This window comes from Solanum dulcamara, chromosome 11 (assembly GCF_947179165.1).
Source record: "Solanum dulcamara chromosome 11, daSolDulc1.2, whole genome shotgun sequence".
NCBI classification, from domain to species: Eukaryota; Viridiplantae; Streptophyta; class Magnoliopsida; order Solanales; family Solanaceae; genus Solanum; species Solanum dulcamara.
The window spans coordinates 48,966,969-49,034,713 of NC_077247.1; the positions used below are offsets into that span (position 1 = coordinate 48,966,969).

The 67,745-nt window shown below is 31.9% G+C and overlaps 5 protein-coding genes across 14 annotated transcripts; 3 read left to right on the forward strand and 2 right to left on the reverse strand.

Moving 5' to 3' along the window:
- The first annotated feature begins 10,726 nt into the window (after positions 1–10,726).
- On the forward strand, positions 10,727–14,797 carry LOC129873495 (sugar carrier protein C). The gene is made up of 4 exons (XM_055948603.1): positions 10,727–10,971; positions 11,106–11,428; positions 13,125–13,748; positions 14,116–14,797. Exons 1-4 carry the CDS (start codon positions 10,839–10,841, stop codon positions 14,605–14,607), a joined length of 1,572 nt encoding a protein of 523 aa, XP_055804578.1. The 5' UTR covers positions 10,727–10,838; the 3' UTR covers positions 14,608–14,797.
- A 9,710-nt stretch (positions 14,798–24,507) lies between these two features.
- On the reverse strand, positions 24,508–29,201 carry LOC129874645 (vesicle-associated protein 4-2). The gene is made up of 7 exons (XM_055949968.1): positions 28,781–29,201; positions 26,195–26,265; positions 25,955–26,036; positions 25,697–25,815; positions 25,185–25,262; positions 24,906–25,025; positions 24,508–24,805 (listed from the first exon to the last, which is right to left on the reverse strand). Exons 1-7 carry the CDS (start codon positions 29,049–29,051, stop codon positions 24,743–24,745), a joined length of 804 nt encoding a protein of 267 aa, XP_055805943.1. The 5' UTR covers positions 29,052–29,201; the 3' UTR covers positions 24,508–24,742.
- Positions 29,202–43,183: 13,982 nt separating this feature from the next.
- LOC129872338 (putative PAP-specific phosphatase, mitochondrial) lies at positions 43,184–50,209 on the forward strand. Of its 2 annotated transcripts, none has more exons than XM_055947301.1 (9): positions 43,184–43,405; positions 43,560–43,662; positions 44,425–44,527; positions 44,804–45,054; positions 45,680–45,739; positions 46,429–46,805; positions 48,545–48,623; positions 48,693–48,743; positions 49,797–50,209. In XM_055947301.1, exons 1-9 carry the CDS (start codon positions 43,311–43,313, stop codon positions 49,944–49,946), a joined length of 1,269 nt encoding a protein of 422 aa, XP_055803276.1. In that variant the 5' UTR covers positions 43,184–43,310; the 3' UTR covers positions 49,947–50,209. The 2 variants fall into 2 exon arrangements, with proteins under 2 accessions (XP_055803276.1, XP_055803277.1); XM_055947302.1 differs by having other exon boundaries at positions 44,846–45,054.
- Positions 50,210–51,434: 1,225 nt separating this feature from the next.
- LOC129872335 (pentatricopeptide repeat-containing protein At4g13650) lies at positions 51,435–57,291 on the reverse strand. 5 transcript variants are annotated; one of them, XM_055947293.1, is made up of 6 exons: positions 57,132–57,291; positions 53,792–57,030; positions 52,652–52,723; positions 52,410–52,518; positions 52,056–52,228; positions 51,435–51,885 (listed from the first exon to the last, which is right to left on the reverse strand). In XM_055947293.1, exons 1-2 carry the CDS (start codon positions 57,180–57,182, stop codon positions 53,908–53,910), a joined length of 3,174 nt encoding a protein of 1,057 aa, XP_055803268.1. In that variant the 5' UTR covers positions 57,183–57,291; the 3' UTR covers positions 51,435–51,885; positions 52,056–52,228; positions 52,410–52,518; positions 52,652–52,723; positions 53,792–53,907. The 5 variants fall into 5 exon arrangements, with proteins under 5 accessions (XP_055803268.1, XP_055803269.1, XP_055803266.1 ...); XM_055947294.1 differs by lacking the exon at positions 52,652–52,723 and having other exon boundaries at positions 52,410–52,509; XM_055947291.1 differs by lacking the exon at positions 52,652–52,723.
- A 1,483-nt stretch (positions 57,292–58,774) lies between these two features.
- Positions 58,775–67,617, forward strand: LOC129872336 (putative PAP-specific phosphatase, mitochondrial). Of its 5 annotated transcripts, XM_055947296.1 has the most exons (10): positions 58,775–58,991; positions 59,072–59,174; positions 59,842–59,944; positions 60,430–60,638; positions 61,253–61,312; positions 62,811–63,193; positions 64,641–64,719; positions 65,604–65,675; positions 67,109–67,181; positions 67,267–67,617. In XM_055947296.1, exons 1-10 carry the CDS (start codon positions 58,897–58,899, stop codon positions 67,404–67,406), a joined length of 1,317 nt encoding a protein of 438 aa, XP_055803271.1. In that variant the 5' UTR covers positions 58,775–58,896; the 3' UTR covers positions 67,407–67,617. The 5 variants fall into 5 exon arrangements, with proteins under 5 accessions (XP_055803271.1, XP_055803272.1, XP_055803275.1 ...); XM_055947297.1 differs by having other exon boundaries at positions 58,777–58,991; positions 67,109–67,406; XM_055947298.1 differs by lacking the exon at positions 59,842–59,944 and having other exon boundaries at positions 58,896–58,986; positions 67,267–67,616.
- Positions 67,618–67,745: the final 128 nt, after the last annotated feature.

Sequence of the window (67,745 nt, forward strand, 5' to 3'; positions counted from 1 at the left end):
ATGAAAAATCTCATAAATTAAGCAAAATAAATTGAGATCAATCTAACCAAAAATGGTAACAGATTCAAACAATTCAATTTTTAAAAATTCCATAAATTAAGCAAGACAAAAAGATATCAATTTAACCAAAAAATAGTAACAAATTCAAACAATTCAATTTTTAAATTTTCTTCTCTCAATTCTCTCTCAAATCATAACAGATTCAAACAACTCAAGTTTCAAATTTTCTTTCTCTCAATTCTCTCCGAAATCATAATAGATTCATACAATTCAAAATTTATTTATTTTTCGCTCAATCCTCTCCCAAATCGTAACAGATTCAAAAAGTCGTAAACAATAGATGATACATGATGAATATATCTATCTTGTTGAGACATTCCAAAATCTGAAAAAGTGAGGTGAGATATGAACAATACAAAAGTGATGAAATAGTTGTTGGACAAATAATTGCTTTTGTGGATCTCAAATGAGCAATTTCAGCTGAATTAGAGATCGATGAGTCAAGGAAAATTTGGAGATCCGACACATCGAATAGGTAATTCATCTCCAATGATTATTAGGAATGACATACGAGTAAAATTGTATGTTGAGATGATGAAACAAGAGCCTGAATTTTCAATGTATCCGCTATGCATTGATACAACAAACAAAAATGTTGAAGAGATACATAACTTTGATGGATTGTCCATACCTTTTATAATACTGTGTAATCATTTTTTGAATTGTGTTTTCGAGATAGATAAATTTATCATGATACATTACTATTTATGTATTTTATTTAAATTGTTAAGTACTGTATTTTTACTAGATACATTAAATAAGTAATTGTTGCTCATAAGATGTTAGGTTGGAGATTGATAGATTATTGTGTGATAGTTTCTATGTATCAGATATATTTAGTATAAGTTTGAATTTATGTATCATGCCCAAAAAATTAGTGCATGATACATTATTATTTATGCATCTTATTTTGTTTGAAAAACTCTGTATTGTATAAAAGGTACATTTATACATGTAATTATTCGCAATAGCATTTTTTAGATGTGATACATAACATAGTGGTGAGTTGATATGTATATGATACATGTATTAGATTTAAAAATCATTGAATTTGATATATATATATATATTATGTATCATGTACATATTAATTAATTTGATTTATAGTGTTGTAGCTATAGAACATTAGAATTTATGTATCAAGTATATTTATTGGGTAATGTGTACATACACATAACCTTCTAATTTGAATAAGTCTGAACAAAAATTAAAAACTGCAAATACATAACAACCACTGATACATGGTAAATTATATAAATTGTAATAATTATGTTTCAGATAAATAATTAAAGGCATCATGCACACAAGTTGAGATATGAAAATAGACGAGAATCTATATATATATCAGAAGAAGATTAACAATAAAAAATCAAATAAATAAATAAATCAACCAGTTGCTCTATCAATATTGTGTCATATACATAAATATGAATATGATATAAATTGACATTGTTATAAAATATTAGTGCTTAAGTATCAACAATAATATTTGATAATGTCTATAAATACATAGTTTTCTAGTTGAATAAATTTGAGTGTATGTATGTGGTGGTAAAAAGATAATGAAATTTGTAATAGCATAGGTATGAACATGATACATACTAATTTGTATTTTAATAAATTAAACTAATGTATCAAAACTAATATTTGAACACAATACATTGCGCATGATAAAATTATAATGTATCATAATGTTGAAACGAATGCATTATACATTAATTTAAAAAACAAAAACAACTAGATATATTAAAAATCTGAACTCATATGTATCAGAAAAAGATAACAACAAAACATTGAAGAAAAAAAAATAACAATTTGATCTACTGAAAACAAAAAAAAATGATGAATAAATTCTTCGACACTTTCTCCTTTGCTTTGTATCAACTCTCGTAGCCTTTTTTCACTTTCAACAATGGCGTCACCCATGGATCTATACTCAAAGTCCTTACCGGAAGCCACCAACAACTTGACATTTTTCTCCGTTTTGGGGGCGTTTTTCCCACAATCGATTTTGAAGACGAAGATGCATCCTTCTTCGACTAATCATTGAATTCAAATCGTGATACATTGCATAATGGTTCTCTTCCTGTATGGGTAATGTATCAGAACATTGAAGCAACTAACATAGACAAAATTAGAAATCAACATAAAGTAAATACACCACAAATCAATACATTAGGTAGTGTAGGGCGAGAAATTGCAAATCCAACTTGTCTACTCTTTTTTTTGAATTTTTTTCCACATTCACTTTAGAAGCAAAGGTACATCCTTTTTCAACTTCGCCTTTTCCACACTCTAATTCTTCATTGACAATGAACCGTGCAATCGTTTGGATCTATTTTCAAGAAAATCATCATCATTAGAATCATAAACACGATCAATATTATGTGATGCTAATTGGGTAATTCAAATACTAAAAAAATGACCTTCATCCATATGTATCAAAACTTTGTAGATGAAAAATTAAAAAAAAATATAGAACAAAAAATCAATGAACTAAAATATAGTGAAGAAGAAAAATTACCTTGAGAAAATTGATATAGATTGACCGGAGAGAGAATAAATTTAAAATTGTGGGAAATACAGAGTGAAAATAGAAAGAGATTGAGATTGAGGGAGTGAAAATAGAAAGAGAAGCATGTAGAATGGAGTTGAGGAGTTATGTATTTGGATCAGTGAAATTTTAGGAAAAAAGAGGAATTTATATAATATTTTAAAATGATAGAAAATAATAAAAATTATGATAAAAATAATGTATAGATAGATAATTTTTCCATTCAGTTTGTTTCTTGAAACAACAATAAAGTCCAGAGAGAGGATTTTTTATTTATTTTTAATGACCAAAATGGGATTTATCAGATTATTCCTTCAACTTGACAAAATTACACTTTTACTAAATTTCTTGGAGCAATATTGTTGTACCCATTGTTTTAACAAATCGATCAGACGGAAGTCCATGCAATTAATTAACTTTACCACTTGGATAAAGAAATAACATTTTTTATATTCCACGTAACAAGTTACTTTCATCGTTTCAAAATTATCTAGTGCTTTTTAAAAATTAGTTATTTTAAATTATTTATCAGTTTAAAAGTTCAAGAAAAATTCATTTTTTCTCCCTATTTCACCTTTAGCTGTAATTGCTCTTGAAGCTAACTATAAAGTACAAACACCTTAATTATGGAGCACTGACATATAAATAAAGTAATATTATATTAAATAAAAAGAGATTATAGTTTAAGACATAAATAAAGATATATAGTTAAAAAATTTCCTAATTAATATTTCTTTAAGCGATGTATAAGAGAAAAGTACACAAATAATTTAAGATGAAGAAATACAAATAAGTCTCTTTCCGAAAAAGTCCATGCCTTCTTTAATTTTGTGTTGTCTCACTCTAGCGAGACTAGTCAAGAGTCAATGAGCATGGAGGGGCACACCGTTGAAGGATTATATATCATTTAATTTACCCTGAAATTTATAGCATTGAAGAAATGTTCAACCGACGAATTTTCATAGAATTATTTTTGCATCATAGAGATGGGTTGGAAAAAATTACATGATTAAATATGGTGGTGAGAGAGATATTTTGATATGTAAAATTATTTTACATTATTAATGTATGTAATTTAACTCTTTATTGTAACGAGACAATAAAGAGCGATAAATTTAGTATTTTAAAATATGAGTGCATTATTATATGAAGAAGTGGATCGAAAATATGAATTTGATCAATTCAGTCTTTAAGTTCTTATCTTGAATTCATTACACTTTTGAGATTATAGACTCAAAATTAATTAATTTTCTGAATATATATAGATTAAAAAACATAATAACATTATTATACATGACTTAACGAGCATGAGTTCACGTGAATTCAAAAGTTTTTAGATACGCCATTGATCTCACTTGTCGTGTGTCTTACAGCTCCATTTTTTCCATTTAATTTTGGATATGAATTGCTATACATACTGCATTAGAAAAGAAAATACTATAAAACTCTATGAAGAATCTACTCAAACACAGTTTGTAGGACCATTGAATTTATTTTACTAGTCTAACAGTGTAATCACATTCAAAGACGAACTATTCATTTTGGAGAAGAAGTCTTCATAGGAATCTTCAATAGAACTTTTAGAGTTGGAGAAGAAGAAGGAAGAAAGAAAAAATCAAAAGTCTTTTTCTTAAGACTATCCTTTTATAGATGTAAAGGGATACAACTTTTCAGAAACATTCTGAATAGTTGTGTCTCTTCTCTTTTAAGGGATAAAATTTTTCAGAAATATTCTGAGTAGTTATATCTCGTCCCTTATTTAAATGGATCCATATTGACTCATATGGCTGCCTCGAATCTAATTCCTTCACTCTAAATAAAATAGAATCATAAATAGTGATGAAACAGAATTATATCTGAGTTCACTAATTTCTAATATGTTCTTAAGAAATTTAATCTACTCTTAATATTTGAAATATATGTAATTATTTTTTCTCAATATAAAACGGATAAATCAGATAGGTATATCAGTACTTCAAACCTCAGTATACAACAAACATAAAGAGCAGTTGAATCACATTTAGAACTTATTTTGCAAGTGCAAGAAATATTGCAAAAGAAGTAAAATAATTCAGAATTTTCACATTTTTTTTTTTGAGGAAGCGAATAACAGAACATGTATTTATAACTACTTAGCTAGCAAAGGATAGTGTGAACAAGTGTTATTGTGTCTTATCAAAAACACCATCTATTCAATATAAAAAAATACATGTTATTCAAATTACATTCTTTCTCATGATATATATCATTTTAAAAAATACCTATTTATTTGGCATAGAAGCCACAGCAAATCTTCACTGGTTTGAAATACAAAATAATTAGAACTCAAGATAATTATCACCCTCAGTCAAGAAATGTTAATACAAGCAAGATTGCCTTACTCTTCTCCGGCTACATGAGAACTCAAAATTTCAAGAATTTGGACATATCACGAAAATGTAACTACTGTAGCAAAAAGCCTAATTAATTAGCAAAAAGCCTAATTAATTAGCAGTAATATGTGAAATATAAATAGTACTTATTATACCTCACAATGTGTTCGGACATGTGATCTTCTTTATTTGTTTATTTTCTAAAGAAAGGTATTTTTATATGTGCTGCATGTGATTTTATACCTAACCTTAAGAATTTACTTCTACATGCATTTTTCCACTGGTATTACTGTACTATTACATGTCTTGTTTGGATGAGATATACTTTGGATAACGATAATAATTATATAGCATTCATAAATTAGAATTGACACGGTTTCTTCATGCAAAAAGCTCATTTTATCATTTCAACAATAGGAAAAATCCACCGTCCACACGTTGAAGGTGGCTATTTAATTAATAATTATCTTCTACTTTTTGGAGTAAAAGTTATCCAGCTTTTATAAGTGGATAATCCTTTCCTAAAGAAAATTTTTGAAAATAACACGTCACTTTTATCCAATAGCTACTAAATTATGTAAAATTTTCAGCCGGCTAATTGAGTTTTTATTAGCTTTATCCGATATATCTTTATTAATTCGCTGAACTGAATAAATTCAAAAAAATGTAGTAGTGAAACAAGAGATAAAAGTGTTTATTTGAACACTGATTTCTCAACTTTTTCCTCAAGTAAATTTGTACATTGAATGCCAATTTAAAGATAATTATGCAGTCATATATACAAATATTAGATAAAATTAATTAGAAATCATTGCATGTAAGTTGTAACAACCATATCATAAAATAATTATTGTACTAAATCAGATAAAAGGAGTATATATTGCCAAATGATCTAATTATTGTTTTTTTTATTTTTATTAAGAGAGGGGGGAAAGAAAATTTCCTTCCGTCCCAATATGAAACAAAATTAAAGATTAAAGAAGTTTTTGGGCTAAATAGATTCAAAGTTTCAAACAAGCGGCGACAAATATACCTGTTGCTACTAATTAAATTAAAGTTTGACACAACATATTCAGATTCAAGATTTAAAGTTAGGGATTCAATATGTAAGGTTCTCATTATAATTTTAAAATTATGAGTTTATATATAATATTTATTGTAATTTTAATAATTATATAGATATAAATTTATTCTCCCATCAAAAATACTAGATTCAAATGATCTCATCCCGGAATTAGCCCGTGCATATTCAAAGTTCACACGCCGATGGTATGGGAAAACAAATAAATTTCAACAATATTACAAGTTGGAATAAGTCAACACCCATATTCGTCCTTAAAAAAAAGAGGCTTTTATTACATTTTAAAGGAAAATGCATGAAATATGGGGTTGGAGTCGTTTTCATTCTAAAGGTACTTAAAAATAATTTAACAGATAAGCAACATTTATTATTTGTGACAGCATATATATATGTGTGTATGTATGTACAAGTTAATAATTAAATCTTGACAGATATTTTTGTACATTAAACGTTGCATTCAATGACACGATATTATATAGTATACATTATGGTATGAACTAAATATTTGTATGTTGGACTGTTGGTTTACATTATGGCCTCACTTCCTGCTACTTGATGAATATATCATTGACTTCACTATTTTATTTGTTTACCATAACCAGCTACGTGGGTGGGGTGGGGGTGGGGGATGGGTTTTCATCATGTTAGGGCTTCATTAACTTAGCCCTCTCCCTACGTACCCTTATCTTATTATCCAGAGAGGACTCTATGATTACAGATCGAATAATAAATTAACTGATTGACATTGTTAAGGATGCGAAGAGATGGATAAGATTTAGGAGATTCTAAATTAAAAGTTTTGTATTTGAATCTTGTGAATAAAGCGAAGCCTCTGATAAATTACTTTTCAAGTTAATAGGTTATATATATATGTCCAGAATCCAAATTAATCGGATTAATGAATACTTTAAAAACAAATGGTTATATCTAAAAGATAGATAAATTAATGTTGAGGCTATTTGGCTTGCTAATTTTTGACCTCAACATATGTAAATATACTCGAGCATATCAGTTAGGGGCAGAGTAAACATTAAGGCAGATAATTCATTGTCAGTAATTGTTTATTAGTGTCTAATTAAGAACAAGTTGTGTGTTTCATGTGTCTATAGTGGCCATTATAATTCTAGGCAGTGGTACGCAGAATTTTTAATCAACCTTTTAAAATAAGAAATAATATAAATAATGTAACATCATATATAATATATAAATATATATATACACACACAATTCACGTATAGTACTATACCTTTTATAAAAAATAAATTAAAAAATATTATAACTTTTTCTTGATGAGTTTTTTTAAAAATATATTCAAAATAACCTCATTAAAATAATAGTAGTAATTTTTTTTTTAATACAAAGCACCAAATGATCACTAAACAACTGGTTTGAACTCAAAACCTAAGTTATGGAATTCCAACAGCAAACCAATTGAACTACACACAACTTTGTTTAAGAAGTGTCACCTTAATGGTAGATTTGTTTCTATCTGCTTTTCCCTTTTCAATAAATATATACATATTTAGTAAATTTTTTCAATGAAGCAGTATCACGTGATATCCATTCTTTTTAAATCCACCCCTGGACAATCTGGAAGAACGTATATTTTCAATTGTTTTAATTTACTCTACTTCTATCTTACTGAATGAGAAGATATAAAAAAGTTTACTAACATTCCGAATATTATTTATTCATCTTCATTTTTTAATAAAATATAAATTGACAATTTCTCATCTTTATTTTTATAAGATGTGATTAGAGAACTCTAGTTTTTTTTATCGGATTAAAGAACTCTAATTGAAACACAAGGATTTGGAGCACCAAAAAATCCTAGGAAACAGCTAGAGGAGAATCCACCAAAAAAATTACTAACATATAGAAGATGACAGCAAATTAAAGTGATCAATGGACCCATCACATGGATTTTATTACAAAAAAAGTCATATTTGTAATGATTTGTAGTGAAGCAAATGCAAGTGGTCTATTAATACTTAGACTATGTTCATCATAACTCTATCTTCAACCCCCCCCAAAAAAATGTGTGGCAACCCATAAAGCAGGAATTTTGTAAAACGACTTTGTCATTAGGACGAATCTAAAAAGTATTTTTTATAACTAATTTATTCATTTAACTCTTTTCAATATAATTAATGGAGTATTATTTTATCTTAATTTTATAATTTGATAAATATTTTAGAGTTTTAATAATATGAATAGCTAATATGGGACAAAAAAAGTATTCTTTTGACAGACAAATGAATGTTGAATTAATAACGGTTTAAAAGGATACTACTAGTATCTATCCCATACCCTCTGCTCAATGCTGAAAAAATTGAAAAACGGAGAGATAATTGTCAAAAACATATTTAAACTATCACTTCTCAGTCGGAGAAACACATCTCAGTGGTGTGTGTAATACATTCTCTCGTTCTCTCTATTTTTTGAATTTTTTTGCCACATGGCTAAAATATTCTATATTGATAAAAATTATATAAATTATTAATATTAGTTAAAAGTTAAAACAAAACTATTTCTATCCCCAAAAAATGTTTTATTTTTATTTTAAAAATGAAATTATTATTTTAAAAAAGTTTAAAATATTTTTCTCACTCATGTGTATGTATCTAACACCAAACAAAAAAAAATGAATAGTTTAAATGTGTTTTTGATTAAAATATTGATACACATCGACTTATAGTTTTAAATTTGTCTCTCTTTTTTATTTTGTTTAATAAACTTGTCTCTGAGTTCGGACTGCCCTTTTTTTTAAAACTTGTCTTTGAGTTAAATTAATGTCCTAATTTTTAAATTCTTTGCCAATAATATGGAAGAAAAATACAAAACGATTATTTTGATAATCAATGTCACAACTAGATCATCTTATTAAGTAAAGTGAGAAATTAATGAATAATAAAAGAATGTAAATTAAGATGACGTGAGACTTACCACCTGCTTCCTTTATGTAAAGTCAAGCCACCAGGTTTGAAATTTAGATCATTAAACCTTAATTTCATTAGTAAAACTCGACAGTACTATTAATCAGCTCTCTTATTTCCACTTGTTTGGGACCCAAACTTTTCTTTTTCCACTTGTTTGGCCCCCACTTGGATCTATTTCTTTGTGCAAATCAAAGGAAAATAAAAGAGACTGGTCGAAGAAAAGGAGAAAAAAAAAGTGTCCGTTTCCACTTGTTTGGGATCCAAACTATTCGAGATAGATGTTGGTAATTTTTTAAAATTTTATTTTTTATTAATTAAATTTTAAGATTCAGTTTTAAGAATGAATAAAATGAGTATTGAGAGTTAGTATTAAGTTTGAAAAGGATAAAAAAAAAATATGACTAATTTATATATATTTTTTTTAAAAAATATGTGTCATATTCTAATAATTTAATTATTTTAAAATTAAGAGAATAATTATAATGAACACACGGGGGCTCAAAGCGGTTCATTCGAGTTCTTTCAATAGTGAAATAAAAGTCTCTTCAATGGATAACAAAAATAAGACAAACTTTGAGATAATTAATGGATTCCCATACATCATATATTCTACAAAATAAACTTTGAGTAAAGGATGGGAATTTGAAGTAAACGGTAGTATTTGAAAAAGAAAGTCAACCAAACCAGCAAAGAAGGTGGAAATAATTGGCATTAATATCCCGAAAAGGAAAGATAAAGATAAAATTAGATGAGTAATGGCTGATGTGTAATTTTGCCAATTGAGTGGGAACTTCCTCGTTTGACTGCCGTTCATAATTCATTGGACACCATTTCCCACATCAACTTGAATTAATTCACAAGCCTTAATCACATGGCACTATTATTACCTCCAAAGGGTTGGGTGTAAATTGTAATGGGTAGAACACTATACTACAAAAAAACAGTAAAAAAGTTAATTGCAAATCAGTGAAAAATTTGTGTTATAAAATATAATTTTTTTATTTATTTTTTATCCCTAATTTTTTGATTTAAAACATTATATATTTTTTCTTCACCGATTCAATCAGCATATTTATAAAAATAGTCATTTAACAATTTTCAAAAAGAAAGTAGTGATATTTTAGTAGTGAAATGTCTTCACACTCAATGAAGGTTTCGATTTGAGCCTTATTAATGTGATGATTTTTGATAGGAAGTATTTTCTCTTTTAATGAGCTTTACTATGCTAATTCAAATTTGCCTAGCTCCTACAATGGATACTTAATTATAAGTTGTGCTGTTAGAATCTAATTAAAAAATTAATAAGGAATAATTAAATTGAAAATTAAGGAAATTTAATTTATCCACTTCATTTTTGTTAACTATCCGCCCCCCCCCCCCCCAAAAAAAAAAAAAAAAAAAAAACAACTAAACTTTGTAAATGTCATGATTCAGAATTAAAATTTAACACATTCTAAATTATTTAAAAATATAGGTTTAAAATCTTTTTATTATATTATTTTAAAGAAGCAACGCTCATTGTACGTTCGCTAAAATATGATGAATACAATTATAAAGTTTTAATAATGTGAGATAAGATTCTACGCATAATTTTGACAGCTAAATAAAAAATCATTAATGACAAAAAAAAAAGTTTGTGACAGCTAAGGTACGTCCCGGGTTTACGACATTGTAATAGTCTCCTTCACTTTCTATATAAACTCTTCCCATCCTACGTCCATTCCTCTATATTTCTTCTCTTCATTTCTCAAATCTCTCAATTCATTTTCAAGCTTATTTTAAAACAATTATTCTTTTTCCACAAAACTTTGTTTTGTGATCAGCTGGGAAAAATGGCTGGTGGTGGAGGTATTGGTCCCGGCAACGGGAAAGAATATCCCGGCGAATTAACTCTTTATGTTACTGTTACTTGCATTGTCGCTGCCATGGGTGGCCTCATTTTCGGTTATGATATTGGAATTTCCGGTACGCAACTTGTACACCTAGAAGAAAAATTAAATATTTACTAACTTATATGCATCGACGATATAAATAAAGGATTAGAAAGATTACATTTGTTTTGTTAATTTCTGATGATGATTTTCTTATGTATGGATCAGGGGGTGTGACATCAATGGACTCATTCTTGAGTAGATTTTTCCCATCTGTGTTTAGAAAGCAAAAGGCAGACGATTCAACGAATCAGTACTGCAAATTCGACAGCCAGACACTGACGATGTTTACATCGTCGTTGTATTTGGCTGCCCTCTTGTCTTCTCTGGTGGCATCTACTGTCACTAGAAAATTGGGTAGGAGACTTTCCATGCTCTCTGGAGGTGTCCTGTTTTGTGCTGGAGCTTTGATCAATGGATTTGCTCAGAATGTTGCTATGCTCATTATTGGTCGTATTTTACTTGGTTTTGGTATTGGATTTGCCAATCAGGTACGTGCAACCAAAATTTGTTCCTAATTTTTATTTGGTTATTTCAAATTTAAGTTTTGTTAAAGTATTTATTGCAAAAGCCATGGCATGTGATCATATTCCTAATTATTTGTTTGTTGGTCTGTGCCAAGTAGGTCTTGAAGTTCAAATTTGGTGTTTGTTTTGTTAAAAGTAGTAACATGTGAGTGTGTTTATGCAATCGAACAACATTATCTGTGTGTCTTTCTCTTCTTTTTATTTTATTTTCATTTAGTTCAAGGTTGTCCTGTTCTATGGTTCCTCTGTTCTTTGGATTATGCCATGGAATTATGTTTATTTGTTTATGCATTTATTTCTTGGTTTTTAAAACTGTAAAATATAGTAATGGCAAGTTGTCGGTCAACACTTCTCCGACAGTTCGGATCTGAATGGCAGCAAGTACTTACTTAATGCATAGATTAGACAACATACGATTTTTCTCTCACCATAAAATACTTCACTGTTCCATCTATCTTTACGAGTCAGGAGTTATGTATGCATATTCTCTATCATGTTCAAATCCTATTTATTGTTGTTGTCCATTAATAATAGTGAAAATATTTTTTCCGGAATCAAACTCTGTAAATCCATGAGATGAATAATATCTGCATATATTTTATCCTCTCCCTCCAACTCTCATTTGTGAAATTTCACTAAATATTATATCGTTGTCCATCGATGAATAGTGCATATTCACCTTCTTTTTCAGGTTATTCATATAACTTATAAATCAGTAGGTTTAATTACCTTTTAAGTGACTTAGAAAAAGTTTAACACTGTCGAGGTCTAAGAAGTTAATTACTTGTTTTTTCTAATCCGTTTTAGTTTTGTTTTTACTATTTCTTTTTGTTTTAAAAGAAAAGTGTGTTTTGAATTCAACATCATTTTGATTTGGACTTTCGAGTCCCCTTCCAAGTAAGAGGAACCTACCTTTTACAATTGCACGTTAACCCTACTTGAAAAGACTTTTTGCTAAATAAACCCCACTATGCACTGTTTCTGCACTGTAAACAGTGCATATTTCACTACCATATCTTTAAAAATCATTCATCAGTCCTTTAATTTGAAAAATAAATCTATTTTGGGATTCTTCAACAAGTTATGATTATCATGATGTCATATAACCAATATTTTAATCCAATGATAGTTGTTGAGATTAAAAAATTAAACTTACTTTTTCTCCATTAAAGCGACGTGCTTGTGATTTCTTTTCCACGCCGTTGCTCATGAATACGACTATTTAGTAATAAATAAATTGGTTTATAATTGACTAGAAAGTAACAAATCATAAAATTTACATATTTATCATCAAATGATGTTCTCTTTACTTTGTTTAATTAAGTATTATTTACCTTTTGTCTTTATCGACTAGGACAAGAACAAGTGGCCCCATGAACGAAAAATTTTGCGACTAGACTCATAATTTATGAAAGTAAGACTAAATTTGCGTATAATCAAAATACTATTTGAATTTTGAGGTTTTATATATGTCAGGCAACAACATATTGAAATAAAGAAAAAGGTATTCATTTTTAATCATACTAAAAGGGACGATAGTAAGACACTTAAATTGAAATCGGGTTTAAATATTTGTTGTTTTCTTCTTTTAATTTCATCTAGCCCTGATTTTGTTGTTATTGGACGATTAATTTTTTTTGTTTTTTTCATTGAATTGCAGTCTGTTCCTCTATACTTATCTGAAATGGCTCCATACAAGTACAGAGGAGCACTCAACATTGGTTTTCAACTGTCTATCACAATTGGTATACTTGTAGCCAATGTGTTGAACTATTTCTTTGCCAAGATTCATTGGGGATGGAGATTGAGCTTAGGAGGTGCCATGGTACCTGCATTGATCATCACAGTAGGCTCATTGTTCCTCCCTGAGACCCCAAATTCCATGATCGAACGTGGCAACCACGACGAAGCCAAAGCTAGACTGAAGAGAATCAGGGGAATTGAAGATGTAGATGAAGAGTTCAATGATTTAGTTGTGGCTAGTGAGGCTTCTAGGAAAATTGAACACCCTTGGAGGAATTTGTTGCAAAAGAAATATAGGCCACATCTCACAATGGCAATTATGATCCCATTTTTCCAACAACTTACTGGAATCAATGTGATTATGTTCTATGCACCAGTGTTGTTTAAGACTATTGGTTTTGGTGCTGATGCTTCACTTATGTCTGCTGTGATTACTGGTGGAGTCAATGTCCTTGCCACTGTGGTTTCTATTTACTATGTTGATAAATTGGGAAGGAGATTCTTGTTTCTTGAAGGTGGAGTTCAAATGCTCTTTTGCCAAGTAAGTTCATTTCATTCTTGGAATTTCGTCGGTTGTCTCTTTAGCTGTCTAAAAGTCCCTTTTGAACAAACTGAAAATCTTACGAAGAAAACGTCATACCACGGTTTAAGATATTGTAAATTGTTGCAAACATTAGACTAGTCAGTAAGCATTAGATCCGAGTCTCTAAAGTAGTCCGGAGAGTTATCTTTGGGCAACTTCTAACAATAAGGGACAAAATCTAAATGATTGCCTAAAAAGTGAATATTTGCAAATTGGTCATTTTCATCTATAGTGGTGAATCCAGAATTAGAGTCGGTGGATTGTGCTCTTTAGAGTTTGCATGTCTAACTTGAACTTGTTTTTTTTTTTTTAATTACATGAACAGATAGCAGTTGCAATTCTTATAGCAATAAAGTTTGGAGTTAATGGAACTCCAGGGGAATTGCCAAAGTGGTATGCCATAGTGGTTGTTATATTCATCTGTGTTTATGTAGCTGGATTTGCTTGGTCATGGGGGCCTCTTGGGTGGCTAGTCCCTAGTGAAATTTTCCCACTCGAAATTCGATCAGCTGCACAAAGTATCAACGTCTCAGTGAACATGATCTTCACATTTGCAGTGGCACAAATTTTCTTGACAATGTTGTGTCACTTGAAGTTTGGATTGTTCCTCTTTTTCGCCTTCTTTGTGGTGATTATGACAGTGTTCATTTACTTCTTCTTGCCTGAGACCAAAAATATTCCGATCGAAGAGATGGCGATTGTGTGGAAAGAACATTGGTTCTGGTCTAAATTCATGAGTGAAGTGGATTATCCTGGAACTAGGAATGGAACTGGTGTTGAAATGGCTAAAGGGGGTGCTGGCTACAAAATTGTATGACTTAAAAGAGAATTAGTTTGGGTTTTAATTTTTATTTGATGTTGTATAATGTTGTAGTGGGATGATGATAATTGTTAATTAGATTTGATGGAAACTGTTTCTCTTGTTCTCTTTTGCATAGAAAAATACATACTTTGTTGTATTTCAACCTCAGCAATTTAATAGAAAATTTGTCAGAGCAATTGTGTTATGAGCAGCCTTTTGTTTGTTTTGTTGAATGTTTTGTTTGTCTACAAATGCAAGTAGTTCTAGTCTTTTGTATAAGACTTCCATAATACAAAAATATGTTCATGTTTAAGCGGGCACTTGATAGTGGATACTAAAATCTTGTTTTAAATAGTAACTTCATTTGTGAAAGTGTTTGATTTTTGTGAAATTTAAAAATGAAAGGAAGACTTTTAAAAAATTGTAATTTAAAATAAGTCATATATATTTGTGCGATTATAAAATATGTTATTAAGAGTAAAGTAGGAAGTAAATTTGCCAATTTCTAAGATAAACTTTTACCCTTCTTAATTAACTTTTAAAGGCCGTTTGGATTGGCTTATAAGCTGCCTAAAAGTTGTTTTCAATTTTTTTTGAGTGTTTGACTGGCCAACTTAAAGTCATTTTGTGCTTAAAATTAGCCCCAATAAATAATTGAGTTTATTAAGATAAACTTATTTTAAGCAGCTTATAAGTTGGAAACTGCTTATAAGTCAAAAAAAAAAATTAGCCTGCATTTATTTATTTATTTAACTTATAAGCAGTTTCAACTTATAAAATACTTTAAAATAAATCAATTCAAACAGACTATTATTTGGGGAGTGCAAGGGAAGTAGAGGTACTTTGTAGGAGCCTAGTAGGGATTTTGTATGGCATGTGGTCTGGGCCAGCCAATGCCCAGTTTTGGTCTTTATTGTTACTTTCCAAATAAACAAATGATATCTGTCTTTTTTTTTAAGATTAAAAGCGTATTTGGATTGACTTTTCGCTTATGCATTATAAACTAAAAGTCATAAGTTAGCTTATTTTTGTTGTTTCGACTTAAAAAATTAGTTCTTATAAGCATTTTTTTTAACTTTATTCAAACATTTCAAAATTGTTTGAAAGTTATTTTGACTTAAAAGCACAAAAAATAAGTCGATTCAAACGGACACTAAAATAAATATTACAAATTGGGATGGGAGGAGTATTTACCTAGGAAAGAGATCCCTTACACTGTTAGAATACATACGGTTTGATTAAACTTTTAAAATCTATTTTTTAATTTTTTTTGTTAGAAGTAATTTTGAAATACTTTTAGCATACAGTCGGTTTGGCCAATTTTTTTTTATTTTTTTTAAACATTTTTGTCAATATTAGAGAATAATTTTCTGCAATACATGTTATTTTCAATACAATAAAATCAAGCAATCAATGATAAATACACGTAATACCAAATTAACTTATCTTCAAATCAAACAAATATTATTATTTTTTTCCTAAAAGTTGGGACAAACATCTCAACCCTCTAAAATAAGCATATATATATTTTTCAAAATAAATTAAAACAAACACTTTTGGCTTTAGGGAAACTTGTCTAACATGCTATAAATGATACTCAAGAAAAAAAAAGGAATATTTTTTTGTGTTTGTTTTGTGTCTGTTTTGTGTCTTTGTCCTAAACTTTGAGATGTGAAGGCTAATTTTAGGAATGGGACATTACCAAACGCGTTTAACTACAATTGTTGGGATGAAAACAAAGTGTCGCATAAAATTAAGTAAAAGCTAAGTGACACTAGTTGGAAAATTCTGGCATTTCATTTATTTCCTTAAACATGAAACTTTTGATAACTCTTTGGTAATTATTTCTTATCAGCGGTATTAACACTATTTTCAAAGTTTCTCATTCTTTGGTTTCTGTTATTACCTTTGATTCATGTGTTTGATTATCATATTATTTCGTTGTTATTTTTTTTTTTTAAGGCTAGATATTGTTGTTCACATACGTTAGCATGTCTCCTTCATTTTTCATATTTTCTTTTTCGAACTGTTTTACTTGAGTGGAGGGTCTATCAAAGAAAATATCTCTACCTCAACAAGATAGATGTAAGGTATATATGTGTATATTTTACCTTCTTCAAATTTCACTTGTAAAATTATACTGAGAATATTGTTATTGTGTTGTGCATAATGCGCTAATTAACATATCCTTTTTTATAAAATCTTTATTTGACCCCAAAAGCTAAGTTGGATCCAAATAATAATTCTTTGTTTCTGTATTAATTTCTGAATGTACAAAATATTTCTTCAACTTAAAACTTTAAGAGGTGGTCATGGAAACAAGCAAAGTCTTAGCTTTATTAGAAAGAGTGTGACCACAATGAAGAGGAACCTTTTTTATTTATTTATTTAAGGTACGTATATTCAATTATTCATTATGACTTTCAAAATAAATATCGTTCTTTTCAAACATTAAAGTTGGATGTATCATTTGATTTGATTCGTATTTTGTACAAAAAAAAAAACATGTGAATTTGGTCCCATTTCTTCTTAAAGTTGTGGACTCACGAAGCTTCTAATAAAGTCATTTTGGCCACCAATTTTTCAAACTTTTGCCTTAATTTTGTACCGCAATACTCGTTGGGATAGACTTACAATAGGAATTCTTACCCGTAATATGCGTCTACTATAATATGCGTCTAATTTTTCTATTTCTCCTCTTTCAGGTTAATTAATTAAGAATCCTAATCAGTAAACTGCTGTTTAATTAGTTGCAAGGATATGTTTACAATAAAATTGGGTGTATTTTAGTCTGAAATTATAAAAAAACATATTATTAGCAAGAAGTTTAGCTTGTGTGAGTAAAGTAATTGACTAATTGTCATTCAATTATTATTAGTAAGAATAAATTTGTGGGACTTTTAGGTGACAAATGGCGTGGATGTTCATACATATCTCCTTCATAGTAATTAATATAAGCACCTTTCAATTAAAAGAACATGGAAGTAGATAAGATTATTTTTTAATTCAATTTGGTCACGGTCTTGCCTAACTTCTTTGCTAGGATTTCATGATCCACCTCAAAAATATTAATAGTATTGAATGCATATAATATGCATTTGGATTTTGCTTTTTTGCCTCTACTAATAACATATAGTAGAATAGTAGAGCTATTTACTGATTTGATTTAGGTCACGGATTTTGCAAGAAAGATGACTATGAATCATATGATTCTATGCACTTTTTGTTAAGAACAAATAATAATTAGGTGTCATACGGAAGCTAGCAAAGCAAACCTTGAATGACCATGAGTAAGAAGACAAACGAGAAATATACCATAAGAGACACAAACATTTAACGTGGTTCGGTCAACTGACCTACGTCCACAAGAGGAGATGAGCAATCCACTATAAATATGAGAGTACAAATAATCGAGAGAAATAACCTCACACAATTCACTCGGAATAAAAAGAGGTTCACACAAGTGTTAACGTAAGACTTGTGTCTCACCGTTTCTCCCCCTACACAAAACTCTCAAAGCCCTTTAGGATTACATTGTGAATGCTACTAAGTTAGAAGGAATAAGCCTCTATTTATAGAGTCATTAACCTTTTCCTATAAGAAAAAGGACTAGCCAAATATGGAGACATTGTGTTTTCCTTTTAGGAAAAGAAAAACCTAATTATACTAGGAAAGTCAGGGCAAACACCTAACACTTTTTTTTTGTCCAATTTGGCAAAAACTTTCTTGATAGCTAGGAAGTTATAACAATTTTGAGTTTTATACTTTTTTGGATAGGAATAGTATACAAGTGGTATTTAGTGTTGTTACTTGTTCCTCTCTCTTTCACTTGGAAATACCACTTGTAAATAATTCAAGGAGCTAGCGTGACAGGTATAGGTACTACTATAAGGATACTAAAGAAACAAGAACAATAATTACTAATTCATCAGTTTTAGTCATTTTCTTGCCATTAAACACCAAAAATGTTTTTTTCTTGGAAAAAGTTGCTGATTGATGGATGGGTTGGGATTATATTAAGATGCATATTGGGTTATGTTTGCTTCATTCCTAGTTGCTATTTATGGACTCCACATTTTATTGGCCCAAAAAGATTATAATTGGCAATCTAGAATTTTCTAGAAAAAATCACATATGTCTAGTTGAAACTGGTTTACTATCTAATTTTATTAATTCGAACATAATTATACGTTGCTCTCATCTTCCACTATGTTCAATTAAAATTTAAATGTGCTAGTTTCAGCCATTGATTCGATTTTTCAGATGACTATTTAGCTTTGAACAAATTGAGATTTTGGATCGTAAATAATATACGTGTTTTGTGATTATGAGAGAGAAATAAATTGTATTTAAGATTGAGTGAATCGTAGAAGTTTGAACGAATGATTGCAAGAAATTAAGAAATGAATTATCAAAAATTCTGATATTCCTAAACTACTGGAATAATAAATAATTAAGGATAGAAATATGAATATGAAGGAAAAGCTGAGATAATTATCATAATCTTTCAATCAACCGACATAACCCAATATCCGCTCAAAGAATATCTATCATTGGGCCGTCTAATCTTCGGCCTCTTTGTGGTTTAGCCCATGACCCACCAAATAACTGACTCATAAACATTATGTGAGTTCACAACAAAATTCTAAATCTAATTTTAATATATATCAATCATTTATTCTTTCTCTTCTTGTTCTGATCATATTATTCATCTTTAACCTTTGTTTGATTCTTTTGTAACAACTCACCCTACTGCCGTTTGCCGGCATTTCTTGTTCTCATTGGTGAGAATTTTATTTACACATCTTTAATTTGTTCTTATTCTTGAGCTCCTCATATATATAATAGCAGGTAGAACTAGTTATGAAAATCATACACATAAAAATAGCTATACTTTTGAGATACAAAGATGGCCAAGCCAAATGATAGAGTTTTGTCTTTCATGTTGATCCTTACACTTCTTCCCTTCATTACTTTGGTTGAAAGCAAATTTACTATTCATGGTAACATTTGAATTTCTCACTCAGTTTCATCTCTATGGACCTATATTCACAAAAATTGGCTCACATATATATTGTTGTAGGTAAATTGAAGTAATTGTTTGTTATTATTAGGTAAGTTGAGAAAAATAAATAAATAAATTATTTTAATAGATATGACTTGTTTGAATACGTACAACTTTCTGAAATTGTGATGTTTAACTTGCGTTACTTTGACTAATTTTATGAGATGCATATTATCAGCACATATATCAAGTAATTCTAGGTTTTTTAGTTTTCAATTTCTTCATTGACCATTAAGTCATACTTTTGAGTGTCAGAGCAATTGCTATTTTGGATTATTATGTTTTTCCAATACAAAATTGTGCACGTACTTGTTTCAAATTTTGAATTCATCTTTAACCAACCTATTTTATTGAAACAGAGGGTTCGAGTCCAAGTCCAAGTCCAAGTCCAATAAGTGAAATAGAATGTTCGAAGGTGGTGAATGTGAAGAATGGAGACACATGCTTCGATGTTTCTAAGACATTTGGTTTGGGTAGTGATGTTTTCAATGCTATTAATCCAAACCTCAACTGCACTGCTCTTTTTGTGGGTCAATGGCTTTGCGTTGATGGCACCTTGTCTTAAAATTATCACACCAAAAAAATTTGGATGTTTAATTAGGCTTTTTCTCAAGTAAAATGAAGTTATTATGGTTGGTTTAATTTGTTGTATCCATCAATGTTATGAATTTTCCTATTGTTGGAATTAATTCTCAAGTGGCACTATTGATTTGGACTTTCGTGTCTTACTACAATTAATTGCCTTTCTCTCTATAGATAGCAACAATTGGTTGGATTTTACATATGATACAAACAATTTAAAGATACTTTTATGTGAACAATGAAGAAATTCTTTTCAATTAAAAGCATTGATAGAGTAATTAAATGCTTAGACCAACTGTACTCTCACCATCCCATATTAGTCGTAAATTTTCCCCTTTACACTCCCCTAAGCAATCATAAATAAGAGAAGTATTTTTACTAATTTATCATTTAATTTTTTTTTAATACACTTTATTTATGTGTCTTATTTATTAATACCAAGATTAATAATGGATGAACTTTTTCGAAACTTACAATATTAATACTTAATTTTAAAGGCAAATAATTTTTTTTTATTAATTCTATTTTGATTTTATAAATTAATAAGTAATTTGAAACAAATATTTTTAGTAATGTGAACAAATAATATAAAACGGGAGAGTATATCTTATTGTAATTTCTTGTTACTACTTTGGAAGGTGCAATTGGACTGAATTCCCATATCACCCACTTAGATCCTTTGAGGACACGGAAAACAGATAAATAAAACTGTCTTAAGCTCCTAATCTCCCATACCCGTCCATAGACATTTCATCCCTTTTCAAGAGGTATAGAGAACAGATTCGGAATTCACAATTTAGAGTTGGTGGATTCAAAATAAGTATGATTTTATTGTAAAATATACATTCATTTATTTCGCATATGTACATATAGTTCGAGCTGAAAGCACTAGGTTCAGTTGAACCAACAAAATGCGCCCTAGCTAGATTCACAAAATTATAGATGGACCATTAAAAATCAGAGCTAAATGGTTGATTTGTCTAGCCACCTACCACCCGAAGCTGAATCTGCTCCTATCATCTACCATGGAAGTGTCCACTTCCGTTAGATGTAAAAGCGCTTGATCAATGAGCTATTACACACTCTTTAACCCTCGAGATTCTAGCTATCGTGTCCAGCAATTAAGAAACATAACTTGTTGAAGAGACTCATCCACATGTAATTTCCTCTTCCCTTCTTCTCCCCCCTGCAGATTATTACTACTTCCAAATGGTAATCTTGGATTTTCTATTCTACAAAGTGGTAGAAACCTAGATGTATACTTGGAAGAATGATCAATTTGTCCTTCAACCATAGCTACACTAGCTGCCATACAAACTCTACTTAGATAAATGCTACTCATATTGTTAATTTTGCTAGTAATTTTTTTTTCCTCCCTCACCAAGAATGAAATATTATTAATTGGGTAGATAAGATTTGTGCACGGGTGCAGTTATATATATAAATTAAGGGAGCTGTATCCGTTGGCGTAGTGCAGTGGTTTTGGGTACAATAGAAAACACATAAAGTAATGGGTAACCATTGTTTCAAGAATTTTTCTATTGGCTCAATTATGTAACGTTTTTGACACCGCTCTACCTGCTGCATGCATATTTTCTTAGCCATTATGCATGGGGAATGTATCAGCAATTTTGTCTTCTACTGTGGTATATGTTTATATTAAATTATATTATTTTTTAGCAAAGATTTGAAATATGATTAGGTTCCTTAGCTATAGTTTGCTTAATTACGTTTCATAGCTATAGTTTCAATTGTATATTCGCCTCCAAATATATTCGTTTCCATATTTAATTTAAAAATTGTATATTTGCTTTCAGATTTGTATATGAATCTCCAAATTTGTATAATAACAAAAATAATTATACCCAATCCTCGGGCTTTATTTGTAAAGTCTCTATTCATTGGTGACCAAAGCCCAAAGATCTATGAATTAACCCATAAAGGTAATTCAGTGGTATACCATATGTATATGTATTTTAGAACTCCTTCTAACAACTTATGCATTTTGTTATCATTTCCAATTGGATGATCCATTAATCCTTTACTTATTGATGTAAAATGATTTTTCAGTCAATAGAAAATTCTTTCAATTTAATAAAAAAGATTCTCATATTTCCACAATTTAAGTAGATGCGAGATGTAGAAATTCTCTTTTCGGAGGCTTTCATTAAATTGTAGTCAATTTGCGTAATTGATTGAAACTATATCCTTATAACGTAATATAATGATAATATTTGTCAATCCACATAATTTTCCCTAATTTTTATCATGTTAAATCATAAATTAAGGTGAAAATATATAGTATTTAACTATAATTTAGTGATAAAATTATGTGTTATTTATTGAGTTGGCATTAACATGAGTGTGGATAAGTTTTTATCAAAAATACCCTAAAATTCCCATGCCCCAAAATATGAAGGAACCTTTCCCCCCTCCCCCACCGAATAAATACGTATTTATAGCCTATTTGAATTGATTTATTTTTAAGCAGTTTATAAGTTGAAAACAACTTATAAGTCAAAAAAAAAAGTTGGCCCACTTTTTTTTAACTTATAAATAGTTTTCAACGTATAAACTGCTTAAAATAAGTCCATCCAAATAAATCTAACTATTTATTGGAATTTAATTTAAGTACAAAATGACTTTAAGTTGACCATTCAAATGCTCAAAAAAAGCTAAAAACGGCTTATAAGCCAATCCAAACAAAAATAAAACCTTGGATTGGTCAGTAGGCCACAACAATTCAGCAACACGTCTTGTAATTGACGTACCTTGTCTTTATTTTGAAAATTTTACTCGACACATAATTTTAAAAAATAGAAAATTTTGTAATGGTTTAAAACTATTTTTAAAATAAATAATTTTTTAAATAATAAAAGACGTATATTTTTGTGGACTTTTTGCCGAATAACAGGACCAATGTGGGTAAAATGTTAATAATGTCATCAAGTAGATTTCAAATAAAAAATGTATTATTTTTTTAAATTGACTAAAATAAATGTATCTTATAAATTAGGACAAAAAATAATAAATATGAAATTGCCCCTTTGTACTAACCCCTCGTTAGGCTGGTAAAGGAGAAAAAAAGTGCAGGGATAGTTTCATAAATTAAAAACCCCTTGAGATTTAACTGTATAGAGTTTAACTGTATACATCACATCTGTCCCCTCTGATTTTCAAATATTGCACCAGTCTTTTTTCCACAGAGATGATAAGGATTATGATTTAGGCATAACATGAGCTAGAGGCCGTTTGAATTGAAGCTCCTTTTTAGTTTTTGAACGTGTTTGTCTAATGTTAATTTTAAGCCATAAAGTTTTTAAAGTCAGTCAAAAATGAAAAGTTAGGATTCCTAACTTTTTTTTTCCTAAGTGCTTAAAGTCATTTTCTTTGATCATGGAAATTGTTTTTATATTCCTTATATTTTAACTAAATTTCCAAATTACCTTTTTTATTCTTTTAACCCTAAAATTCACATCATTTTCTTCATTTAAGCACTTTTATCCAAACACTCAACTGCTTATTTATAAAAATAACTTTCAGCACTTCAAAATTCTAAAAGCACTTCATACATTAAAAGTTATTTTTTTAAGCCAATCCAAACGGGCTCCTAGTTATATTAGGAGATTAATAACCATTTCTTATTTTCTACTGCATTCCAGTTTGGGTTCTCTTTAATTGTAATACCAGTTGACTGGTAACATTTTTAAATGTTTTTTTAATTATTTTTACAATTTTTAAAACTTCATGTTAAGTTAACGCCTTTATCTTAAAACATTGAAATAATAATTTTCCATCAACTTAATTGTTCTGGATTTTAATATATATTTCTACTATCAATCATTGTTTTGGTATAATATACGATTCAGTTGATGCTTGAACCCTTTATCCAATCAAACAATCATAATATAAAAAGGGACAGATTATTGTATTTATTATTAATGACAAGAGCAGTTGGCAACTTTAAGGTCCCCATATTGGACTTAAATTTGCCCACAGTATTTTAGTGGTCTCATAATTTTTTTGTGGATAACCCTAAATTTAAGTGCTATACCCCCCCCCCCCCCCCATTTTATTAAGTCACCAGTTTCTTTATTTGCTCCTCTGTTTCCCGGTTGAATTTATATTTTGAATAATTAGATGATTCGTTTGACAGAAAATACATTTTGTCACTAGTTTTCTTCTCACTTTCATGTATGCCTATTGTCTGAATTTTATGAATATTCAAAAATGTGCAGTTAAATTAGGAGTAGATCATAAAATTAAGGTCCTTTAAACCGAAAATCTTCTCATTACTTAAAGGAATGACATCTATATACAGCTTTGTGGCTACGCCAAGTCACTGTGATTGGACATTGAAACTCTCTCCTGTGAATGTTATACTAATGTGTTTAGTATCACACACCAGTAACATAATATCTCTTACAACAACCAATTAAACACAACAATCAGACTGGTATCTTTTCCAACCAAAGCTAAAGATCTCGAAACAAGACCTGTAAATTATACAGAATCTACGACGCCTTCAACTTGCTGCCGAGCTAGGTATCTCTCTCTTCTTTCCTTCTATAAAGCACAAACAAGGAGGAAAAAACAGGATTATGAAACATGAAAGTGTGGGAAAAGGAATTACAAGATTCTAATTGTAAGTTGAAATATAGCTTACCCATTCATCTATGACGAGCCCTTCACCAATAATCTTTGGACCTGTATCTTCCGCAGGCTTCTTGCGTTCCTCAAGAGCAGCGTCTGCCTCCGCCAGCTGGCGCTTCAATTTTTCCAAAGTCTTCACAAGACAAAATGAACAAAGACTTGTGAGATGGTTTTTTTCTGTGTCTAATTTCCTAACCCACAACCCGTGTATTAGGATGCTCATTCATATTCTGAAGTAAAAAAACAACAAAAAGTTGGCATCATGACATGGTCGGCCATGATGTATACTTACTGGGCTAGGACGTTCCACATCGAGAAAGATAACTCGCAGAATTTGCTCTATAGCTACTTGGTCCTTTTGCTCATCAAACTAAGAAGAACATAGAGGCGATGATTAGAGATAATTTGAACAGGTTTCCCCTAAAGCTATGCAGATTCCAACATAATTAAAAAATGCATCTTTCAGCATGGATGAAAACATCTTTGCTGAAATGTAATGACTATGCAGTTTATCACAGAACAAATTGTGGTGGTATAATTCACCACATTATCATTGAAAAGAACGCCGACTGTGGGAGAACCCAATTTTCTTTGACAGATAAATCAGAAGTATGCTTTACCATTAAAAAGTGATAATTGAAGCCCCCATCCCACCCCCCACCCCCTCACCACACTCCACCAAAAAAAAAACAGTAGACTGAATGTAATAGGAGTTTAGGACAAACTAAAAGCGAGGCTCTTTTATCACAGAAACTAGAAGCTAAAAAGGAGAGGAACTTCCTTGCAGAGAAGTAATCTACTAACCAGCTCAGGTACATAGTCCATCGGTCCTTTCACCTTGAGGCTCATGATCTTGAACTTTGCTTTGCTTTTCTGGTCCATTGGTTTTTCATTATTTTCCGGATGCTCTACAAATTTGAATACTATGACATTGACACAACGTCAGAATGAAATACTTGTACAATGTAATTATTCAATTGCAGCATGACAATTATATCTTGTATATAAGGGTGTTCACAAGAAGAACGTGAAAGGACATAAATCAAGAGTGATGAATATTACCAGTTGCAATGATGCTCTCACCAGGGGAGAGAATTGCTCCGGGAGGACGCATGAAACAGCTTTTGGGTACAGTTGTTTGGAACTAAATGCACAATAGGCAAGCAGCACCAACCATGTAAACACAACAATGCATATAAAATAAATGTCAAGATATTCTCAAAAAAGTTTCTACCTAAAAATAATAAAGACAGGCTAGGTGAGTTCCAATGTATGGAAAAGAGACAAAAAAATCATGAGTACCTTGAAAGCTACGTGAGACTTGCTAGAGTTTTTTATCTTGATAGCACTTCGAACTTGCTTACCAGGTTCATCTGGCAAACCAAAAGAGACATGAAATAAAATGAGAAACGTGTGCAAGAAGAACAGAGAAAAGGGAAACTTTAATTATTAAGAACCGAAGACAGCCAACATCAGGTGATATTCCAGCATAACTGAAGTAGAGAATAATTGAAAAAAGGTAAAACTCGGAAGCAGACCCTTTCAAGCACAAGTGTCAAGAAGTTCATACAACCTTGTTGATCAGTAGAAGGTGCATTTACAAAAGATCCAGATGCATAAAACAACTACACTAACCACTAACTTGTAAAGCCATGGGATCAGATACAAAGAATTCAAAGACCTCCAACTAGAACCCCAATGACCTTTCTCAAGAAAATACTGTATTCAACAAGTCATATTCTTGAAAAACCAGACTACATCAAGAGAAGAGTATACTGAGCAAATAACTATGATATGACTACCAAAACAGATTCAACTATTTAGGAGACAACTAGAGTATGTTAGTTATTCCAATCAAACTTCTAGGTCTGGTATTTTATCCTCTTGTCCGAGATAGGCAACATGCTTTATCAGAAGAGGTTCTAGAAATTTGTTTATGCTATCTTAGGTGTACATAACTATATCAAACACATGTGTTAATACATACTTTACTCGAGCACAATCATTCACCGCAGATATAATGGATTTAGAGCATTAGCTTTACATTTTACAATCACTAACCTAATTTCACAAGAATCGAAAGATGTTACAGTTTTTTTTGATAGGTTGCAAGAGTCAAACAATGTAAAAGTAAAAAGACTTCCACATAAGAAAAGGAAAGAGTAAACCATGTAATGTTGCATAGCACTCACTGAGTGAGATTCATTAATTAAGGATGATATACTAAATTATTTTCTGGACAGTGGCTTTGGGAATTTGACCTCACTGATATGACATACACCGAGGAGGGGAGAGGATCCTAACATATAAAGAAAAAGCATATGGCAAGTGATCAATGAAATCTGTAGTTGTACTCCCTCGGTTTCAATTTATGTTTTACTTTTTTTTAGTCTGTTTCATAAAAAATGTCACTTTCTATATAGTAAGTAGCTCTTTAATTCCTACATACCACATGACACGGTTAAGACTACCAGATTCAAAGGATATTTTGGTGCATTATGCACATCTTTAGTTTAAGAGAGATTCAAAAATCTCCCCTGCTTTCTTAAATTTCATGTCTAATCAAATTAAGACGTATAAAATGAAAGGATGAAGTATCATTTTGCTGATATTCACTGCAACAATTTTCAAGTGTAGTTGCGTAGTATGACAAATAATTTCACATATTATGACTCCTATCAATTAAATTGAAAACATATGGAACATACTTCAGAAGAAATAAACATTTGCTTACACAGTAAATTTGTGAACTACGCTTACTTAAAGATGTGATAACTTCTCTTGAACCCAAAAAAGGAAAGATAAAACTTGCAGAGATCCTAATGGAAAGCTATAGTTAAAGAGCACTTTTGTCAGTTATAACAATTCCTACACTGGTCATTTGCATATGTCCTGATATCTTTACCTGCTTTCCACTAACGACCTACTAGCGTTAGTTTTACATTGTTTACTTTACAGTCATCAAACTAACCCAGTCCCTTAATTTATTACTATATGTACTGCAATAAGGTAGAAATTAAGTTGTGGAGGTAGATTTTTCATCTAAACCTTTCCGGCTTCACATTAGACATTAGATGGTCTGTTTGGAATGGCCGAAAAAATTCTTCGTAAATCTTTTCCTTCACATGAAAATTGCTTCACTGATCAAACTTTAGGAATTTTTATGGAGTTTTGAACTGTCAGAGTTCAAACTTCAACATTTTTTCATAGAGTTTAACGTATCAAACTTTAGAATCTTTTCATGGATTTTTAAACGGCCACAGTTCAAGCTTTAATTGAGAGGTCATCATAACACACAGCCGTCTGTTCGAAAAATAAAAGGCCCAGGTTAGCTGGCCTTTCCCATATGAAGTCGGCTCAACATTTTGTTTCCCTTTACTGTCCAGCATCACTACTAAACTGGTACTGTTTAGAAACTTGACCAAAAATTTTAAACACTTTATTGCAAGATGCCAAGATCTAAAATTAGCATTATCATATAATGCATCACTATGGCCCAACCTATAAACTTAGTGACCTAATCAATGATGAATGACATAGTTATACTCCCTTCATTTCATATTAGTTGGTCCCTATTGAGTTGACACCCACATTAAAAAAGCTCTAATTAAGTGTGTATTTTACTAAACTGTTAATGATGCTTTGAAATTTTAAATTTGACCACTAATACTTTATGTAATTATTTAATAGTAAGGTTAGTATGGAAAAAAGTAGAATAAATTTGCCAAAATAGACGAGTAAATTGAAATGGACAGCTACCAATCAAAGCTAGTTTTAACAAAGTAGTTCCACAAACACTAATTTCAACCAAATATCAACTCAATTCAATGAGATTGCAGAAAATTCAAAAAGAGGAAGCAAAAAGAAGGAGAGAGAATAGAGTCTTACAAGGAAAATAGAGCTTATTGGAAGGATCAAGTTTCAACCGACGGCGTGCAGGAAGCAAAGACCTGGCTACTGAAGAAACGGAGCTGGAACTGTTGCTACGAGGAACCGATCCATCATCCAGAGAAGTATTTCCGAGAGATTGATGCTGTTGACTGCGGTAATGAAGAGTATTATGCGAAGAAGAACGCGAAGTCGTAGTTGACTGTGCGTTTCGAAAAGGGAGCTTGAACAGTCCCCAAACTTTACCGTCCTTCTCGTCGGCGATCACCATCAGATGCCGGAAGCTAAGGAATTTACGCCGGAAAATCGGAGATTTCAGAACGACGTCGTGCTGTCTCCTTTTTGACAGCGTGTTGACAAGACTTTTTAGAACAGCAGGGAGTTGAATATTGGAAATGCAACGGCCAAGTTGAGAAAGTCTGTGGGGGGTTTTACTTTTATATATAGTTTTATTTTTGTTTTTTCTTTTTTTTAAAAAAAATATATCTGTATTTATAACTGGTAGAATTTAACTTATACACCACGCTGCATTTTAGTCTTCTTTTTTTTTGGTGATGCATGTTAGAGGTCGTTTGGATTGACTTATAAGTTATTTATAATATTTGGTTGATTAATTTTAGTGCTTAAAATAAATATCAATAAATAGTTAGATTTATTTGGATGAACTTATTTTAAACAGTTTATAAGTTGTATTCAACTTATAAGTCAAAAAAAATAAATTGGCATGTACCTATTTTTTTAAAAAAACTTATAAGCAGTTTTCAACTTATAAACTGCTTAAAAATAAGTCAATTCAAACCGGCTATATTAGTCTACTATTTCTAGTTGAAAACAGTGTGTACATATATAGTTTTGAATTTAATCATAATTAATGATAAAAGTTTATGACCCTCCACCTCAAAATATATGGCGCATAGTTTGATTGAGCATCAACCTTTTAAAAGAAATGAATATATTTTAAATATCATCTTCAGTATATTATAATATTTGTATGAATGTAAAATTTTGATATTTATAATTTTAAATGTGTCGTAACACTTGCAAAACAACAAAAGATTGTTAGTAAAGATAAAATAATAAGTTTAAATTAAATTTTCTTTAAATTTAGAATTATATTATTCTTTTTAAAAAAAAATGGAGTAATTAATATCAAAATACTGTCAATCTTTTTGGAATAGAGGAAGGAATTTCTTAATTATATTTTAAGAAAATAGTTAGATCGCCTATGAACTTCTCTTTTTTACGTTTATTAGAGTAGAATTATTTATTAATTTTTAGGAGTTTTGTAGGAAAAATAAATATTTAACGTAAACTAATTAGAATTTCGACAACCAAAGGATGTGGTGGAGATGATGTGCAGTAAATAAGATTGCTTCTATTTTAATCAGAGATTTCAGATTCAAGTTTTGGATATGAATTTTTTTTTTGATAGATAATAATAGCACTAACCCAAATAGGCCATCCCAATGAATTCATATTAATCAATCGAATTCCAATACAAATACCTAACATCGAATTAAAAGAACAAACATGAACTAATTAGGAAAAGAATTAGCACTTGATTTAGTTTCTATAGTTTATAGTTGATGATCTACTTCTCCCCCCACCCCACCCCCCACGCCTTTTTTCTTCTTTCCCCCTCTTTTCATCTTTCCTTTAAATACTTCTCTCATTTCTTCAGTTATATAATTAAATCATGGGTTATGTTGTCGCCTGTCGGGTAGAACCACTTTTGTCCTTTAGGGCATGATTGGCGGGAGCACAAAACTACGACGTCGTAGGAGAAGGGTCCACGTCAGCATCGACGTGAGCATTTCAAAATTTAAAACAATGGCGTCTTTGGGTTTACTTATAACAACCACCACCATATATTCGATATAACTCTATAAGTGGGGCCACAGAATAGTGTACAACTTCTAATTTGTGAGTTGTGAAAATAACGATATTATTTTTAATCGACTCTTGATTCAATTAATAAAATATCTCAAAATCAAGCGTGTAAAGAAAAATTATAACGTTAAATAATATGTTAGTCGAAAAAAAGAAAGCAATAAGAAATAATAAAATTGAAGACAGAGATATAGTAATGGTACTGTTTACATGGTTACCAAAAAAAAATTGAAGATAAAATAGTACTATTAACAAGACAAATAAAAAGAATTAAAACACAGGACTATGTCTACTATCATTTTACCTTAATTATCTACCTTTATTGTCTTCTATTTATATTTTAAGGTCATGTCATCTTCTTGTTAACTTATATATTAGGGGAAAATTAGCATGAAAAGTCTGACTTTGAATGGCGAGAAAAGATTTTCTTTTGTCAAGTGGACGTTACTATGTTTTAGTCAAGTAAGTGCGCTCAATTAGTTGGATTGATTAGGTTTTTAATTACTCTGTCCGATCCACATTAATTATTTTTAATACCATTAAAAAAATGATTTAATCATCTTAATAATAAGAGTATTTGTCTAGATTATCATATATATTATTCTTTTATGTCGAATACTTTACAATATTATTTTGCTAAAACACCAAATATTCTGAAATAAATTCAATTAGCCTAAATGACTACTAATTTATATATTTTTTTTCTCTCTTTCCAAACTTTTGACATTTTCTATTTATTAAGATTCAAAGTTAAGTGAAAAGTTTTTCCCGTTAAGTGGATATTACTATTCATTCTCGTTAGTGGATTAAGTAAATGGAATTTGATTAGTGTATTAGGTTTCATATATTCAAATTAAGTTGACTAATTCCATTACCATCTTCATATCAGAAATAATGCTTGGTGTAATATTAAACATTTAGATTTAACTGTTTACTTTCCGCCAAAAGTAATACTCCATTGAATTTCGTTTAATTCTGTAAATGGCTTAAATTAATTAATCGTTATCAGTAAACGAAAAGGCCAACAAATTATAATTGGTCGGAATAATATGAAAATGTAATTAATTCAGTCCAAGAAGAAGAAGACGAATGTTAACTATATATTCAAAATTCTGCAGCTTAGACTAGCACAAATGCTTGTTTAATTTTTGTATAAACTATTTCTATACATGTGTCTTCTTTCATTTCCCTTTTTAATGATCATTAATCCAATTTCAAATGACTTATTCTCTTCAATAATTTTAGGATTGCATCTGGTCATTGGAACTTTTTGTCAAGATTAATGAAGAATGTGGACAAGTTGGCTGAAGAATTATTCTCATTTTTAATATCCCCGTAATTCCCTTACAGGCCTAATCTAAATAATTAAAGTTGATATTAAGGAAAATATTTTTTGAATGTACTTTTTTTATTAGTTAAAATTGTCTTAACACAATAATTTACGACGTGAAAATTTGTGAACACAATCCCATAATTTTGAAACCAGAGCTTAAGTTAGTAAATTGGGCAATGAGAATAATATTAATCATGTTATCAGGCTGAAATGTTTCTAATGTCTATTTCTTGGCAAGTCTTGTGACTCAATATATATATATATATATATATATATATATATATATATATATATATATATATATATATATCTTATTCACATCCCATTCATTCTAGGGGCCTAGCAAGGCAATGGTTAATGATTTATATAAGGACAACATCTTAGGGGCTAAAATGCCATGCAAAGACTTTTTTTTTAATCACTGATCAGTTGGTCAATTATATTAAGTATCTAACGAGGCTTATTAAGCAAAGAAAAGTAAAAAAAAATAAAAATGTAATATACATGATTTCACAAGTGTAAGTAAATGTGATCTTTTATCTTTATCTATACATTTATATATTTTTGATATCTAATTTCATTTGAACTCTTCTTTCACAAATAATTACTTTATGTTTTACATATTTAGTACATTCTTTCGTACTGACGTCCCTAGAGCGGAATACTGCATTTCATGCTACAAGAGCAGATACTTCGGATAGTATAGATCTCCCAGTAAAAGCACGGAATACTCAATTGTTGTTGGTGAGCTCCATATTGATTTAGGATTGTGGTGAGTCCTTGATATACATTTTGCTATTGTATAGTAATTAGGGTAAGATGAGGCCCTGCTCCAACCTAAACTAAGTTTGTCAATTTGGTAAAGACTTAGTAAAATATAGTTGTATCTCGTCTCTGATCTTAATAATTGTCGCCTCAACAACCAAATCATGTATACAAGTTTTAGGCCTATCAACGTTGATCTTTTTATCAGAGCAACTTACCTGTACTTGTTAAAGCTTTATGGTCATCATAGTTATATGTATGGTAAACACATCTTATAAGTTAATAAAGACAATTAGGGCATCAGATGTTTGTTCGTCTCAATGAGATTTGTCATTTGAGATATGAAAAAAGTGATAGTATTATCTTTCAAACCAATGAAAATACTCTTTTTTAAATGAAATTCACAAAAAACAAAATTGAAATATCGTTCCTCGACCAGATGGAGACCAACGAGCTATTTTTTAAATTTTGTGTCTTTCTTTTCTTTATTATTTGTGTTTTTTAATTTTATCTTTTTTTACAATAAAGAGGTTAGAGTACAAATTATACAAGAAATAAAATTGAATTAGAAACGTTTATCACAGGAGAATACGTGAGGGTGAAAAACTCAACAAACCTGATAAATTTTGGGAAAACTATATAAAATGGACCTTTAAACAAATTATTTACCACTTCATATCTCACTTCAAAATAATTCCCTTCGGTACCCATTCGATCCAAATTAATTACCCTTGTATCCAATCTAATTATTTTTAAATTCGCACGCTGACGTCAGCACTCATCCTACATGATACCAATAGGGTATCAATATACCGACACAGTATCACAGAAGATTAAGCTCAGTCCTATATGATATCGATATGGTATCAACATACCGATGGAATACCACAAAGAATATATTTATTAATTAGTTTAATAAATAAGATTGTAATTTTAATAATTTTCTCTTAATTGTTTTATTTTTATTTCTTAAAAAAAGAGCTCAATCCTATATGATACTAATAAGGTATCAATATATTGTTATGATATCGTTGAAGATTTTAAAAGTGCCTCATTAAGGATTTTCAATATCATGATAATATACGAATATACTGTGATAGTATCATTCATGTAATATTGAATGACTTAGGAAAACCTTTACGATATCATCACAATATATATATATATATACACACATACTATGAGGGCATCATTCAACATTTGTATAAAACGATCCTTAATATGCTAGTATATGATGGTTTCATGGAGATGTAGCTGAAGGATTGAAATAGACATCAATGATACCATGATAATATATAAATATATTGTGGTGGTATTATTAAGGACTGAAACAGCCTCAATGATATTATGTCAGTATATTGATACTACGATAATATTTTGGTCTCGAATCTCATGCTTCAAGAATATAAATTGTAAAAACATATTTATATGTAATTATTTTACTTTTATGAGGCATGAGCTTAGTTTTCCCATTAATTTTCAGTCTCTTTGTGCGGCGAAAGTTGAGCTACATATGTGGATGTGTATCTTGATAATATTGGGCTACTGGTTGGTCCAGAACAACAACATCAACAACAACCCAGTGAAATCCCACAATGTGGAGTCTGGGAGGGTAAAGTGTACGCAGACTTTACTCCTACCAAGGTAGGATGACTGTTTTCGGGAGACCCTCGGCTCAATAAAAGCATTAAAAGCATTAAAAGAGGTTATATAATGTTACGAAGTTACGAAGTTCAAAGTGATAAGGTAAAGCAAATAAGGGCCCCCATATCCTTCAATTTCTCTCTCGTTTCCAGGGCACTAGCCGTGGTCAAACTTCTCCATCTGATCCTAGGTCGGTCATCCCCGATCCTCTTCTTCCTTGCCATCTTGATCCATAAATTCATCACCAAGAGTTTATGTCGGGTTGTAAGATTATCGATCGGAATGACGTTACAGTCTTTGCACAAACCTTTATCATTCTTCCTGAGGAGTAGAAAATCTATCTGGGTCTTAGCCACCGAACTACGGAAGGTTACCAAGTGGTCCTCCTTCTTTGGGAAACTCGAATTGGCTATCACCAGTCCAAAAGCTCTTGCTAAATTCAAAGGTGAAACTCCTCCTCCATTTTTGTCCCCGAAGCCAAAGCCTCTATGCACATCATCATACCCTCCCGAAATAGATCCGATGTACCTATTGAAATCCCTACCCACGAAAAGCTTCTCAGTAGGCGGTATGCCTCCCACTAATTCGTCCAAATCCTCCCAAAAGTGCTTCTTAACCTCCTCATCTAAGTCCATTTGCGGCGCATAAGCACTAATAATGTTCAATGTGATCCTTTCAATGACCACCTTAATTGACATCATCATATCAGTGGCTCTCTTAACCTCCACCACCTGATCCCTTAAATCACTGTCTACTAAAATGCCTACCCTATTCCTATACTTCGATCTACCAGAAAACCAAAACTTATACCCGTCTACCTCCTTAGCTTTAGGACCTACCCATTTGGTCTCTTGGACACAAGCTATATTAATCTTTCTCTTATTTAGAATCTTAACTAGCTCTATGGATTTTTCCATTAACGTCCCAATATTTCAAAAACCTACTTTAAGTCTTGACGCTCCTTTAACCTATTTACCCCTCCTTACCCTCATCTCCGTCCCCGCCCCCGAGCGAGAATATGACCCTAGTCTACCATCATTATCCAAAGCCATGAAAATACATATGAACTAATAAATTACAAATACTTACAAGTCAACAAAATGTACTTACAAGTGTACGAACAAAAAATAGATACGTGAAGATATGGAAACCGGAAATCGAAGGTACCAACTCCAGTTGAAATGAACCTGGTTGCCGTCGGAAAACACTATTCACTTTGGAGTACTGTTCACGTCGGAGTTACCGTTCACGTTAGCTTATCAACAAGCTATGTTTCCTCTTAGACAATTTATCGAACAAATGGGGTGCATTCAAAATCAAAGTTGCACAGCCAACAACCCTAAACCCAGCAAGCTAGAAACTGCAAAGGAAATAAATACTCCTATTCTTGCAAATATTCAAGATAAAATAGAACAAAAGCAATTCTTCTCCAGGAGCAGCAGTCAATTAAAGGAAAAAGGACGGTTGCCGTCGACGATTCAACGATGGCGCCGATGGCTCGTAAATGAAGAAATACAATCCATGAACTTCACAAAAGAACAAATACCTAGTACTAAAACTACAAGAAACACCATGGTAAATCTTATAAGTAAGAAAAATTATCAAATTACACATCTTATATTTCTATATTTTTAATTATTTTCTACCATTTATAAAAACTTCAAAAATCCCTCTTCTAATACATAGAAATGATGTTGATACATCGCGCTTTGATACATAAATCTTTTTCATGATACATCGCTAGTTGATACAAACCAAACACAAAATATATCAGTAAAACATAAGTTTTACTGCTATTTTTGTTGTGTTCATGATATATTAGGTGATATTATAATGTTTGGTTTGTATCAACTAGCGATGTATCATGAAAAGGACTTATGTATCAAATCGCGATATATCAGCGTCATTAGTATGTATCAGAAATCTGAAAAAAAAGGAATTCAGGTAATTACCAAAAAAGTCAGGATAAATTGTAATTGAGTTTTTTCACTATGGAATTTAAGTAAAATACCCAATAAGTAATCCATCCTATCTTATTTTATTCTTTTATACTTTATCTGTCTCAATTTACGTGATACTTTTCGAATTTCAAGATTCAAATAAATTTATGTTTGACCACAAATTTTTCATATATCTTTTAAATATTTTAAATTATCAATTATTGTAACTTATAATATTTTTTACATAATTTACAAATATATAAATTTTATTTTAAAAAAATTGAAAATTTCATGCTCAAATTTCCGATCAAACTTAAATCATTTGACTCTTAAAAAATAAGAAGTACCACATAATTTGAAATAGAAAGTATATAATAACAACTCTCTAATTCAACATTTTACCTATTTTTATTTATAAAATTGAAAATTTTCCTTATTTATTTTTAAAAAATTGATGCCCGAATTAAGATAATACTCTTAACTACATTTCATACTTAATCAAAATAAGATATTTAATTAAATTAATAAAAAAGGAGGGAGTAATTATGTTTCTTTCCAAAAACTACTTCCACTCCTTTTAAACGTTTGGCCAAACATCTTAACATCTTAACTTTTTATGTGATATAATTAAATATTATAAAATATTATTTTTACTAATAATAAGCAAAGAAAAATAAGATGATAATGTAATCACACCAAAATTAATTAATTTATAAAATAATAATTAAAATAAATATTATATTTAAACCAATAAAACAATAGAAAGGTACCAATCGTCGAAAACATACTGTAATATCCTGCAAATTTTAATTCATCTACTATCAACTGTCAAATGTACACGCACTAGCCAGTCAAAAAACTCTCTGATCTTTCCTTATATATACAAAAAACAAGACTCAGATGAGTATATATGAAATACGAAAAAGTAACAACACTAATGTGTATATACATATATGATATTTTGTACAAGAGACTTTATTTAATTAGATGAGTCACAGCTAACTGAAATTAAGGACCCCAACAGCTCAAGTACATGACAGTCCTAAGAGACTCTTCCGCCTGTTTAATCTTCTCAGACTTTGCTGCTTTGATAGCATTGGAATCAAGAGCACCAGAGAACTTCCTTGTCTGCTTTGACGATGATCCTCCTCCTCCTCCACCACCACCACCAGTACCACAAGACGAGTCCTTGAGAGTCTTGATTCCACCGTCACCCCGTCTTGTTGCTTGATCCTTCACCCCATGATGAACTACCCTCATCACGCCTTGATGCACTCTACTTATCATGTACCAATTATATTTCAATATCAGAAAAAACACTTTTGTTTTCTAAAATTTCCAAGGATAGGGGAATGATATATATATAGAGAAAAATAAAAAGCTGCTCATATGTTGACAAATGAAAAAAACCGGCTGTTACAAGTAGTTAATCGGTGGAGTTTCAACAATGCAACCGGGACGGTGGGACCGGCACATGTCGGTTACGCATTAAGATTTGGATTTGAACCAATCTGACGTAGCATTGATAATGATGCTATCTCAAAAAAAATGAAAAAAAGGATAATGATGCCAAAAGAAATAGGTACGATATTTGTCAAACATGGTGGGCCCCAACTAAATCAAATAGTACAATACTTATTTAATAACTTATGCATTCTTTTTCTATTATATTCTTAATTTATTAATATTAAATTAATATATTTAAAAAATATATTTAAATTTTTATCAATTAACAGAAATAAAATGATAAATTCATTATAATAATAATTATTTTTTTAATAAATATGTTTTAAATTTGACAAATAAAAAAGATAAAGATAGAAAATAGTGACGTGGAAGCTCATACTTATCTCAAAGCAATACTTGGAGATATTTCTTTTCTTGTAGTAGTATCTTCCACAAGTGCATGGAACCTTCTACACACAAATAAAGAAAAAGAAAAAGGTCAAAAGGTCCATCCTTAGTCATGAAAGCCAAGTTAATAAATCAAGACTGAACCAGTATTATTACAGACCCCGTGCTGGTACAAGTTCAATACTTATTTTTGATATTTTAATTTATGTGACACATATGAAATTTAAAGAATTATTTAAATTTTTATTTAAGTTATTAATTATTATGATTTATAGTTTTTTTAATTTTTTTATAATCTATATTATATCTCTGTCCTAATTTAAGTGGCATAGATAGAATCTCAAGAGTCAACAAATTTTTATGTCTTTTAAATATTTTAAGTTGTTAATTCTTGTGATTTATTATTTTTTATGTAATTTGTAAATAATATATCCAATTTTATATAGCATTGATTAAATTTTGTGAGTCAACCAAATTTTGTATGTCTTTTAACTATTTAAAGTTGTTAATTATTGTGATTTATATTACTTTTTAGAATATTTAAAAATAATATGTGTTACTTTCTCTATCCCAATTTATGTGGCATCAATAGAATTTTGAGAGTCAATAATTTTTTGTTGTATATATCTTTAAATATTTTATTTAATTAATTATTATAATTTTTAATATTTTTTTACATAATTTTTAAATATGTAACAAACTAAAAGGAAAAGTAAGATAAGCAAATGAAAATGAAGAAAGTAAAAAAAAAAATCATAAAAACCTTCGGCTAGAGGCATGTATGTTAGAGATACCTATTTCTGGCCCCGATTTTTGTGTTGTAGTTTGATTTAGTATGAAGTTTAAAAAATAAGAAATTTTTGAAATTTATGATTTAAAATAAATTATAAATATTTGTGTAGCTATAAATTATTTTATTATGAATAAAATGGATATTTAAAATTAAATTATTATAAAATATAAAAATATAACCTTTTTTTAGACTGACTAAAAAAATGTGAGTAGTATAAATTGAAATCAAAGAATGATAAGTTAAAAATTAATAATGTGGAAAGCTATTAAATGGGCCATTAAGAGATGGAAAAGAAAAAAAATAGTATACATGTTGAAATTTGAAGCTCAGAAGTAAGCACACAGAAGGAACCCAAACTCCTCTGCTGTAGGTTCCCAGAGGATAATTATGATTTCAAAATAAAAAAAAAAGTTAACCTTCAAATGGAATTAAAACTAATAAGTTACATTTAATTATTAATAAAAACAAATAAAAATAATGAAATGAAGAGGTGTTTGCTTATCCCTTTTTATAAGATAGTAAAATTAAAATTATCAATTTTAAATATATAACAAATTAAAAAATAAAGCATGACAAATAAATTAAACCAGGAAATTTTCAAAAACATTGCTTCTAGCAAAAATTTGTGATTTCTAAAAATTTGTTTGAATTTAATCAACAAATTATTTAATTTTAATATTGAGAAAAGTTTGTTAAATTTTTTAAGAAATAGTGGGAATGGTTTGGGCTCGTGTGGTGGAAGAGTGTGATAAGCAGGTGACATATGCAGAGGACATTTTAGTCCACACACTCAAAAGTATACATAGCTGATACAGTAAAATTTTCTTAGGGCCAATCAGGCATGTTGACGAGGGGGTGCTTATTCCCATTTATAATGAAAATATAAAATGACTGAAATACTCCTTATAGGCCAAGCAGGGATGTTGACGTGGTGTGTGCTTATTCCCATTTATAAGATAGTAGAAAGAATATCTCATTGTAATAGTAATAAATTTTTTCACATAACCACTATTATTATTACGAGATCCGTTTGTATACGGACTTTCTGTTGAGATCGAAAAAAATTAGGTGTCATATAGAAGCTAGCAAAACAAACCTTGAAGGAACATGAGTAAGAAAACAAACGAGAAATATACCAAAAAGAGACACAAACATTTAACGTGGTTCGGTCAACTGACCTACGTCCACAAGAGAAGATGAAAAATACACTATAAATATGAAAGTATAAAATATAGAGAGAAATAACCTCACACAATTCACTCGAAATACAAAGAGGTTCACACAAGTGTTAACGTAACACTTGTGTCTCACCGTTTTCTCCTACACAAAACTCTCAAAGCCCCTAGGACTACATTGTGAATGCTACCATGTTAGAAGGAATGATGCTCTATTTATAGAATCATAAACCTTTTCCTACAAGAAAAAAAACTAGCCAAATATAAAAATTTTGTGTTTTTCTTTTAGAAAAAAAAATCCAATTATATTAGAAAAGTTAGGGCAAACACCGAACACTTTCCTGCTAGCTATGTTAACTTAGATGCCTTCATATAAAACTATATACATTTCAAATTGCATTTTCAATTTCCTTGATGTTCGCAAACCAGTAACAAACCGAGAAAAAGTTGTTTTATTTCATGGTAGGTAACATGTGACCGTATGCGTTGGGTTTCCAAGGATTTTTTTTAGAGTTTAATTTTGGTGTACTGTCAGTGTACAAGTTCTTTTAAAGATAATTATCATAATTTTTTTACAGTAGTATTTACATTTTTTTAAAAAAGAATTATAATTGTAAGTTTAGGTATTAAATGTAATGTGAATTCTAATTATACTATAATCCAAATTACTTCCTAGTTTTTAGACCTATTTCTTTCATAGTCTACTACATCATCGTAGGTATTGTCATGACAGCCACAAAACGGCGCGGCAGTGTTGAAGTTTTTCTCTTTTCTTTTTTTATTCCTTCCGTTTCCTTAAATTGTTATGTTCATCTTCCATTTTTTATTTCAAGAAAATCTAATTCATGACATTTACATTTATAATAATAATTATAATATAATATGTAATCGAAAGTGTGGAGAAAGATGAAAGATGAAGGGAATTATCCAAGAATTTTTTTGATTTCATGAGAAATACAACAATAGAAAAATGAAACGAATCTTCAAAAAGCACTTAATTTCAAGAGACAATACCAACAAATCCTAGAAAACAATAAACAAAACAAGAACTAGTCTAAAAAAGTTAGCTTTGATTGTAGATATAAAAAAAAGAATTGAAAAAAAAATGCACAAAAATCTGCACAGAAGGAGAAAGAAATGGATATGTATGCTTGTAAAATAATTAAGGAGAAAGTTATGCAGATGGTGAGGCAAATGGTGAGGAGGACAGAAGGTGAAGCAACGAGAGAGAAAGATAGAAAAGAAAAAGAAAAAATAATAATTGTGTTTAATCTTTTTTACAAATAAATAAACAAATCAAAAATATTTGATAACCTATAATAGTAGGTCACTATTATCTGATAGTGTAAGAAAATAATATACCAACAGTGCACCAAAATTTAACTCTCTATTTTATTTTTAGAGTTTAGACTAATGAAGATGATGATGACGTGTCATATTTTGTTTGAAATGTGTTATTATTCTTGTTAGAGTAAATAACACACGTGTCAAATATATTAAGAAATGTATTTTAATTAGCTATGTTTTGACAGAGTACAATATTAATATGGATTTCATCCATCTTTAATACTGATGTTTAATTAGAAATAAATTAGAGGGCAATTAAAATTGTGCAAGTAAATGTCAATTTATGTATCGCAATTTACTCATATGTTAGAGAAAAGACGGAAACAAATTAAAAAGGAAATGACTCAAAAATACTTTTTATTCATTTCTTGATCTAAAAATATTCTTAATTTATTGAAAATGGCTCAAAAATATCCTCCTCTTCTACCTTTTTGTCTAAATATATCCTCCATCTTTATTTTTGGCTCAAATATATCCCTCCTTCCATCTTTTGATCTAAAAATACTTCCAAACTAAATTTAATTTAATTGAATTCTTTTAATAATTAGTTAAGTTTTTTATTTTTTCAAAAAATATAATTTTTTATTTATTCAAAATTTTAATATTAGCTCATCCCAAAATATTTAAATCTAATGTAAAATAAAATAAGAAATTATTGTGTAAAAATGAAGAATAAATTTCTTAAAATTCTTACTCTGGTAAATATTTATCTACTAACTTACTCAATTGCTTCGTTTTCTTGGTTATCTAATTTGAAAATAAAAGCTTGTCAGGAAGAGATTGTTCGTACAATGTAAGAAGATTTTATAAAAGAATAGTTTGTTATTACCTCCCGAAAAAGAATAGTTTGAGTGACAAGATTGAGAAACAACAACAATTTGTTTTTAATTCAATTAATATATTACTCTTTCTCATATTGTTATTTGGAGAAATTACGCGGATAAACAAACACATACTAGTTAATTAACTAACATAACTATAGTTTGAATTAATTATGACTCGCGACAAACATCTGACTGTAATTACAGTTTGAATTTTGTATAATTAGAGCGATTATACAGTTGAGTTTTATATAATTCACGCGATTTATACAAACGCTGTACGCAAATCGAATTGTATAGCGAAATATACAAACACAACAAATTGTATAGCAAATTATACAAACGTTGTGCATGAATTGTATAGTGAAATATACAAACATTATATAAAACCGCAAATTGTATAGCGAATTATACAAACGTTGCTATGATTATAGTTACGAATTGTAATTAACAAATTATAGTTATGGAACATAAATAAAGTATTTTTGAGTGACTATATGCGAAAATTTCCCTTGTTATTTTATTGTTGTTAATTATTATCAATTATGTTATAATTTTTTTAATGAAACATGTTTATTATAAAATGATAACATAAATTTATGGGTATTTTAAATAACTTTTAGAACTTACAAGTACAAAATAATATTTTTTAAAACTTTACCAAATCTGAGAAAATTTGTAACCGAACTTATGGTGAAACTTCACCAAAAAATAACTTGACATGAATATTTGGAAACTTGGGCCAAACCATAATTTTTTTCTAGGACTTAAAAATTTGAGATATTTACCGGATATATTTATAAAATAATGATAAATTACATAATCAAACATTAATTTCCAATTTTTTTCAAGTTTTCCCAAAACCTTCCACCATTCGAAGCTTACCCTTCGAGCAAACAAATTTAACTGGTACCTTACAGGAGTAACAACTAACAACTACCTGACTTGACTCCAAATTCATAGCCTTTATGGATCTTCTCCGTTACTCCGCCTCCCGCCTCCCTGCAGCTCATCCTCAGCATCTCTTCCGTACACCATTTCGCCGGCGTTTCGTCGCCGTTAGGTCTCCCACAGCTGACTCCTCTCTGCGTATTTTTTTCTCAAAATTTAATGAATTCATATAGTCGGCCTCAGTTAGTTTGGTACTGAGACACAAATTGATTGATACGCTGGAATTTGTGTCCGAATCGCTATGAATGTGCTTTTTCTCCTTCCAGGTCGAGTTTGAGCCTTCCGTTCCTGGAGCAAAAAACCAAGTATTATAGCGAGCTCGAAGCTGCTGTTGATGTTGTCGAGCGAGCTTGTCGTCTCTGCGTTGATGTAATTTCTCCAACCATTGTGATTAATTATTAGCTAATTACTCCTTCACTTCCTTTTTATATGACAGTATTTTTGAGTAGAGACAAAATTATTAACAAAGTTAACTTGAAGTAGATTAGTGATAGAGAAGGATGTTAGACACAAATTTCAGAATTAAATTTGACTTATTCATTGTAGTAGCGATAGTGGAAGAGAATATTAAAGTAATGCAAAGATGATTCTCTCAAAGTTGTATGGAAATGGATTTGTATCAAACGTTTTGGAAGGTACCAAATATAGAATCGGGACTGGAAATTCTCATTTTTCTGTTAGATGTATTTGGCAACTACGTTGGAGCTAATCAACCAGAAACTATTTTGAATTTCAAAGCTACTTTTTCGTTCCAAGGTCTTGGAGAGAAAGTTCTTTGAGTTTAATTGAAAAATATGATGAATTTTGGACTACAGTTCTAGAAATTGGTTAGAATGTGGATTCAAAAAGGCATTGCTTACTTCTTTCTGCTATTCAAAATGCAGGTTTTCCTGTCATATAATTAGTTTCATAGCCAATGCACATTGCTAAAGTTATAACTTCTGTGATACCAAGTAGTTTCATAGTTCAGGTGTGCTAACTTTACTTCTATACTTCTAATAAGTGAAATGGTGGAATTGAAATATGAGCAGTTCTCCAATAACCATCTTTTTGTTTATTTTCAGTGGTCCGTTTTTCAAGATCTACAACCATTGTATCCACTAAGACTGGTGATTTCTTTACGATTTCTAGGTGAAGAAGTCGTTGTTTTCAAGTGATGGTAGGATTCTTGAGAAAAATGACCAGACCCCAGTCACTATTGCAGATTTTGGAGTGCAGGCTTTAGTTAGTTTGGGTAAATTATATGTTCTTTTTCATTTACTAACTGCAGTTTCAGCTATCTAGTACTTCTCCATCACTCAAAAGAAAAAGAAAGGGATAGTCATGGAAGTAATAGTGATTAAGTTATGAGTATAATTTTTGGAGTATGATGAAATCATGAATGTAGTTTTTGACAATACTGAAAATTATGGATATTATTTTTGTGTTTACCTTTGGTTCCCTTATTCTTCTTCTTTGTTTTCTTGGAAAAAAGACAAATTGCCTAATCAAGTTTTTTCTTGGAGCTAAGATGATATTGTTACGTGTCTGGATTACATCCCTATTCTGATAGAGATGAACAGACTTTTTCCCTCTATCCCTTTGGTGGCTGAAGAGGACTCTGCATTCTTGCGTTCAAATAATCTGGTTGGCTCAGTGGTTGATGTTGTAAAGAATAAGGCAACTTTAGGAGATGAAGTAACAGAAGATAATATTTTGAAAGCAATTGACAGAGGGGGAAAGGATGCTTATGTATTTGCGCCTGAGCCAGCCACTTACTGGGTGAGTTTGATGCTGCTTCCGAAGATATTTGCTAAGTTCATGTGATAAGAGATTAAAGTCTTCGAAAGGCTTTAAACTAAAGGAAAGTTCCTGAAGGGAACTCGAATTCCTTAATTCATTTTGGGTTTGCTCTTTCACATTTTTATCAAAAACACATTTGTCTAGATGATGATCATTTGTGCAATTTTATGTTGAATATTAAAATTTCCTCGATCTGGAGAATTTCAAAATTTGATTCTCTTTCTAGAATTTTTGCTAATTTAGAATTGTGTCATTAATATCTCCTGAAAAACATCTCAAGAGGTTCTCGAACAGGTCGTGTTGGGCGGGGGGTTGGATGGATGGCACAATATATGGAAACCTTCTTTTTTGTTGAAAATATGTCTTCCTTTGTACATAAAATTTTACCAGATCAAGGCTAATCTTTTTAAGGCTCTCCACACTTCTATCACTATGACGCCAGGAAATACTTTCTTGTCTGTCTATCCTCTGAATGATTTTTTATGTGATTAAAATAAATCAACTTTTATCATCCATTCCCTGAACATCTGACAAAAAGGCATGTTTACAGTTTATACTTGCACAGTTATTTGGACTTCACTCATAAATTCCCAACTTCATACAGATACTGGATCCTATTGATGGTACACGAGGGTTTGTTAAAGGTAGTGAGGCTCTCTATGTGGTATGCTTCTTAATTCTTTTTCCTTTCTGTTTATTGTAATTAGTCTTTTATGTTTTTGTTTCTTTCTTTTTTAATTTTCCAAATACTTGAAGGAAAAAGCATGAAGGAGAGGAACTGGAAAAGAAAAAGCTATTTAACATTTTGAGGTTGTTTTCCAGGGAACTGGCCAAGGTAGAGGGTAATTAGTTTGAGGGGTTATGTCCAACTGACTCTCTTCATCTGTCCATTGTGCCAGTTAGTTCCCACTGGTAACTGGGAATATAGGGGCTCAATGGCAGTGCCATATCGAGCAAAAAGTGATCAATTGAATACCCTTTCAGAAAATTACATTATGCATATGTGAATTATATATATTGAAAGAAAAACCTTAGGCAGGGAATTATTCTGAAGATTGTGATGCTGTTAAATCAAAGGCCTCAGTGGTGGCAAAGTTAAACTCATCTGTCCTAAACCTCTATGGTTCTTTCTATTTTGCCTCAATACTGCAGAGTCTTTTACTTATCATTGAGTAATTTACGTTTCTGCTAATAAGAGTGCCTTGATAACTAAAATGATGACATCATATACATTATTACAGTAAGTTCAGGTATTATTACTTGGTTCTATAGGAGGCTTTTGCTGCCTGGATTAGAGTTGTGTCTTTTCACCTTTTCCATGCTTATTTGGCCAAGAATATTGTATCTTTTCAGGTTGGTTTGGCACTTGTAGTTGAAGGAAAGATTGTCTTAGGAGTCATGGGCTGCCCCAATTGGCACGAAGACTGTTCTGAAAATTCTATCACTGGGGTCCAAGAAAATAGAAGTTCCAGAGCAGGGATCATCATGGTTTCTCATGTGGGTTGTGGAACATGGACAAAGAGGTTGTCAGACATACTAACCATTGAGTCACCTCAGACTTGGACCAGATGCTCTGTTGACAGCTGCCAAATAGTGCAGGGGGCACGCTTTACTATTCCTGAAAGTCAAACATGGAAATCTTTACCCTTGTCGGGTTTATTTGATGCAAAAACAGACTCTGAGAACACAGGAGAAGGGAACATACTTCTTCTGTCTGCATGCTGTGGAAGGTGAATCATTCTTCTCAAAGACAAATTTTCATGTTCTTAACATATGTGAACCTAGATAAAGAAAGGATGCTTAGATTTGTGATGTGAAATCTTTTTTCCTGCTGTTCGCATTCGTGAAGTTTTACCCCTATAGGGCTCCAATTTGGTTGATGAATTTCAATACAGAGGGGTTGATGATGAAATTAAAAATAAACGGGACACAATGATTTCCTTTGCAAATTGGACCTCGATAAAGGTTGGGCTGGGAAATGTTAGCGGTGATTTATCAATCAACAGCATCTTTAGTTTGAATTTTATCATTCAAGAGCATTTTTAATTAGAATCATTGCCTCAAGTGAACTATAAATCCACGGCACTAGGACTTTTTAATTTTTTTTTTTAAATAGAAATTAAAAAAAATTCTTCCTTAGAAGGAACATAAATAAGTCAACTACTGCAGCCCTTTGCTTGTACATTTCAACATCTGCTGGATGCTGGATTAATGTCATCTCAATTTACCTGATAAAAAAAAGTCAATCATGGCAAATTTTCTTTAACTTTAAGCATCTCGTTGAAATGATATTTGTGCTTTATATGGAATTTAAGTTTACTTTCTGAGAAAGAGAAAATGTTGAGCAGTATTGCACTATCATGGATCTTAGACATCAAAATGCACTTAGGACTACCTTATTTAGTTGTGCATTGTACAAAGTGTTGATTAAGTGTTTCTCAGTCCACCAAGATAGAAAGAAAACATGTGGGTGAAGTATTGCATTCAAGCTCACAGCCTGATCTTTTCCTATGGTCTTTTTATTTCAATGATTCAGGATTTCATTTGTTTCAGAAAGTATTAGCTTGCTTTATCTTTTATGTTGTTCCAGTTGTTCTAGGAATGCGAGCTTGATTTTTCTTCTAAGTTATTGCAGTTGTTCTAGTAATGCCTTCAATATGATGTCCAATAACTCTTTTCTTACTGTAGGTATAGGCTGGTAAATTTTTTGGTGCCTGTTTTTCTTGAGTTGAACAGTCCTCATAGATACATATTCTGTAAACTGTAGGTCATGTAGTTACTGAGAAAGTATATTCATTGCTTCTTGATGATATGCGATTCAGCAACATAAAACTTTTCTGCAGACTTTGTGCATTATTGGAATGACAATCTGTACCTTAAAAAATTAAAACTGTTTGCCTGTTGCATAAGCTCTTCTTTTGTCTTCATTTTCCCCTTTTTATTTGACTCGAACAAATCTAGCATGTGCTGTTGTTAGACCAGAAAACATACAAGCTGCGGTTCTTCACTAGATTGAACATATACTAATCCCACACTATTCTCCCATATATGTTTAGAATTCTACTAGAATATTTGTCATTTTTCCCTATATGTTTAGAAATTGATTAGTCATTTTAACATCACAAACCTCTTCTCCAAATGAAATTAGCTCTATAATAAACTTTGGCGTCCAAGTTGGACTTTGGACTGGCACTCGGTAACAATTGTCAACTTATATGGAGAAGAGGCTCATTATTCACATCCAAAAGAGATTGAATGTTCTATTTTAATACTCTAAAAAACAGAGTGCCCTCAGAACCATTCTTCAAGTGATTATAAAATCCATTTCCCTTTTTGCCTGAACAGCTGAGCTGTCATTGCTTTTGCATTGTCTTTCTTCCTCTTTTGAGGGCTGCAGTCAAAGTACTACTTCAATTTTCATGATGGTTTTGCGCATTTGTTTTATTAATTTTTGTTTTTAAATTTGCAGTTTGTGCAAATATCTGATGGTGGCTTCTGGTAGAGCATCCGTTTACATTCAGGGGAAGAACGCGACATCTATTATCAAGGTGAAATTATATTCTTGAGAAATTGTAAAATTAGTAGAGCAGTATGATGCCCATATCCGTTGAATGTAGGTCTGGGACCACGCTGTTGGAATCATATGTGTCCATGAAGCTGGAGGGAAGGTAATCATTTCTCTATTGGTTTCTTTTTGGCATACCTTCTTTATCTCTACTTGTGCGCCAACAGTTGCCATCTTACAGCCAGTTCTAGAGAAGATGGTGCTGCTTATATCATTTAATTGAACAAATAGTCGTCAACTATATTGCATGTAATCAACACCCTTTTCGTTTTTTTCCGTTAAATAGAATTAGTCATGTAAAGAACACCTTCTGGTATTGCAGATTTGAAGATATAGCTTTTATCTTTTCCTTTTCATTTTTAGTCTGGATATAGTATTTTGAAGGCTTATCGTAACTGTTTAAAGGAAAACTTTTATAAAATTTGAACTGGTCAGATTCGGGTGGTTGACTCTCTTGCATGAGTGATTCATGCTTTGATTGGCTTGCCTTGAAAATTATATAATCTGAAGAATTGAGGTTCCTAAATAGTGATTCATGGAACTTAAAATTCCATCGTTAGAAAACACAACCTTTATTTACTTATGAAGAATGACAAAGTGACAAGAGATGCTTGTTTTATAGCTTTATTTCTAGTTACTTTAATTTTTTAACTTTCTCGTTTGGTTAAGAAACAATCTGAAATAATCAACCCATATTTGATTTGAAAGATCTGGGAGACTGCAAGAGATGACAACAAAGGGGAGAGTGTATTATTCTACATTACACCACGTACTGTTTTCCACTTATCTGCTTACTGTAAGGTTGTTCACAACTTCATATCCAGGCATTTATATTCCCTGACGGCTGACACTAAGCAAATGCATTGAAGCAAAAGATCTTTTTTCCACTACTCGCAGTATTCACTGGCATCGATTTTCTTTCTTCTTGTGTTATATCTGCATAGTTGTTATGCATAAGACATTGTCCACTTGGACCCAAAGCAGAGGCCCAACTTTTAAGAAGCTTTGATCTTTTTCTTTGATTCTACTCCTGGTTATGACTTTGTCCTTCAACTTATGTGCGATACTAATTGAATGTGGATGATTCATTCATAAAAGACAAGCAAGACTAGATTGCTCACTTTCGTGGCTATTTACTGTGCGCCTTACTTGTCAGGTGACTGATTGGGAAGGAAGTTCACTTGATTTTGCAGCAGATCAAACTGAGCGGAGACTCATCTTTCCCTCAGGCGGTGTTCTTGTGACCAATGGGAGCTTACATAGCAAGATTATCAGAATGATCTCTTCACATTCATCAGTTCCTTGACAGGCTTTTTGGCATTATTGTGACAAAATCAGTAGTGAGATTACTACTGAAGATTTCTGCCAATTCATCAATTGTTTAATGGCACTTGCATTCTTTTGACGAATCACAACACATACATATCAACTGTCTTCGTCCTGGCCGTCATTAGTCTTTCTCTGTTGTTTCTTATCAATACTTATATCTTTCTTCTTTCGGTCTCTATGGACAGATACTATCCTTCAATCTTCATTAGTGAAATGCTGTGGAAAATGATTCATGTTTAATGCAGTTAGAATGTATAGCTTATAAATCTTTGTTCTTTTTTTTTTCCTTCACAATGTCCTCGGTTGAAGTAAGATTTTTCTCTTTTCATCTGTACTGCAGTCAAAATCTATAATCATACAGATACATTCGTTCCTTCATAGAGTACTATGATGAAGTGAAGAATTTTCTCTTTTCCGTTTTCAGTGAAGAACCTGAACAAGTCTTTAAAGTTCCAGCTAATACTAAACGCGAAATTTCGCCGTTCCATGTTGAAACTTGTCGAGCTGACTCAATTCTCCATATATTCATCATTAACCTTTTAGCCATGTTATTTTTAAATTTGATTATAATCTTCCAGCGTTTTCTAATTGGACGAAAGAAAAGCACATACACGTAGATTCGTAATCAAAACCAACGTTGGAAAACAGTGAATTTGGCAACTTGATTTCCCCCTTGAGGTAGGAAATCCCACTTGTCTTAGGATTAGGATTTAAATCACAAATACATATGCCTTTTAGTAAGTACAAAAGTCTCAAAAATAACGACAATTTACATCTTTCTCTTCACGTCAAAGCTTCATATATATTCCCTTCCCTCCTCTCTATGGATAAATAAATGCAATTGTTTGGTTTCGGCGAAAGGGCGATTAATCCCACGAGTGTAACTTGTACCACGATCCCAACATCAAAAAATTACAGAAGACGAGCAAATATAAGTCAAGCTTTTTTGGGGCACGTTGGGCAAGATAAATCGAAATTTGAGGTCACAAAAGAATACCTTAAAACTTTTTTATGAGTGTATTTTTCTTTTCCATTTTGGAGATTATGTAGAATTACCACTTCAGAATAGTAAGGGATTATTTCTGTTTTATACGATTAATATTGAAATCAAGATGTTATTAATTCAATCAAAATGTAAGTTTTTTTTTTTTTGTTTCAAGATTAATCTCAACTCTACATCAATGTTTATTTTTTCTGTGATCAATCATACGAAACATGACATTCGATCATACAATTTTTATTGGGTAAAGTAGGAGGTGCCAAAAATATTATCGTAGCCATTACTCGGAGGGGAAGCATATACAATGTTGTCTTCCTTAAGATAGATACCGATCAAAAACCTAATGATAACACTTACTGACTTCATATTGTATTTTGTCCAGCAGTTGATAACAATGAGTTGTGAGATTTGAAAGTTATTTTGGATATGGAAACTTGCTAAAAGGCATAGATTTGAATTTCAAGGTCTTACAAAACTGAAAACCTCCCCTTCCTTGAAGAAATCACATTTCTATACAGCTTTGTAGCTATGCCAAGTAACGTTGAGAATGTTACACTAATTTGTATAAACAAATACCACATCTCTCGTACCGACCAACTACCCAGATCAACAAGAGTGGTAATCTTTTTCCAGCCTAAGCTTACATTTCTTGAATCTACCTCTTTGCAACCCTATCTATGTATTTCTCTCTCTTTACCTTCTACAAAGCATATGTAGGACAAAACAGAATTGTGAAACATGAGTTGGGACAAAAACAACTTACAAGGTTAGTTTTGTATCTTAAAATCGTAGCTCACCCATCCATATCTGACGCGTCCTTCACCATTAATCTTTAACCTACATCTTCCACATTTTTCTTGCAAGCCTCAACTGCAGCATCTGCCTCCGGTGACTGGAGTTTCAGTTTTTCCAAATCCTTCACAAAAAACATGGATAATGACTTCAAATAGCGTTTTGTCAACCTTATTTCTCACCCTACAGTCCTTATATCAAGGATGCACTTCCATATTGGTAAGCTACAAGCTAATGAAAAGATGGCACCATAATTTGGATGCTTGTTATATATTATGATAATATCTGCTTTACTGGGTTGGGATTTTCCCTATCGAGAAAGATAGCCGACAGTATTTTCTCTATAGCTACTTGATCCTTTTGTCCATCAAACCATGTAGAACAGTGCAAGGACTGAGTGATGTTGAGCAGATTTTCCCCCAAACTTATGTTGTTTACCATATAATTGAAAAATACATTGGTATCTCCTAGCAGAAGCAAAAAGAAAACACCAGGTGATTTCTTCTCTTGGAGGGTAGAGTTACTTGATACATGTGTTGGTGGGAGGTAGCATAATCTAGGGGCGTGTAAGCGCGCTGGCCCAGACACCACCACCATTAAAAAAAAACACTGTATAGGTACCAAACAATGGTAACATAATATACTAACCAGTTCAGATACATAATCCATTGGTCCTTTCACCTTGAGGCTCATAATTTTGAACTTCACCTCAGCTTATTCTTCTGATCCTTTGATTTTTCATTTGTATCTGGATGCTCTGCAAATTTGATTACTATGACATTGACTGAAGAAAATCTGAACAAAGTACTTGCATGACACAATTACTTAGCTACATATAGACAATTACAACTTGAAAGAGAAGGGCATGAACTAAGAGTGAAGAACATTACCAACAGCTATCATCAGAGAGGACGCATGAAACAGTTTTTGGTCCAGTTGTTTGGGCAGTTGAAAGCACCAACCTTGTAAACATGTTAATGTGTGCTAAATAAATATGTCAATATATATATTCTCAGAAGAGTTTCAAGCCAGAGTGGCACTAAAAGAAAGAGGGGCTAGAAGAGAGCGAGGTTGCCGCAAACTGAAGAGAGAGACAAAATGATGGTTATTTTGGCTACCTTGAAACCTACTTGAGACCTCTTTTATATAACTGAGAAATACCCGGGGGCCGTGGAGTACAGTTCAAACTTTGGTGTTCGGTGGACAATGGACCAGCCCCTCTACTCTTCTACACTTAAATACTAGGCTTTTGTCTGCCGTGGATTCAAACCCATTATGTGCACCTAATCCACACATTACGTACTGCTCTCTTACCACTAGACCAAGAACAAGAAGTGCATACAACCTTATTGATCACTAGGGGATATTTTTACAGATGGTCTGAGCAAACCAGTCATCTTTTGACTGACTGCAAAAGAAGGAAGTTTACATATTCCAGAGGTTTCAACTTCTAATTGTCTGGTATATGCAAACATAGATATAGCAGTACATATGCTTCACAGTTTAAAACTAAGGAATGTAGAGTATTGCTGAGTTTATCACCTTATTGATCACTAGGGGATATGTTTACAGACGGTCTGAGCAAACCAGTCATCTTTTGACTGACTACAAAAGAAGGAAGTTTACATATTCCAGAGGTTTCAACTTCTAATTGTCTGGTATATGCAAACATAGATATAGCAGTACATATGCTTCACCGTTTAGAACTAAGGAATGTAGAGTATTGCTGAGTTTATCGAGAAGATAGCACAACATTCTTTTTTATATTTTTTACAGATCAGAGTAACACCTAATTGTAATTCTTCCTCCTGTAGGGAAAAAGGGTACGGTTAATCATTGAAATTAAGATCAGTAGCTTTGCTGGATCTGAAAATATGGGCACTGAAATATATCATAGGGTACTTTTAATAATTGAAAAGAGATGAATATTTCGGACTAAAGTTGACCTGAATGACAGCAGATAAATTGACTTTTGAACCAAGGCTATAACAAAGCAAACCAAAATAATCATCAAGATAAAGTGTTAATACCTCTATTATAAAGGTATCCAGAGCATCAATCTCAAAAACTGGAAGTTTACTATTTCGTCTCAACTTCTAGTACCTAAAACCCTCTTTGCCACACTGCAAAACTTCAATAGTTCCAATTACCAGAAATCATTGCAGGAACATTCACCATCTTCAAAATGATGAAACCTGTATGCATCCCGTACAACAATGGCTCGATTTGCAACCTTCGACACACACTTTATCCAATTGTGGCAGTCATTGCAGACGCGAAGATTTTTCATCACTCGTATGGGAATCATTTCAGGCAAGCTTAGAAGTCCAAATGCAATAGCTAACTTTTCACTGTGAATATAAGCAGTTGGATCTTTTTGTCCCAATTCCAGATCATTCCAAAGACTATTATTGTCTTGAACATAACCAATCATAACTACCCGTTTATTTAGTTTCTCCACAAAGTCATAGATATGATTTGCTAGTGGATGGAGTCTATCTCCAACAAAAAATGCATGGATAGTATTTTTAACTTCAATCCAGCTACGACCTGGCTCTTTCTTAACACCTCTACCTTTCATTAGTAGCCTTGTCTGGTTCCGAGAATCCCATCTTCCAAGAACTGCATATAGGTTTGATAGTAAAACATAAGTTGCTGAGTCTTGAGGCTCCAATTCTAAGAGGTGGTTACCCGTCTCTTCCCCTATTTCAATGTTCTTGTGAACTATGCAAGCACTTAGGAGGGTCCTCCAAACCATTGCATCAGGTTCTATTGGCATAGTCTCCACAAACTTCATTGCACGCTGCAAATGGCCAGCTCGTCCTAAAATGTCCACAACAGATGCATAATGTTCTAGTTTTGGCAGTAAACCATAATCTTTACTCATTGAATTGAAATAGCAAAGTCCCTTATCAACTAAACCCACATGGCTACACGCTGATAAAACACCCAAATAGGTGACATGGTTCGGCTTCACACCAAGATGTCTCATCTCCTCAAACAGTTCTATAGCTTCATTGCCACATCCATGTTGAGAATAGCCTGTTATCATGGCATTCCACGACACATCATTTTTATTTTGCATTTCAAGGAACTCTTTCCTGGCATCCACAAGGCTTCCACACTTTGCATACAATGTGATCAGGACATTGGAAGCTTCTGTTTCGGCATTATAACCAGTCTTTATTATTCTAGCATGAATCTGTTTCCCTTGTTTAATATTAGTGGTATTAGCGGCCGCACTAACAGCAGATCCATATGTGAATATGTTAGCTTCCACTCCATCTCCATGCGATCTAGAAAACACTTTTAATGCTTCTTCACAAAATCCACTTTGGGCAAATCCTGATACCAAGCCATTCCACGAAATAATGTCTTTTGTATCAATTTTGTCAAATGCTGCATGTGCATCTTGTATTCTGCCGCATCTAGCATAAAGAAAAATCAATGCATTGCCTATTGAATGATCCAATGAGTAGCCTGACACCACTGACTGCGCATGGATTTGTCTCCCTTGATCGAGTGCTTGAATGCCGGCACATGCACTGATTGCACTTGCAAATCCTATGTTATCAGATCGAATACCATGGTCTTGCATTTTTCGAAAAAGTTTTAGAGCTTCAACAAAGAAGTCATGCTGAGCATATCCAGCAATCATAGATGTCCAAGATACAACATCTTCCTCCTTTAGACGCCAAAAGATTTTCTCTGCTGCATCTAATTTTTCATGCTTGGCATACATATCTATAAGCACACTACACACATAAACATTCTGCCAAAAGCCAGTTTTTAGTACTTGGCTATGTATTTGTTCTCCAAGATACAGAGCGCCAACAGATGTACAAGTTCTCAAGATACTGGGGTATGTGTATTGATTAGGTTGTAGCCCTTTAAAATGCATCTGTGAAAAGATTTGGAATGATTCATCTAAATGACCCATCTGCCCATAACCCACGAGCATCACATTCCAAAGAACAATGTTTTCCATCTGGCTTCCGAGAAAAAATTTATGGGCTGTTTCAATATCAGAGCACTTAACATAAAGGTCAAGTAAAGAACCTTCAATAATGCTATCTGAGCATAGACCTGCCTTTGTTGCATAAGAATGCAGTTGTCTTCCCTTTTGAAGAGCTCCTAACGATGCACAAGCACCCAATAGGCTTGCAATTGTAACACAGTCAGGTTTTAACGAACTTAACTGCATTTTCTCAAATAACTGTAGAGCCTTATCACTGAATCCTTTCAAAGAGAGACCAGAGATTAGGGAATTATAGGTAACTCCATCCTTCTTCGGCATTTCAACAAATACTTGTTCTGCCAATGTTAAGTATCCACAGCGAGAATACAATGTAACAAGGGCATTACTAACAAAAACATTAGATAAAAATCCCCACTTGTAGATACTAGCATGGAGCTGTTCCCCCAAATTAAATGCTTCTATCTTTGTGGATGCACTTATAACACTCGAGAAAACATATGGAGTCGGAATAACTCCAAATTTACGCATATCCTTATATAGGAGAATAGCATCTTCTTCTCGGTTGTTCTTACAAAAAACAGATAACATGGCAACCCAAGACGAACTATCCCTAACCACCATATCCTCAAAGACTTGCATAGCAGAATCTACAAATCCATTTTTAGAATACAAATCAATCAAACGGTTAGACACTATGAGCTGCAAGCCAAGACCATAGCGCGTAATCAAAGCATGAATCTGTTCAACACCCTTGATACGAAATGCAGCCTTGTTATCGCTACAGGCTTGCAGAACTTCAGAAAATGTGCACTCATCTGGATTAACATCTTCTCTTCTCATTCGAGAAAACAAATTGATAACTGCGTCATATCTTTTCATCCGTGAAAAAACAGACAATAATATATTCCAGCAAGACACATTTCTAATCCCACTTGGCAAATTATCAAATATTTGCAATGCACTGGATAAATCTCCACTAGCAACATAAATATCAAGAAACCTAGCACCAATCCTATAGTCATCACCAAATCCCAATGTCAACAACTTCCCATGTAGTTTCTTGGCATCTACAATTAAACCTTCACTCAAACAACTATCTAGCAGGCTTAGATAGTAAGTATGATCGAAATACCCTTTATCTTTCGCTACCCGCTGATGAACATTAGTTGGATAATATTCATTTTCTTCATATGAACAATCATCAAGAACCAGCGAATTTATACTTGCACAACTAGTATAACTAAAGTTTTTCAATCTAATTGGTTTCCCATATTGAAAACTCCGAATTTCCTGCAAATTAGAAAAGAAAAATATTTGGGAACAGAAAAAGTTGCTAACACAACAACAAAACAAAAAATGATAAAGAAATAATCTTTCTTTAAAGGTTTTACCTTGCGAAGACAATGAGAAGACTTAAAAAGGGAATGAATAATTTTCATCATCTATTCTGGGTTTCCACTAAATTCATCTTTTTTTGTAAACCTAATTGAGCTCCAATTTCGTTTTCTCCTCTTCTCTGTGGTATCTGAGTAATGTTTTAAACAACGAACAATTTATAAGATAGAACAGTCCTTACTTGAAATAACCTTCAAATCACAAACTTAATTTTTTTTTTTAAAAAAAATCAAGTTCTAAGTTGAAGCTCAAGCTCAACGGCAGATGATTGATTAATTTTTTTCTATATTATTCTTGCAATTAAATTATTTAAAGTGCTTATATGTAGTTGTAATGTAAAGTTTTTAAGAAATTTTTTAAAAATTAAATTAGTAAAATTATGTTGTTAGCATGATGGATAAAATGAAAAATAATTAATTAATATGAATATGAGACGAAGAGAGTAGGGAAAAAGAGATTTTGAGAGTAGAATGAGGAATAGGGGATTTCTATTTTTTTTTATACACATTTAATTAGGGGTTAATTATGAAGAAATGAGGTTGATTTAAAATATTTGTAAACTTAAGATAAAAAATTAAAAGATCAAAAACACAATCCCAAAAAGTCCCCTCTTTCATATTTCAAAATTCAAAATTTGTTATTTCCTCTATCTTTTTTTTTTTTTTACTAATCTCTCTTTTTCTTCTTTTCTTGTTTTTTCATATTTCAAAATTCAAAATTTCTTATTCCCCAATCTTTTTTTTTTTACTAATCTCTCTTTTTCTTCTTTTCTTGTTTTTTCGTATTTCAAAATTCTAAATTTCTTATTCCCCAATCTCTTTTTTTTTTACTAATCTCTCTTTTTCTTCTTTTCTTGTTCCTTTTCCCTTTCATCTTCTTCTTCCTTAACTTCTTTGCCTTTTTTCTTCTCCATTTTTCTTTTTCTTTTCAAACTTATTGTGTTTTCATCATCTTCTTCTTCGGATGTTGTCATCCTCATTTTTTTCTTCACTCCAATTTGATTATGAAAATTATAAAAAAAAATTGATATGTTGTTTATATAAACAGGAGTCGTTCAAGCAACCAAAAATTGTTTAAACAACCTTAAGTTGTTTAGTTCAAACAACAGAAGTTGTTCAAACAACAGAAGTTGTTTAGTTCAAACAACAGAAGTTGTTCAAACAATCCTACGTTGTTTAAGTGTTTTTTATAATTCTTTAGTTAAAACAATGAGAATATTTTAAATATCAGCTAGTTGTTTGAAGAGATATGAAAATATTTGCTAATTGTTTTGGAAATCGAGATATGAAAACATTTGTTAGTTGTTTAGACAAATGTTTAAACATTTGCCAGTTATTTGTAGGTGATGATGACGTGGAGGAGGGGAGGAGGGGGCTGAGGGGTGGATGAGAGTCAGGAAAAAAAAAAGAGGGGGTCTTTTGTAAATTAAAAAAACTTGTGGGTTCTTAAAATATGTGTCATTATTACTAATTAAAAAAAATCCCTTTTACTATATTTTTAAGACTTGTGTCCTATTTTTTTTATTTACACTCTCAAAAATCTCTTTTAATTTAATCCCCTCGGAGAGTATTAAATTTCAGTAAAATACGAAATATTTCATAATAGATATATAAATTGTGTTAAAAATAAGGAGGAAAAAGATATAAATTGGACTGACAGCACGTGCGGAGAACGCGTGAGAGCTTCTGCCAATTTCAACCGTCGGAACTCCATCCGTTGCATTACAAACCATGTACCTTTCTAGGTAATTATTGTACCTCGATGGATCTCCTCCGGTGCTCCACCGTCCAGTTTCCTAAAACTCATCTCCGACGTCCCTTCTGTGCGAAACTTCGCCCATGCTTCGCCGTCGTAAGGTCTCTCATAGCTGATTCCTCTCCCCGCCGCGGTTAAAAATTCACTTTCCTTAACCGATTCTAAATTTGTACACTTGCAGGTCGAGTTTGAGTCTTCCGTTCCTGGAGAGGAAAGCCAAGCATTACAGAGAGCTGGAATCTGCTGTTGATGTTGTCGAGCGAGCTTGCCGTCTCTGCGTTGATGTATATTTCTTTTATTTAGCTCACTATTTATATCGATTACTTAGTATTGGAATGGAACGAGTCCGAGAAGAGTGAGATTGTTACATAGGAAGCATACATTCGACTTCAACTAGCTTGTGAATAAGGCCTAGCTGTTTCATTGATTGTGTTAACTAATTATCTTGTCAGTCAATTTAGTGTGTTCTCAGAAAAGAACTAGTTTTTCTTTCAATTGACAGAATATCGTGTTAATGTTATTGTAATTCCATAGAACACATGTGGAAAGATGGTTGATGCTTGTTGCATTTGTAATTATGGACGTCCTCGATGCTATTCTACAATTTGTAAATTTTGGTTTAGTACCTGGAGTTTTTGGCATATGAAGTGTTCTAAAGTGTACTCAATGTTTAAGATCATAGATTTTGGAGAAAAAATATGTTAGCTTTTCTCTAAAGAGATGACATTAGTCATTTAGTTCTGGTGAAATATTACTGTATGCTTTTGAGAGCCAAAGAAAGCTTCAATGAAAAATGAAGTACTAGTATGTATCAAACTGGCCTTCTTCTGGGGGTCGGGGGATCACTGGATCAGCAGCTTTTCAAGTTTTTTTTTATTTTTTTATTACCATTTTATCAATTAAAAATTCAACTTCTTTTTTTTTTCCGTAACTTTTTTTTATGGTTGCTAGGTGAAGAGTTCGTTGTTCTCTGATGATGATAGGATTCTTGAGAAAAATGATCAAACCCCAGTGACTATTGCAGACTTCGGGGTGCAGGCTTTGGTCAGCTTGGGTGATTCATTTTTCTTTTCTTGAATTCTTTATCATCTTCCTTGATTAGTTGACTTAAAAGTGAGATCAGTTTTCAACAATATTTTATAAAATAGGAAGGAGAAAAGACAACAAGGATGTTGGAGGTTTAATTTGTCTCACCACATGTTTTTTCCTCTAGTAAGAATGTTCTTCAACCTATTTATATGTTCTTGAGTTACTTTCTGCCTCATAGAGTCAATAAGGTAGTATGCATTGATACTGTAGGATGAAGGTGGCAGGGGAGTATTATTTCAAAAGTCAACTTCCTTACATCGCTTCACTTGATTTCTCTTCATGACATGCATTTTTCTTGTTACATGAAAATGAACCTAATCAACTATCGAATAATTTAAGAATGGTCAATCATGACTGACATTGTTTTGTTTCCCTTTGACACTCTTGATTTATCCTCTTAGCACAGAGCTGAATCGTTTCTTTTATTCTATCTCTTCCTTATTCTGATAGAAATGAACAGACTCTTCCCATCCATTCCTTTGGTGGCTGAAGAGGACTCTTCATTCTTGCGGTCAACTAATCTAGTAGGAGCAGTGGTTGATGTGGTTGCGAATAAAGCAACTTTTAGAGACGAAGTAACAGAAGATAGTGTCTTGAAAGCAATTGACAGAGGGGGCAAGGATGCTTGTAATTTTGGGCCTAACCCAGCCTCATACTGGGTAAGTTGAGATGACTCTAGAGTAGTATACACTAATTTTCATGGAGAAACTCTATACGCTCTTTAAAACCTCCACATTAAGAAGGAATTTCTGGGGAAGGGAACAACAGATTTTCAATTCCACTTTGGGGGATACACCTTTCATAGTTTTGCCATGCACGTTTAGTTGGTGGTATCTTTGAAACACTTGATAGTTATTGAAAGGAAAATAGATGTATTGTTGGTTCTATCACTAGGAAAGACAATCATCATACTGTCCCAATGAAGGAAACAGAAGATTTACGTGGCCTCCAAAATCCATATTTCATGATATACACTCCTCCTTTATTAATTCTCATTTACCAGATAATGCCCTGTATATTCATGCGCAAATGACAACAGTTCTTTGCTAATATTCGTACACCTAAATTATAAAGGCCTATAGTTCAAATATTTGATGTTGGGTTGTGCTTTTCTAGTCTGATGGTGTCTATACTCTGGATGATTGTTTTTATGCTTAAAAAGAAAATTTGACATTTTGCTTCCATACCAATGAAACATAACAGAACCTGAATTTGTGATCTTACTATCACTAGGTTGTGCACCATCTCATAAAATTTCATGGACCTGGTACAGGTGCTAGATCCCATTGATGGGACGCGAGGGTTTGTTAAAGGTGTTGAAGCTCTCTATGTGGTATGTCTTTTAATCTATATTATTCTCTTATTATTCTTTGGTTTTTTTCCATCTTTTGTTTGCTCTTTTCTTCTTCTCAACCAACATAAAAGAAAGAAGGAGGCAAGATTGTCATTAGTCTAGGTATTCTAACTATTAGTGCCAAAGCCAACCATCTCAGAGGAATTTCAGTAAAGAGAACAGCTTAACATGTGAGGTTGTTTGCCATGGAAATGGCCAAAGGTAGCAAGTAATTCCAAGGCTTTCAAAAAATTTAGCAAGTCTGGCCATCTCCCAATCATTCAAATGTCTTCTGAAATTGAAGTTCTATCCATCTTGCCCTGTATTACTGGACAAAGTGGTGTCAGACAACAAAATTAGTCTGAATAAATTAAGGAACTGTTCTTTCAATGACCATAGCCAATCCATTTACTACTCTAAAAAGCAATCTTCCTGCCATCACCCTCTTTGAAACCAAAATTACTCAAAAAACTCGACCATAAAGCTCTAATATTTTTCTGAATTCCCACCCCATAAGGAGCAGGCATCACCTTTGAATATCAATGTCCTTCAGTGGCACATTTTTCATTACTTACCTATTTCCATAAGACATGTTGTTCTGAACTAAATCACCGCAGCCATTTATTTCATCATTAAACTGTTGTTAAGTTGCCTCAGGTTTCTAATGCCCAGACCACTCTCTTTCTTGCTAGCAGTCTGTCACGCCCCAAGACCACAGAACTTGATTGGCACCCGACCCCAACTCCCTGTCTGGTGAACCCTGTAGCGAACTGTCCGGTCATAGCACTTATTGAACTAATTGGAAATAACTACCCAACATGGTATTAACGGAGTATAACTGAATCTGAATTAGGTCTTGATTTTTTTATTTTTTTTTATAACCGTGGTGTCCATGAATTAGGTACTGATATTTCCTAGTTCGTTACCCACAAAAGGTTACTTTTCACTTAAGAGGGAAAAATCCTGGAAGATGCAGATTATTTACTAGTATTATCCTATTCACCTTAAGGTTTTGATGTATTCTGCTATAGTCAACTATTTCCAGTAGCTTACTAATTTTCAATTAAATTACTCTATAGTATGGGTGGTATTAGTTCCATTGCTTTTAAAAATTTCTCCCTACTCATCAAAAGGGCAAGAATACAGATCAATTGGTGAAGGATGGGAGGAATGATGTTATAGGGGGGAAACATTTATTTTGGTATTACAGTGGAAAGCGTGGTGCTGTTAATCTTAAGCTTCACTAGTATCAGACTTCTCTTTTTGTTTTCCCTCATCCTCTTTGGTTTGTTCTTTTTTTTCCTGACAACACATTTCAGGTTAAAGTAATTAATGTTTCTCCAAACAAGCACTCTTGGTAACCAAGGAGTCTCCGACATTATATACATTATTACATAGCTTTCCATCATAGCATGTTCTTTTAGGATTTGTGAACTGATTGAATTGAGATTACACCTCTTGCCATTTCTGCAATTTATTTGGTTAGGCTTTGTTGTAGGTGGCTTTGGCTCTTGTGGTCGAAGGACAGATTGTCTTGGGAGTTATGGGGTGTCCTAACTGGGATGAAGACTATTTTGTTAATTGTGTTACCGGGGTCCAAGAAACTGGAAACAATTTCTCCAGATCAGGGATGATCATGGTTTCTTATGTGGGTTGTGGAACGTGGAAACAAAGGTTGTCGGACATGTTAACTATCGAGTTGTCTCAAAGTTGGACAAGATGCTCCGTAGATGGATGCCAAGTACTTAAGGAGGCACGTTTTTGTACTCCAGAAAGTCAAAAGTGGGAATCTTTTCCTCTATCGTCCTCATTTAATGCAAAAACAAACTCCGAAAAAATAGGGAAAGGAGACATCCTTCTCGTTCCTGCATGTTGTGGAAGGTGATGTCTTCTTGTCAAAGATAATTCTCAGGCCTTATTTTAGCAAGATTGTTGCTTAGATGTGTGATGAGCAATTCTCTCTTGCCTACAGTTGACATTTAAGTAATGTTTTCAAACTAGATAGGCCTCTGAAAATGTGGATGCATTTTGACATAGGAGTAGACAATTAAATAAAAATTGTGATACTGAGGAAGAAAATTACTATGGCTGAATGAACCTATTAAATCATTTTTAATTTATGCTGATGACAAGCACACTTAAAGTAGGCGACATGAGATAAAAGTGGTTTACATGTGGCTGGCATATCTGTCACATGTTGGAAACATATTTGTGGCTTCTTATCTGACTGAAGCTGATGATATAATCTGAGCATAATATAACACGCTATTATCACGGATCTTATACATACAAATGCAGTGAATATCTTAATAGTTGTACCTTTGTACAAGGAATTGTATTTGTTCATGATCATCAAATTGTCTGAACCATGGAAAGGGTAACATCTTGGCGAATATTCTCCACCACCTGATTTTATTCTTTGATCTTTGTATTTCTTTGTTTCAGGATTACTAGGAAAAAAAAAACTTTTTTCCTTGGTTTCATGATTTTTGTTTGTGCCTGTAACTGTTAAACTTTCTTTCTTCACCAAAATTGCTGCAACTATAGAGATATTAGTGCTGGTAGGCATCTTTCAGATACTTGTTTCATTGTGTACTATGGGCTCTCTTCAAAGCTCGTGTTTACTTAGAAGAATATTCTGGAGGAGGTGGGGAGTCTATTGCCTTTTGACAATTTCTGACTGAACAATGCGATATTTTGGTGTCTGCTATTCTTCAATGGAAGTCCATCGACCATCATAGCTGAAACTATTTGACCAAAGTCATTCATACCTGAAACTATTTGACCAGCTTATTGGTTACATAAGTTGTCTTCAAGTTACTTACATAGCATCAGATATTTGTTGTACTTGAAAAAGCTTATAATCCGCAGTTCGTTACTTGACCTCTGTGACCACACATTATTTCTGTTATTGAAATCCATCTAAGATGATTATATTTGTTATTTATCTGTTTGATTAGTCTTGTCAAGCCCGACCAAACAGTACCACACCCTTTCTCTCTGAAGGAAATTTGTTTTTTATTAATATTTTGTTATTAGTTGTATGTGGAATTATCATCTAATTCATTTTCAATAAAGGGTCATGAATTACTTCCATTAGAGATTGGGGGACACTAATTTACATTACCTCAGGACAGAATCACAACGATCACATTCTGTATGTTCTTCTGTGATGCTCTAAATTAGACTCCATTGGATGAATAGTTCAATTGTGAGTTTACCACATTGTCTTCTGACTCTCCTTTTAGGGTCAGAAATTAGTTATGTTCTCACATTTCTTTGATGGTTTTTGCACATTCTTTTAATGCAATTTTCTTCTGCTCTGCAGTTTGTGCAAATATATGATGGTGGCTTCTGGTAGAGCATCAGTTTTTCTTCTTCGTGCAACAACCAGAAAAGTTATGAAGGTAATTTTTTAATCTCACACATTATAGATAACTGCAGTCAAGTGAGCTTGTGCCTCGTGTCATTAAAGATGTAGGCTTATGATCCTTTAGTGGAGCCCCTTGTAGTTAAGATGTTTTATGTTGCTATCACAAATTTTACCCAGGTTAATTTTCTACAAACAATAAGAGTTAAATAGAATGTTTACTGTAGGTCCAATGTTAGCTATGAGTCTTTTAATCTTGTTAGAGATTTATACGCGAGTAAAAATAAAAGACTTCTGGTAGTAGAGAAACTGATGTTATAAATATTGGATTGAGACCGGTCATATGGAACGCCATGGGAAGTAAGGATTCGTATAGCCAATCCCAACTAGCTTGAGATTGCATAGTTGTAATAAAAGAGTAACTAGTTCTGACGTTCTTGAGATTACTAGTGGAGTTACGTTGGTTATGCTACACATTTCCATGACCACAAGGAAAATAGGATACTTCAAACTTGAGATTATGAGAAAGACATACTAATTTGGGTTTTTATAGTCCATGGTCCAACGTTATTTGCAGAAACGAGCCTTTTGAGGTTTCCATTACAACTTCATAACAAGCAATTTCTATATATCTTTTTTTGTTTTAGATTGAATTACAGATCGATAAAAATGCATTTATGCTATCACATTTGAACAACAATATGCTTCAATTATTGGCGCCAGAGAGCAAAACTAAACGAAAATAATTTCATGGAAATTTGATAATTTTGTCTTAAAGTTGTTTCTTTCTTCCTCTGTTGGTTACTTCAAGTTAACTGGATTTACCAAACCATCATCCATTGATGCCACTAGATCTATGTGTTACATATTCTTTCTTTTGGGTGTTCAACATTCTGATATGAACATATGACTCCACTGAAGAAAATCTCTGGCTATGCCCCTGCTTGGGACCATGCTGTTGGAATCATATGTGTTCATGAAGCTGGGGGAAAGGTATGCGTCTCTCTGCTAGTATTCCTTTCTATTGTCTATGCATCTCTCTGATGGTATTCTTTTCTGCATACACATTAATCTTAAGTTATCTGTTAATAACTTCCATTTATAACCAGTTCTTGGGAGAAAACAGAACAGCTGGTATAATATTAAGTAGACCTACGCAAAAACTTACATCCTAACAACTACCTTTGGATTTGTATAACTCAAGATGTAGGTTTCATCTTCTTTTTCTTTTGGCTACTTCTAATGCGGGTTCATGATCAAGGCCTAACGGATATATTTGAGAACTTGAGAATTGGTTGGAGATAATTAAAAGAAAACAGAGTTTCCTGAATTATTTTGGCCCACATATCCTTACTTCGTTGGAGATAATTATTTCCATCTTTGATAGACAACACAATATGCTTATTAAGATAGAAGTGTGAGTAACAAGACAGATTACTTTAGCTTTCTCATGGTGATGTAATCATGTCTCACAAATAAAAGAATAAATCGAAAAAAAAAATGTTGAACATTTGGCTTAAAACGTCTGTGAACTGCAGGCAGATAATAACAAGAGGAAGGGTCTTCATATTTCTGCATGATACTCTTTGTCAAAAGAAAATGGAGTTAGACCTAACTCAACTCCAAAAGCTAGCTCAAGAGGTGAGTATTGCCCAAGAGCATATGACCATATAAAGAGACAATTAGTCTCATCACCAATTGATGGGGAATATTCAATATCCCTGCAAGCTCAGGGCTGGAAAGAGTGTGGACAACATAAGATGGGGGCCTAACATCAAGTAAACAAAGAATTGGTATGATTGATGGTTCTGGCCCTGGCACCATGATAAGAAAATTGACTTTGGGCCTAACTCAACTCCACAAGTTGACTGAAGAGGTGAGGATTCCCCATGATTATATAAAGAGACAATTAATCCATCGCCGACCAACGTGGGAGATTCAACACTTTGGATCTTCTTTGACATGATAATGAATATGTGCTACCCCCTAAAATTCTCTTTTGTTAATCAGATGTAAGCTCAGTTATAGCCCCGGAGAAGCAACAACTGCATAAAATATCATACCTCTATTATTTTTTCGTTCTTTAGATTTACCCTCTGTAGACTATTATAACTATCAAGCTTTTCCCTGAGCGTGTTACTATGAGATGTATCCTGTTTGCGACCTTGTTCATTTGGCACAATAGGATGTAAAGCGACTAAGTGAGGGAAATCTTTTGAACGCTTTGATTTCTTTGCCTAATTCTTGTTGTTGTGAAGGCTTTTTATTAATCATTTTCCTTTCTTCTTAAGGGAAAATGTGTATACTATTACATCAATTAACATAAATCTCCCCCCTTTTTTTTGCAGCACTCTTTCTTTCATAAACATAAACGAGTCTGTCTTGCTATTATCCTAGTTATTCAGTATGCATGCAATTTTTTTCAGGTGACTGACTGGGAAGGAAGTTCAATTGATTTTGCAGCAGATGAAGCTGAACGGAGAACTATATTTCCTTCAGGTGGATTTCTTGTGACGAATCATAGCTTACATAATGAGATACTTGGACTAATCTCTTCAAATTCACCAATTAATTGATGGCACAGGTGTTCTGGTGACAAATTATACCTCAAATTCTTTTTGTCAATCTGTATTTTCTTCCACCAAACCATTGAACAGTATATTGCCATTGCTTCTTAGCATACTTGTATTCTTTGGGCCTCAATGGGCTAACTTTTCCACCTAAACTTCCTTCAAGTAAGGGATCTTCATGGAGAATGATTCATTTAATCTAGGAATAGAGATCACTTCAGAAATGGACTGTCATTCATTCTTTGCTCAGAAGCTCTTGTAACACAAACATTGTTTCTCATTTTTTTTTTATCTATAAGAGATCTGAAAAGGTCATTTTCTTTTGTTTAATTTGTAAGTGGCAATAAGAGATCATTTTCTCAACCAACAACATTGTCAATTGTCATTTTAAAATCCGCCCAAAATAAAACAGCGCTTTATTTAGAAATCTTGAAACCAAGCATCTCTTAGTAGTTTCTGCACACATTTGACGTGGCATGGTCCTCAAGCATCT

Bases quoted from the DNA above. Each gene is read 5' to 3' on its own strand.
- LOC129873495 (XM_055948603.1), top strand. From the start codon at position 10,839: ATGGCTGGTGGTGGAGGTATTGGTCCCGGCAACGGGAAAGAATATCCC. The intron at 10,972-11,105 runs GTACGCAACTTG...TGTATGGATCAG, and splicing joins TTATGATATTGGAATTTCCG to GGGGTGTGACATCAATGGAC. The intron at 13,749-14,115 runs GTAAGTTCATTT...TTACATGAACAG, and splicing joins TTCAAATGCTCTTTTGCCAA to ATAGCAGTTGCAATTCTTAT.
- LOC129874645 (XM_055949968.1), bottom strand. From the start codon at position 29,051: ATGGTGATCGCCGACGAGAAGGACGGTAAAGTTTGGGGACTGTTCAAG. The intron at 26,037-26,194 runs GTACTCATGATT...TTGTGCATTTAG, and splicing joins AGTCTCACGTAGCTTTCAAG to TTCCAAACAACTGTACCCAA. The intron at 25,263-25,696 runs GTTAGTAGATTA...TGTTCTTCTTAG, and splicing joins TGGACTATGTACCTGAGCTG to TTTGATGAGCAAAAGGACCA.
- LOC129872338 (XM_055947301.1), top strand. From the start codon at position 43,311: ATGGATCTTCTCCGTTACTCCGCCTCCCGCCTCCCTGCAGCTCATCCT. The intron at 45,740-46,428 runs GTATGCTTCTTA...GTATCTTTTCAG, and splicing joins GTAGTGAGGCTCTCTATGTG to GTTGGTTTGGCACTTGTAGT. The intron at 48,744-49,796 runs GTAATCATTTCT...CTTACTTGTCAG, and splicing joins TCCATGAAGCTGGAGGGAAG to GTGACTGATTGGGAAGGAAG.
- LOC129872335 (XM_055947295.1), bottom strand. From the start codon at position 57,182: ATGATGAAAATTATTCATTCCCTTTTTAAGTCTTCTCATTGTCTTCGC. The intron at 57,031-57,131 runs GTAAAACCTTTA...TCTAATTTGCAG, and splicing joins CTTCTCATTGTCTTCGCAAG to GAAATTCGGAGTTTTCAATA.
- LOC129872336 (XM_055947296.1), top strand. From the start codon at position 58,897: ATGGATCTCCTCCGGTGCTCCACCGTCCAGTTTCCTAAAACTCATCTC. The intron at 63,194-64,640 runs GTGATGTCTTCT...TCTGCTCTGCAG, and splicing joins GTTCCTGCATGTTGTGGAAG to TTTGTGCAAATATATGATGG. The intron at 64,720-65,603 runs GTAATTTTTTAA...ACTCCACTGAAG, and splicing joins CAACCAGAAAAGTTATGAAG to AAAATCTCTGGCTATGCCCC.